At 42.5% G+C, this 53,827-nt stretch overlaps 2 protein-coding genes and 1 pseudogene across 2 annotated transcripts in view; all 3 read left to right on the top strand.

Moving 5' to 3' along the window:
• Positions 1 to 14,259: 14,259 nt before the first annotated feature.
• Positions 14,260 to 35,205, top strand: LOC119520956 (zinc finger protein 671-like). The gene is made up of 4 exons (XM_037818843.1): positions 14,260 to 14,516; positions 32,515 to 32,641; positions 33,112 to 33,234; positions 33,851 to 35,205. Exons 1-4 carry the CDS (start codon positions 14,502 to 14,504, stop codon positions 35,065 to 35,067), a joined length of 1,482 nt encoding a protein of 493 aa, XP_037674771.1. The 5' UTR covers positions 14,260 to 14,501; the 3' UTR covers positions 35,068 to 35,205.
• Positions 35,206 to 35,228: 23 nt separating this feature from the next.
• On the top strand, positions 35,229 to 43,092 carry LOC119520963 (annotated as a pseudogene).
• An 8,978-nt stretch (positions 43,093 to 52,070) lies between these two features.
• LOC119521015 (zinc finger protein 211-like) overlaps positions 52,071 to 53,827 on the top strand; it is an 8,654-nt gene continuing 6,897 nt past the window's right edge. The window contains exons 1-3 of the mRNA XM_037818970.1: positions 52,071 to 52,303; positions 52,935 to 52,973; positions 53,587 to 53,713. Coding sequence (XP_037674898.1) covers positions 52,271 to 52,303; positions 52,935 to 52,973; positions 53,587 to 53,713 — 199 coding nt within the window. The 5' untranslated portion in view covers positions 52,071 to 52,270. The remainder of the gene's footprint in view (positions 52,304 to 52,934; positions 52,974 to 53,586; positions 53,714 to 53,827) is intronic.

Here is a 53,827-nt window from a genome sequence, read left to right as displayed (position 1 = left end):
GGTAGTTTGTGTGTTTCTAGGAATTTGCCCATTTAGGTTACCTAACTTATTGGTGTACAGTTGTTCAAAGTCTCCTCTTTTAGTCCTTTTTATTTCAGCACAGTCAGTGATAATGTCCCACTTTTCACTTCTGCTTTTCATTATTTGTGTCTTCTTTTTTTCTTTGTGAGTCTAGCTCAAGTTGTGTCAATTTTATTGATCATTCCAAAGAACCAGCTTTTGGTTTTCTTGACTTTCTCTGTTATTTTTTTGTTCCCTAGCTCATTTATTTCAGCTCTAGTCTTTATTTCCTTCCTTGGGCTTAATTTGCTCTTCTTTTTCTAGCTCTTCCAGTTTAGAGGTTAGGTCTCTGATTTGAGGTCTTATTTTTTAATGTAAGCATTTAGAGCTATAAATTTGCCTCTTAGCACTGCCTTTGCTGCATTCCATAGGTTTTGGTATATTGTGTTTTCATTTTAATTTGCATCAATGTACTTCTTAATTTCCTTTGTGATTTCCTCTGTAACCCATTGGTTGTTTAAGAGTATGTGCTTAATTTCCACATATTTGTGAATTTCCCATGTCTCCCTCTGTTATTGATTTCTAGCTTCATTCTGTTCTGGTCGGAGAATAAAATTTTATGACTTCAATATTGTTTAATTTATTGAGACTTGTTTTGTGACCTAATATATGGTCTGCCCTAGAGAATGATCCATGTGTACTCAAGAAGAATGTTTATTCTGTTGTTGAGTGAAGTGTTCAATATATGTCTGTTAGATCTAGTCAGTTTACAGTGTCATTCAAGTCTTGTATTTCCTTACTGATCTTTGACTAGATGTTCCATCCATTGAACGTGGTATATTAAAATCTCCTACTATTAACAAAGAACTGTCAGTTTCTACCTTCAAATCTGTGAGAATTTCCTCCTTAAGTTTTAGGGCTCTGCTGTTAGGTACGTATTTATTGATAGGTGTTATATCTTCTTATTGAATTGACCCCTTTATCAGTATATAATGACCATCTTTGTCCCTCATAACTTTTTTTTTACTTATATTCCATTTTATCTGATATTTTTATTGCTACTCCAGCTCTCTTTTGATTTTTGCTTGCATGATATATTTTCTTCTATCCTTTCACTTTCCTTGTACTTGTATCTTTTGAATTTAGCATGAGTTTCTTGCAGACAGCATATAGTTGGGTCATGCTTCTTAATCCATTCTGCCAATCTCTGCCTTTTGACAGGAGAGTTTAATAACTTACATTTAAAGTCATTTCTGATAATACAGATCTTTCTTCTGCTGTTTTGCTATTTAGCCTTTGTGAATCTTATGTCTTTTTTGTCAGTCGTTTCTTCCATTAATGCCTACTTTAACATTTATTTGATTTTTTGTGTTGTAACATTTTGAATGCTTTCTCTTTTCTATCAATATATTTTTCATATATTTTCCTTGTGGTTACCATGGGGTTAAAATTTAACAACCTAAGTATATAACAGTCATTTTTGGTTTGATACCTACTTAACAGTAGGTATACACATAGATTTTTGCTAAACCTCTCCATCCCCACCTTTTTTGTGTGTTTCTGACCACTTATATCTTTGTACACGATATGTCCCAAACCATAGATTTATCGTTACTTTTCATGCATTTGCATTTTAGCACCTGTAAAGAAGTATTGAAGTGGGTTTGTATACCAAACAATATACTGCAATAGTACTGGCATTGTCAGTTACCCAAATGGTTATCTCTACTGGAGGCCTTTATTTCTTTATGCCACTTTGAATCAGTGCCTTGTGTCCTTTCCTTTCAGTCTGAAAAACTCCCTTTAGCTTTGCTGTTTATCTTGTTTATTTGAGAATGTCTTAATCTCTCCCTTGTTTCTGAAAGAAATTCTCACCAGATTTATAATTCTTGATTGGCAGTTGTTTTCTTTCAGCACTTTAAGTTTTTCAGCCCACTGCTTTCTTGCCTCCATGATTTCTGATGAGAAATTGGTATTCAGTCTAATTGGGACTCCCTTATACATAACTTGTTGTTTTTCTCTTGCAGTTTTCAGAACTCTCTCCTTGTCCTTTTCTTCAACAGTGTGATCAGTATATGATGAAGTATATTTTTCTTCATGTTTATCCTGTTTGGTGTTCTCTGGGCTTCTTGGATGTGCATGTTCAAGTCTCTTGCTAAGTTTGGGAAGTTCTCTGTCATTATTTCTTTGAATATTCCTTCTGCCCCTTCCTTCCTTCCTTCCTTCTTCTAGGACTCCTATAATGTGTATATTGGTATGCTTGATGGGGTCCCAGAGGCCTTAGCCTATTTTTGCTTTTTATAATTCTTTTTTTCTGTCTGCTCCTCAGCCTGACTCATTTCAATTTTGTTATCTTGTTTGCTGATTCTTTCTTCTGCTACCTCCAATCTGCTCTTGAAACCTTCCTGGGAATTTTTCATTTTAGTTATTAATGGTCTTCAACTCTAGTAGTTCTATTTGGTTCCTTTTTAAAATTTCTGCCTTTTTACCAAGATTCTCATATTCTTCATTCATTGTTTTCGTACTAGCCTTTTGTTCTTTGTATTTTCCTTCATCTCCTTGAGCATTTTAAGATCATTTTTTAAAAGTTATCCTTTGCATGGGCCGTCATTTCCTATTTCTTTTGTCTTGTGCTCTTTGTTTCACATTGCCTGTTTTAATATTTTAAAATGTGAGCTCTGGGGTTCAGTCCCAAGATGTCTGTTTCTTGATGCTGTAACCAGCTGGTGTAAGACAGGTTTTCTAGAGCTTCGGCCCTCCTGTCAGGAGCGTCTGCCCGAGAATGCGTGTGCAGGGCCTCCCTGTCTTTTCCGGGGCCATCTCTTGTCTGGGCTTGTGCTTGATTTAGTTGTTTTGGGGTTCCCCAGTTTACATGAGTTTGGTTGTCCCTCAGTTTCCCAGGAGACAGACTTCCTCTCCCGGGTGTTTGAAGCCAGCAGGCCTTTGCCCCAGACTGTCCACCTCTGTAGCTTTTTACACTCCTTTCATTTCTCAAGGTGCTTTTGCCTGGAGGGCAAATCTTGGGAGGGAAGTCACACTGGAGGGGAGTTTCCCAAGTCAGTCTTTCCCAGCCTAAACAGGGCCAGGGACCCACAAATGGGCACAGGCCAGTGCCATCGTGCCTTGCGGAGGGGATCAGGAAGGGGTGCCAGGGGCTTCTTCCATGGCCCCCCACGGCTGAGCTTTCTTGACCTGCTCGGCAGATAGAGCCCTGAGGAAACACAGTGTATCTCAGTCTCCTCGTCCACCACTCTTGTCGGGGCGGGTTGGAACAATGGCCACCCTTAGAGCTGGGCCCCCAGTTATCCAAAGTCGCTGATTAAAAGCCATGATCATCCATCAGCTGTGCCTGGCCCTGGTCTTGGGGAAGAGGATTTTTATGTCCCTTTCTGTCACCTGCCAGGAGCCAGACCTCAGGGCCGCTTGCTGCAAGAGTTGGGGATGGGTGCCATAACTGCCGCGTGGAGAGCAATTTACTGTTCCTTGCTGTAATTTACCAGCCTCTTCCTCCTGCTTTTCCCTGGGTGCTGCACAGTATTCTCCTGGCCCCCATAGTTTCAGGATTGCTTCAGACAGTTCCTGCCTATTTAGTAGTTGTTCTGGTGGAAGGACTGAATCCTAGAGCTCCCTACTCTGCCATCTTCCACCTTGAAAGAGTCTAACTTTTATAAGACAGCATTACACCTTTCTATTATTTGGAGAGGTTTGCCTCTTGAGGACTGAACTCTCCTCCATCCTCCCTCATGAGGACCATCTGGGCTGTTGCCATCCTCCCTGGGTCTGGGAGTTTCAGAGGCCCACATCTCCCAAACACAGAGGGATAGTCCTGCCACTCCTGAGAGCTTTTTAGAACAGTCCACACAGAGGCCTGGGAACCTGTTGTCCCAAAGCGGGAATGATGTGCAATTTGCCGGATCATTCATTCCCTGGAATTCTTGCCTCACTGCCCGATTCTCTTCATCCAGCCTTCACGTCTGTGTCCAGAGGGGCCTGCAATGGGCTTGCTGCTGTGATGGGTAAGACTCACACGAGAGCCCTTCCTTCACACACCCGGCCACGTGCTGGGCTCTGGGTGCACGTGGGTGGTGGAGACATGTGAGTGACCGAGACATGGGCCCTGTCTTTGAGTAGAGACAGAGCAATCCAGACTGGGAAACACATAAATACAAAATTACGGTAAAAGCAAATCTGCTGCTATGACAGTTACATGTCAGGGTCTCTGGAGGGTATAAAGAAGAGCAGACGGATGGATGGACAGGTTGGCAGGGGGAAGAGGGGCCACATAATTAGAGCTTGGACTAGAAAAGATTGGGATTTCAGCTCATTCAGCAGTGCCCGTCAACTACAGGTGAACTTAGTTATGTCACTTCTCTCTTGTTCTCATTGGCAAAACAATCAGGAAGACGGCCACTGACGTCTCAGGGAGATGCTGGGGCAGTGAGGTGGTGCAGACTGGAATGGAGAAGCCCCAGGTGGTTCAGAGGTGGGGAGGACCATTCCCAGCAAAGGGCCCAGCAGACACCAAGGCCACGTGGCTGCCGTGGAACCACTTGGCCTGTTGTAGAAACCAGGGGAGGACCAGTGTGGGGGAGGGAAAGAAGATGGAATGGGCCTGACAGGTGCATGGGACTCTCTCAGCCACGAAGGGAAATTTGGATTTTGTCGAGGTGATTTTTCCATGAAAATTCTCACTTTTGGCCTTAAATAGTCTTATTCTATACTCTTTCATGAAAGACAGTTTTATTTAGTATAAAAATACAGGTTGATGATGATTTCTTCACTGATACCATCCTTGTTGAGTTCACTGCTGTCATCCCGATAGCCACATGTCATTGTCAAAATTGCCCTTCAAGACAGAGTTCAGATAACAAAATTTATTGTACCTCAGTATATGGAATAAGAAATACTACTTAGAAAATCAGTGCTACTCACTGACCTGGTGATTCCAGGGGGAAGATCAGAAGTTGGAGTTTGGACGTGATGTTTCTGAGATGTCCCAGACAGGAAGTGTCACGTGGGCTGCTCAACACACAAGCCCAGAGGACAGGAGGGGGCTGGGCTGCAGAGGTCCAAGGGGTTGGGGGCTGGATGTCTGGACCAGGGCATGACCTGGGGCTCAGGTTTAAGAGGGAGAATTTTAAGATTGTTAGTACCTGTGGGATGCTGGGCAGGACAGGAGAACTGAGGGGGTTCCAGATGGAAAACTAGATGTGGGGTGGGGCCACACATCCAAGTGAGGTAGGGTAGGGGGCCATAGGTGTGAGCGTGACTCCGTGTGTGTGTGTAGTGGGGGATAGAGGATGGTCTTGCAGTGAGACATAGCAGAAATGGAAATAAGGTGGCACTTGCCACCTCTTTCTACACTCACTAGCCTTTTGCAGTTAACCTTGAGACGTGTGGGTAATTTTAGTGAGGCGGTCGGGTAAGCTCAGGGGACAGTGGGGTCAGCTGGAGGAGCCACTAAGCCTGGGCTGGGGGACAAGCTGGGCTGGGTCTTGAGTGTGGATTAAGTATAGAGAGGAAGGTCGTAACTGGAGAAAGAACATGTCAAATAAAAGACAAATTTTAAGAATTTAGAAAAGAAACTATCAAAAGGAGACAATTTGCAAATTGGGGAATGCTCTCTGCTGAGACAAAACGCTTACATTCGAGAGGCAGCTTATATAGTAAATACATGAGGTTACACAAAGAAAATACTATTGATGAAGCTAAAACAATAAGAAAGGCACACCTCATAAGGGGATGGAATGCTAACTAACAAAACTTATTTACCCCCAATAAAAGTCCTGGTATTGGGGAACTCAAGACCCAGGTTCAAAGAATGTCTGAGTATTGTAGCAGTTGTGCAAGCTCAGAGTCGCAGACGACTTGTCTCACAGATAACTTGTCTTGGGTACATGCGGGTGATGGCAACATGTTCAGATAAGTTGGCCTTGGTTTTAGACAGATACAGACAAGTGGTCTCCAGTCCCTTCCAATCCATTTAACAGACAGCATGTGTTACACAGAAGTGGGAGAGGGCCGAGGGTATCTGAAATCCATTTAAATTCTGGGCGTCTGTGGTTGCAGCAAGGAACACAGCCCATGGCGTGGCCTTCAGTGAGGGCTGGGGGTGTGCCCGGCCCTGGGGACCATCGGAGATCTGGGGCATCGAGGGATCCTGGTTGCATCTGCCAAGCACCCTGGACGCCATGTGCCGTGTGATGCGTAGGGTTCCATGGAGATGCCTGTGGTGTGGTCCGGGGGATTGGCCTCAGGGTCTGGAGATTTGAGGACGGTGTAGTGCAGTGAGCGATGTGTGTGTGAGGGAAGTCAGATCTGAAACCAGCGTAGTGGGACTTATGGAGGCCACATTTGGTTTTGCCTGGAAGGTGTGATCGGGAGGAGCCCTGGTGGAGTTGCCCAGCCTGCGAGGGTAGGAGGCTGAGCCCAGGGTTCAGATGGTGTCTCTCTGTCCACCAGCCCGTCCGTTAGATGTCGTATGATCTAGTGAAGTTATATTGAAACCTTCCCTTGGGTTGCAAAATCTGTAAATTTCAGGCTATTTTAAAGAATTCCCAGCCATAAATCTTGTTTGAATAATTACAGTTTGTGATAGGAAAGGGAAAAAACAATCTAAAATTTCTATTGGAGGAATTTGATTCAAAATAGAATTTTGGGAAATTAATATATGTTGGACTTGAAAATAATATGTCATTTTCAATTTTCTGATAATTTGTGGGCCATTTTTATCATTTATGATTTTTTTTGCCTATTTGTATACCTTGCTTACATATATATATATATCTTGTTACTGTTAATAGGCTCAATTTTCTGAACCATTGATCTAATTGTTGATTTCAGTATCAGCAGAAATATGTTAGTACACTTTATATTTATCTGGGCAAGTTCTCTTGATTGCCTGATTTAAATTTTATTCATTTTTATTAAAATTTTGATATTTTTTAATTAGTTGAGAACTTTTGGAAAGATTACCATTTGATTGATATCATTTTAAATAAGATACATAATTTTTTGGACCTAATTATTTCTAATATTAGAGTTTCTAATTTGGCCCACAAGGTATCTCTGTTCTGATATTAATATATCCAAAAGTTTTTAATTTTGCTTTAATATCCTTTAGCATTACTTAATTTTAGTGTTTTCCAAAATTGTAATTAAATTTACATAATATAATTGTCTTTGTGGTTTCAAAGAGAATGTTTCCCAAAGACAATGTTGATTTCTGATTATATCGCCACTGTGTGTACGTATCCTAAGATATTTTATTAATCCAACAATGTTTTATGTGATTGTACTGTTTCTCAAGTAAATGACCATTTCAAGTTTGAGTGTGAAAATTTAATCTCTTCATTGACAATAATTTCATCTCATAGTTATTATTCCTTCCCATTGCCATGACTGGAACTGGAAATTAATGTGCAGAATGATGGTGCCCAGCATGGTTGTGTTTGTCCAAACCAATCTGGGAATATCCCTATATTTCACCATATAATCCTGAACAATCAGTGCGTTCTGAAAGAAACAACATTTTTTATGGGAAAATCTACTCTAAACAATGCTGAATTTAAAACTTATTAGTTTCCTTTGGTTTTCTGCATGTTTATCCAGGACCACAACTGCTTTTATCTGCTGTAAATGACGTCTCATTCATAATAGAACAATTTTGTGGGCTTCACAGAGTTTCCTTAAAGTAAATTTTCCACATTTAAATATTGGGAGGTTTATTGTAATAATCTATTTTCTTTTGATATTTTTGAAAAATATGATTTTCTGACAATATGTTTGATCAACTGGCTGAGCTTAGAAGCCCCCAAAATTAGACAAATTTTACCTTCTCCAGTTTACAAAGTGCCCATTTATCAGGCCTTTCTGGATACAGAATTCATTTTAACTTTTGACTACTGATGAAAAGTGGGGAAAAAAATATTTTAAGAACAAAGGTCATTAACAGTCAAAGACAAAAAATAAAAAATATTGTTAGAATAAAACAAAATTATTATATCAATGAGAACAAACCCCAAATTTTAAATTGATGTAAAAGTTTATGAAGCCTGCTCTAACTGCTATATAAAGAAAAAATGTCCAATATATACACAAAAGAAAACATTGTAATAAAACCCAGGTTTTGTTCCTCTTAAATTAGGGCATGTGCCTGTGTCCCATGGAGTGTAGTCTACACTTAACAAAGAAATGTTTACAGACATATTCTTTTACGTGTTTCCTAAGGCTACGGAACCAAATGGACACACCAAACCAAATGTCACTCGGCGTCCACTCAGAGCTAGGAGATAATAACTATTTCCTTGTCATTTTTTAAATATGTGTACACTGAAGCTTTAAAGTCAGCTTTGTGAGAACTTCAAGGGAATACGGAGAGTTGTCTCCAGACAGAGCCAGGGCAGAAGACGGAGGCAGCTCGCTGGGGCGCCCTGAAGCAGGTGGGTGAGCTGGCACTCCGCCTCTGGTCTCCCCAGAAAAGTCTTCTCTTTTCTGTGATTGTGTCCCATACAATGATTGACACTCCTCTTTCTAGATAGTATGTCTTACTCCTTATACTGAGATACATACGATTCCTTTTTAGAATCTGAGACCTCTCTGAAATGGAGGGCAGCTATTCAAATGCGTTCCTGCCTGGACAGTGTATGACGTTGTCCCAGTCAGGGCACGTGTGCCAAGGGGGCATCTGAACCGGGAGATAAAGGTTTGGGATCCAATGAGGTCATCTGCTTACTGTGAAGTGATCATTTCACCAGTTATTGTAGGTAAGGGGTCTGCATGGAGAGTTGAGAATATCCCTGAAAGACTCTCGTGAAATGCAAATTCCTGTAAGTTATTGGTGAAATAATGTAGTTATCTGAGGTTAGTAGCAGAAATAGCTCTGGGGAAATGGATTTGTGACAGGAGTTAAACGTTCTCAGTGCTGTTTGAGCAGGAGATGCTGAAGTCTTAAGAAGGGAGAGAGTGAAGTGAGTACAAAGGTGGAAACTTGACCACACTCTTTTTATGCAAAATGTGATTCTTTTTGCCCTCTGGAAAACACTGACTGTATTAGTTAGGGTTCTCTAGGGAAACAGAACCAACAGGAGATATTGGTAAATATGAGATTTTATAAAAGTGTCTCATGCAACTGTGGGGATACACGAGACCAAATTCTGCAGGGCAGGATGCACAAATCAAAATTACATAAGGCAGGATGCACGAGTCCAAACTTTGTAGGGCAGGGTGCAATGGGTCCAAATTCGGTAGGGCAGGCAGTGAGCTGGCAACTCCAATGAAGGTCCTTAATGAACTCCCAGGAGAGGCTGGCTGAAGAGGAAATGAAAGTTCTCTCCTTTCTTAAGGCCTTCAACTGGTTGGATTAAATCCAGCTGATTGAATTCTCTCATTGGGGAAGACATGCCCTTTGTTGATGTAATCAGCCATAGATGCATTCAGTTGACTGATGATTTAACAAACCAGCCACAAATGTCCTTGTAGTAACAGACCAGTATTTGCTTGACCAGACACCTGGGCACCATCACCTGGCCAGGTTGACACATGAACCATCACATTGACCAATACCATCTTGGAGGAAGAGGTCAAAACGATGTTTAGAAAGACTTGTCAGAAAGGTGAAGATGAACAGAGGCGTAGGCTGTCACATTCATTCACTGCTGTCACAAGTGTCAGTGAGCACCTCCTGGGTTTCGGTCGTTATCTTACCTGTCTAGACACATAGGGGTTGTTTTGAAGGTGTGATGCATATAAAGGATATGTCCTGCTTCTAAATTCTGTGCCACCGAGCTAATATCACAGTGTTTCCTTACTATAATTTATAATAAGTCTTAATTATCTGAACATTATCTGAAGCTTATAACCAAATAAATCTGGACAAAATATAAATAAGGAGAAAAATATTATCAAGGGAAACATAAAACCCTCTATAATAGTCATAAAACCCTATCATCTATGAAATTTAAAAGAATAATGTTTACCACAGACATCCCAACATAAAAGCAGATGCAGGATTAAAACAATACATTCCCCATATTAAAAGATCTAGATTAAACAGAAACCTTGGCACGTTCCTTGTAAGTTTTTCCAAATATAGGTTGCCTGGAATAAGAACTTTGAGAAAATATTGGAATAAGAAAATAACTGAAGTCAGAAAAATAAAGGCAACAAAATCAGTTTGTTTTACTATTGAACAAATAATAATGAAAAACATTAATATATTGATAACAAAAATTCATCGTTGACAGAACCAATTATTAATTTGGTGTGATTGGTGGTGTTGCTAGAAAAAAAATCTAAGGAATAAAGCCAGTATACTTGTTTTTTAATAGGCATAGAGTAATAAGCATAAAATCCCACAGACACCGAGAGGCTCCGTCCTCCGGTCTACCCGTGGCCCTCATTGTCCTCAGGGTACGCGTGAGGGAGAAACGTGGCTCCTGGCAGCCCTTGTCCCGTGACGTCCCCATGGCCCCAGGGGCAGGGAGGGACACGGGCTGTGTTGAGTGGAGCCAGAAACACCCCAGCGCTGCGCCCAGCTGTGCCCTTCTCGGCTGTGACCTCGAGCAGGCCCCTCGCCGCACCTGCCTGCACCTTCTCGGGTCTGAAATGGGAATATTAGCAACTCCTCCATCGGGTTGAGGGCACCTGGAGAGGGCATGTGTGCTGTGACCCCCGTGCCCAGGTGGTCCCCTCGCTGCGTCTCCTGTGAGGTAAGGGGTGCCTCTGCCCAGGAAGCCGGCAGTACGTTCAGGGGTGGCTAAATGGGTTTAGCATTTAATTGAACATTCATGTCCTGGTGACTGGATTCGTGGTGGTAATGGAGGAGTGTGGAGGTTACCATCGATCCTGGGACAGAGGGATCTGGGTTCAAATCCTGCCCCTGCTCCTTAGAATGGGGACTCTGGGTGACACGAGTCTCCGTGGCTTACTGTGACATGGAGATGTTGATGGCATGTACCTCGTGGATTGTGTGAGGATCAATAAAATTTGCAAAGTACCCTGAGTGCTGACACACATCATGCACTCCAGTGTTCACTTTGGCACATTTTCTCTTTAATTCTTACAACCACCGGATGAATCTGGAACTATTACTGTATGGATATGGAAATCGAGGACCCTGTACTGGAAGAGATGCTGGAGACCTTCGGGCTCCTGGGCTGGATGGGTAGGACTGGCCTCACCTCACTCCCACACAGGGGCACCTGCAGCTCCTTCCTGATTCTGTGCACCCTGCACAGGCCCGGCAGGTCAAGGAGGCCCCTGGGGTCTGTCCTCCCTCCTCCCTACAGTTCCCACCATGGTCCGGTCCCATGTCCTCCTTCCTGGTGTCGCTGTGTCTACTTTAAGGAATGTTGGGCAAGAAACATATTCCTTCTAAAAGCTAACTCGTGCCCCACTGCCCAGCACAGTCTGGCCTCCATGTGAGGCCTGTTTTACAGACTCCGTGAGAGGGAAGCTGACTGACCAGCCTGGTTGGGTCAAGTGTCCCCATAGCCTAGTTAGAAGTGCTGAGACAGGAGGGTGAACGGGGCCACTGCACTGCCCACCCCCACCCCCAGGTGACCCAGGTATCTTCCTAAATGGCACCATCGAGGTAAAAAGGCCCCCAGTGCCTGCACAATATCCCTTCTTCCTAACGCGTGGGTGACAGGCCTCCCCTGGTTGGGAGGTGATTTTAGAGGGTGCACAGACTTGTCTTCAACTGGCATGGATGGCACACTGAGAAAGCTGATCCTTTTTCCTGTTTTCATTCCTGATTGTTGCCAAGAGAAAGTCTTGGTTTAGTGCTGAGTCTTTGCTAATTTCTCCTTTCAACAGTGGAAACAGCCCTTGGCTCCAATGCCTGAGCAGGCCACAGGGACTGCGGGGGTTAATGGCATTACTTTTTATTTCGTCACTGTATTTTCACGGTAACTTTCCATTTAGGGTCAGTGAAACTGCTTTCTCCATTTACCAGAGAGATGAAAAATTCATTTTTAGAATACAACCTGTTTAAAAAAATAAAATTGCAGGTTGGTTTAATGAGAAGCAATTAGTAAGAACGGGTACAACCAAGCCTGAGCTCTGACCACGTACCCGCCCTGAGCTCTGACCACGTACCCGCCCTGAGCTCTGACCACGTACCCGCCCTGTGCTCTGACCACGTACCAGCCCTGAGCTCTGACCACGTACCCGCCCTGAGCTCTGACCACGTACCAGCCCTGTGCTCTGGCCACGTACCCGCCCTGAGCTCTGGCCACGTACCCGCCCTGAGCTCTGGCCACGTACCAGCCCTGTGCTCTGACCACGTACCAGCCCTGAGCTCTGACCACGTACCCGCCCTGAGCTCTGGCCACGTACCCGCCCTGAGCTCTGACCACGTACCAGCCCTGTGCTCTGGCCACGTACCCGCCCTGAGCTCTGGCCACGTACCCGCCCTGAGCTCTGGCCACGTACCAGCCCTGTGCTCTGACCACGTACCCGCCCTGAGCTCTGACCACGTACCAGCCCTGAGCTCTGGCCACGTACCAGCCCTGAGCTCTGACCACGTACCTGCCCTGAGCTCTGACCACGTACCCGCCCTGAGCTCTGACTGGCTCCTGCTCTGCTCCTTGAGCTCCCACCGCCTCCTTGTCCTTGGCAAGATAAGGAAAACACGACAGGGCTGCGAGGCCACTTTTACCAGCCGAGGAGCCTCACCAGCGCTGCAAGGTGCTGTCCTCTGCCTTTTTTGACGGTGAAAGTCCTCTCGTTCGGGCCGTGTCAGTGAGAGTCATCAACACTTGATGTCTGTGGGCTATCCTCATTGCACCGAAATCACCAAGTGGGTGATCTAATGTTTAAACACTTTTTAGAGGTTCGTGAAAGGCGAAAACTTGGTTCTCACCAGGTCAGTCCACCCAGACACCCTTCATCCCTGAGGTTTAAATCCTCCCCCTCCCGACCCCCCTCACCTCCATGGCCTGCCTTCTCCAAGGCGGCTGCCCCCACACAGGGCTGTGAGCCGCCATGCTCAGGGGCCCGGGCTCTGGCCGGGTTGTCTGCTGCCAAATCCCAGCCCCGTGGCCTACGCTGTGTGGCCCGGGGCAAGGTTCTGAACCACTTTGTATCTCAGCTGCCTTCTGGGGAAAACAGGGTAATAATATGCACAATGTCTATGCCCCAGGGCTGTTGTAAGAGTAAGTGGGTCAACGGATAAGAAGGGCTCAGGGTCCCCGACTGCGTGCTGGCAGTTATGACTCTGTCGCCCTCACGGCTATGATTGGTGGAATCACCACCGTGGTCACCACCACCATCCCGCCTGCACTCGGCACCTCCGCGTGTGCATTGACTCCTGACCTGGTCATTAACTAGTACATTAACTAGTACATTACATTAACTAGTACATTAACCAGTACATTAACTAGTACAGATGCCAGGGACAGCCCACCCGAATCCCCGTCTGGGATCAGCCACTTCTCAGTTCATGCCCTTTAGTGATAAAGTTTATCCCCCTGAGCCCCAGCGTCGGGGAAGGCCCTAAGCACACCCAGAATAGAATGACTTGGGGCAGCGCCTGCGGGAAGAGCTGTGTGACACTCCACTGAGGGCCAATGAAGAAACAAGCCATGTTCTTAACCAGAGACTGACTACTTCTGCAAATTAAAAACGCATTTATAATGCTTCAGCAGTTCCTGGGGCACGGCGACGCGCTGAATACGCGATCTGGTCCTCGCGTAGAGGACCCACCTCCGGGGCCGCGTGGCGCCACCACTGAGTCCCGGCCCCGCCATCCCCAGCGGGGGCAGGGGCCCTAACTGAACCGCTCTGGGCGTCGGTTTTCTCATCGCTACACTAGAAATGACAACAGCACACACCACATGGTCCACGCGTACTGAAAAAGCATCAGGGAGATAGCTGTGAGTGGATGAGCGCGACACTGGTGTGGGGCGTCCGTGGGGTTTTGTAGGCTTGGGGAACATCTGAAGAATATGCCTCTAAACGTTCCTGGGACCGGCGCAGACCGCATTCCTGGGAATCCGGGTGCGGGCCCTTTCATTAGCGAAGCCTCGCCCCGTCCGCGGAGCCTGCGGACCCCGTCTCCCGGTGCCCCGGCAGCGCCACTCCTCCTCTGTCCAGGCAGGGGGCCTGCGCGCCTCCCCGAGGCCGATGGCTCAGTGGGAACTACATTACCCAGAAATCACTGCGGCGCCACGGGGTCAATAAAGACGCGAGCAGGACGTTTCCTCGCCTGCTAAAGGCCTTTGGGCGGGACTTCCGGCCTCTTCCTTGTGGCGGCCATTTTACCTGACGTAACGGGACCCACTGGAGCAGAGGGTCCCAGTCTCTGGGTAGGACCATAAGCGGAGGGGAGCACAAAGGCACGGGAGGAGGCGTTCTCCCCGGTGCGCAGAGGCGGGCCCGAGGCTCGGCGGCGGCGGCGCCCACGGTGACCCCGCCCCCGGGACCGGGCTGGGACGTGATTCCGGAGCCCCCGCCTGGCCGCTCGCCTTCCACAGGGTCCGCTGGCGGCGGCTGCGGGGATGGACTCCGCGCAGGTGGGTGCGGCGTCCCCCGGGCCCTCACCCGGCTCCACCCCACCTCCATATTAGGGGCCCCTGCTCAGGTCACTGCGGCGCGGGCGCCTCCGCCCGGGGACGACGGGCGCTGGTGGGTGGGTTCGGCGTTCTGGCAGCCGTGGTGACGAGGTGGGAGGTGTCGCAGACGCGGGGCCTTGGGGGTGCGGCTGAGCCGGCAGCACCTGGAGACCTGCAGTACTTTGGGGACTGTAAGGGGGAGTCGCGTCAGGAAAAGCTGTACCTTCACGGCGAGGTCGCGGGAGCCACGAGGGTTTTGAACAAAAAAGTATCCTGCTGTGAGCGGGGCTTTTAAAGGTGTTCCATAGCTTGCTCAGGGCAGAACAGAACAGAAAGGGGTGGGAATGAGGAGGATGAAGCCCTGGGGTACGGCGAGGAGGCTATGTCTGCAGATCCGGGAGGGGCTGGACCAGACAGTGGCAGGAGATGGGGGAGATCTCAGATCATCAGATCTTAGAACCAGCGGCGTTTCCTGCTGTATCAGATGTGGTTGTGAGTGAAAGGGAGTGAAGGATCATCCAAGTCTGTTTATTTCCCTGAATATCTTGAAGAATGGGATTGGAGAAGTCGAAGCATTGAGCCTATTTCAGGGGGATTCGAAGTTGCATTTTGGACATGGTGGTTCTGAGGTGTCACAGACTGGAGACGTCAGATGGGCAGTCGGGTGCGTTTGCCTGGAGTTGTGAGGATGGGGATGGGTTGGAGATGTCAGCGGAGCGCGATAGTGGTCTGGACCAGGTCCTGAGCCTGGAGATCCAGATATCGGGGAAGCAGCCTTAAGGATATTGTTTCAGATGGTCCCTGAGTTGAGAGAGGCGAGTGCCAAGGCCGGAGGGCAAGGAATAGGGGATCCTTTCCAGAAAGGCGGGTGGGGTGGGAGGCAGTGTGCTAACTAACAATCAGATTCTGGCCAGTGTGGGCACAAGGAGCCTGGGCTGGGATGAAGAATTAGGTGGGGGTGGCAGCCATAGATAATACCACCCGGTGATGGTCTCACCCTCATGCTTTTTTTTTTTTTTTAATGAATTGTTCTTTTTATTAATATATAGCACCCTTCCTTCTCTCTCTTTTTTATTTTAAATTCAGTTTTATTGAGATATAGTCACATGCCATACGGTCATCCATGATGTACAATCATCTGTTCACAGTACCATCATATAGTTGTGTATTCGTCACCCCAATCTATTTTGAACACTTTCCTTATACTAGAAAGAATCAGAGTAAGAATTAAAAATAAAAAAAGAACACCCAAATCATCCTCCTCATCCCACCCTATTTTTCATTTAGTTTTTGTTCCATTTATCTACTCATATGTCCATATCCTGGATAAAGGGAGTGTGATCCACAAGGTTTTCACAATCACGCTGTCACCCCTTGTAATCTACATTGTTATACAGTTGTCTTCAAGAGTCAAGGCTACTGGGTTGGAGTTTGGTAGTTTCAGGTATTTACTTCTAGCTATTCCAATACATTAAAACCTAAAAAGTGTTATCTATATAGTGTGTAAGAGTGGCCACCAAAGTGACCTCTTGACTCCATTTGAAATCTCTCAGCCACTGTAGCCTTATTTCGTTTCATTTCACATCCCCCTTTTGGTGAAGAAAATGTTCTCAATCCCACGATACCGGGTCCAGATTCATCCCCGGGAGTCACATCCTGCATTGCCAGGGAGATTTACACCCCTGGGAGTCGGGTTCCACGTAGGGGGAGGGCAGTGAGTTCACCTGCCACGGTGGCTTAGTTAGAGATGGAAAGGCCACATCTGAGCAACAAAGAGGCTCTCAGGGTCTCGGAGACTCTTAGGCACAGTTATAAGCAGGTTTAGCCTCGCCTTTGCAGTAACAAGCTTCGTAGGGGCAAGTCCCCAGACAGAGAGCACAGCATGTCAAGCCGTCAGTCCCCAATGTTTGTGAGAACATCAGCAACAGTCCACTCACCCTCACTTTTAACCACCTGTCCTAAGAAACACCAACTGGAAAGCTCCTCAAATGCCATGAGAAATTCCACTCACAGTCTTACCAATGTCAGAAAGTATAGCAAATGCCATGGAATCGATTTTCCTAGCCTCCTGTTTTTAACTAAATAAATGATCTGAGATGGGCAGGCTCAATAGGGCCTTACCGAAGGATTCTTCTAATATAAGTTATGTCCACATAGAAAGCATTTCTGCTCCCATTTCCATTATTTTATTTGTGTTTTTAGCATATACTCTTTTTGTTTTTGTTTTTGTTTTGTTTGTTTGTTTAATGAGCTATGAGGCAAGCAGCCTGGCAAGAAAGTTTACACGTTATCTGAGTTGTTGGGTGGTTCTCACTCTGTATCCTCTATCAAATTGATTCCATGAGGGAAGTAAGCACTAATGTCCTAAGGAATATATTTAGGCAATAAATTATCTTGTATGCATTTGGACTGGTACCAGTTATGTACCTTCCTTGGGATATTTAAGACAATATTCATGCGAATCAATTCCTGTGGGAACTAATTCTCTCATTGACCCCATTTGAGAAAGGCTGCTTCAGAAGATTAATATACATATGCTCATGGACGTTTTAGAAAAATTATTTTTATTGTGGTTTCTTCTTTTTTTTTTTTTTGCCTAGTGAATGTAATGCTCAACAGTGAAAGATCAAGATCAATGTATCTTTTGAATGTTATAGTAATATCATTGCTCTGTCTGCTTATTCTTTGCTTTATCCCTTTTTGAGGGGATAGGCAAGAGATCGTAATATATACATTTGTATCCAGAATTCTTTTTTTTTCTTTAAATATTTGTAAGGTATATTTTAATTGTAAGGAGATGATTGGCCGTCTGTATTAAAAGCGCAAACTCTATGCAGTCTATAATATATGATTCTTGCATACAAAAATAGAAATAAAAGGAAAAGTATGAAATAAAATATCCTGTGAATACTAATCGTAAGAGAGTTGGAGTGGTTATTTTAATATAAGAAAAAGTCAACTGCAAGAAAAGGAATATTGCCAGAGATACATAAGGACACTACATATCTCTCCAAATTGATCTATAAGCTTAATGCCATATTGATCTATAAGTTTAATACCAATTAAAATCCCACAGGCATTCTTTTTCTCTTTTTTACAAATTGACGAGCTAAATCTAAAGTATATATACAAATGTAAAGGCCCTGCAATAGGCAAAATAACTTTTAAAGAAAGAAGAAATAGTTGGAGGACACAATACTTACCATAAATCTGCAGTAATCAAAGGAGCGTGGTTTTGGCATAAAGATTGACATAGATCAATGGAATAAGCCGTTCGAAAATAGATCCACATGTCAGATTTATTTCACAACAAAGATGCCATGAATGATGCCGTAAGTCTTTTCAACAAATGGTGCTGGAAAAACTGGATAACTGTATTTTATAAATGTTTACAGTGAGTTACCAGTTCACACCCACTAGAATGTCTAAACTTATACTAACAGACAATATAAGGGTTGACAAGGATTTGGAGCAACTGTAAGTCACATTCCTTGTTATGGGAGTGTCAGATGGTGCCATTATTTTAAAGCATATTTAGCAGTTTTTTTAAATAATGTTAAACATGCATTTACCACATGTTTTATCAATTTTATACCTAGTTGTCTGTCTGTATTTAACTTGGACTCAAGTGTTTAGAGCAGCTTTATTCTTAATAGATGATCACTGAAAATAGCCCAAATGTCTGCTACCAGGTGATAAATTGTGGTAAGTGCCTTATTAGCAATAAAAAGGAACAAGCTACTGATACACAATGAAACGTATCTAAAAATTATTATTTGACTCAGTGAATCTAAACAAAAACATAAATATATAATTCTTTTTCTTTTCCATTTAATTTCTATTCATGGCAAAACTCCCTCAGGGAGTTAGACTTTCTCCATCCCTCCCTCAAGCTCTGCAAGCATCCTATGCCTGTGCCTGTCACAGCAAGCCCAAGTGTACCTGAATCTGGAAGATGCTCTAAAGAGCCAGCTCAACAGGGAGCTGCAGAAGAACCACATATTTGCTGAAGTGCTTAGATTACTTATCATTCCAGCATATAGAACTCCGGTTATTTGCAAAGAAGTAAAGCCTGGTGGCTTCCTCTGATCCCAAGGATTCTATGAGGACACACTGGGTAAATCGTACCCCACTCCAAGAGACAGGAATGTGCACATTCCGTAAACGTGCCACAGTCGGGTGGCGGGCTAGAAACTTAGAGTCCGCGAGGGGCCTTTGGGCAAGTTGGTTACTGCTTGTGGCTATGGTTAGTTTCCCATTGCTTTTTATTTTCCCTCTTAGCAAATGGAGAAGTTTTTGGATGACCTGTCACAACAGCATTTTAATTGCTGTTTTAAAATTATAATTGTGCCTATAAACATTTTGAACAAATCCATCTGTTTTTAAAGTTAATATGAATGTTCTCTGTTTAAATGCCCATGTAACTCTCTCCTACTTAATAACTCAGTTTGTGTGGGTCCTCCTAGAAACCTTGTATTCATTTATAAATTCTTAGTAAAATCTCCCGAAAGTGTTGTCTGCTTGACCTTACTGTGGTGCTTCGTCCCCTCTCCTCCCACGGTAAGGTGTGCACTGATTTTCCGAGGAAGGCTGATTATGCACCTGTTCAGTTCCAGCGGGTTAAGTTGTGTATTTGTGTGAATTCTACTGTTTTTTCATGAGAAATAAAATGCAGTGTTTACATTTTATTTAAATTATGTGGAACATTTAATATACCCTAAGCAACTGAAATATGCCTGCCAAAAAAAAGAGAGAATTGATTTTTCAAATCTAAATTTGAATGCCCTGGATTAAACTGGAACTTAAAATGGTTATAAAATGTTTTATGTTAAATAGAGGCAATAAATTATAAATTAAAAAAAATTCAATGTAGCCTTCAGGAGCTGAAGAAAGCTAGTGTGTTTGGGATGGAGAATGAAGGGGGCTTTGGCTGGCACTGGGAAAGGTGATAATTGTGTTGTATGGTTCTGTCAGGTACCATAAGACTGCCCCAAAATTCTGATCTTGGTCCTCCGAATGATGACAGGCCAGTTACGAGGTCCAATATGGTGGGCAAAACCATCACCCCAGCTTAATATAGATTATTTCATGAATAGTCAATTAAATAACAATACATTTAGTGAAAACATTTTCCAACTTTAATTTTAGTTTAAATTAAGAGTTTAATATTACTTGACCCTCTGTTATCAGTTAACTTCTAATTAACTTAAAAATGATTATTTTGAACACTTGCTTCTTAAAGGCAAAATTTTGAATAAACATAAATTTTATTTGCCTTTTATTCTCCACCATTTCTGAGTAAAAGTTCTCTCTTGCTAATGATCTATTGTCTGCTGGTCATTAAGGTTATTCAGACATTTATTATAGTTTTAAATATAATTTTCATGAAATATCAGTCATTACATTCAAGTATTTTTTAGTTTAGCAGCATCATTTCTGGAATTATATTTCATTTCCTGAGAAAATACAACTTTATATTACTACACCAAAATTATGACCTTTTCTTTTTTGAAGTCTAGAGACCTCACAGAGAATCTCCCAGAGTTTATCAAACTTCAGCATGTATCAGAATCCACTGGAGGACTTGCTTAGACACAGATCTCTTGGTTCCATCCCATTTACCGACTTAGCACGTTTGGAATGGAACCTGAAAATCTGCATTTCTCATATGTTTTCAAGTGCTCACAAATTTGCTGGTTCAGAGAACATAAATTGAAAACCACTGACCCATTCCAATATTATAAAAATACACACATTCTGGGGTTATTTCTGGAGTTCGAATTCTATTCTGGTGATCTATGTGTCCACTCTTGTGCCATTACCACACTGTCTTGACTACTGTTACTTTTTTAGTAATTCTGATACCAGGAAGTGTCAGTCCTCTTACTTTGTTGTTCTTTTTCAAGATTGTTTTGGCTATTTTGAGTCCTTTTTAATTCCTTGTGTATTTTAGTATCAGCTTGTCAGATTCTAAAAAGAAGTCAGCTGGTATTCTGATAGAAATTGCAGTCAATCTGTAGACCACTTTGGGGAGACCATTGCCATCTTAACAATGTTATATCTTCCTATCCATGAACATGGAATATTTTTCCAATTATTTAGATCTTCTTTAATATCCTTCAGCATTATTTTGTGGTTTTCAGAGTAGTTTTGTACTTAAAAAATTCCTAAATATGTGACTATTTTGTAATTGTTTTCTTAATTTCCTTTTTGGATTGTTCATTGCAAGGGTATAGAAATGCAGTTGATTTTTGTAGACTGATCTAGTATCCTGCAACCTTGCTGAACTCATCTATTAGCTCTAATAGTTTTTCAGTGGATTTCTTAGGTTTTTGTATATACAAGATCATGCCATCTGCAGATAGACACAGTTTGCTTCTTCCTTTCCAATGTGAATGCCATTTGTTTTTTTCTTGCATAATTTTCCTGGCTAGAACTTTCCATAAAATGTTGACTAGAAGTGGCTAAATTGGATATTCTCCACTTGTTTCTGATATTAGGGGAAAGCATCCATCTTTCACCATACAGTATGGTGTTAGCTATAGGTTTTTCTTAGATGCCTTTTACTGGTTTTAAGAATTTCCCTTCTATTCATAGTTTGTTGGGCATTTTTATCATGCAGGGGTGTTGGATTTTGTCAGATGCTTTTTCTACATCGTTTTAGATGATTATGTGGTTTTTGTTCTTTGTTCTGTTGTTGTGATGTATTACATTTAATGATTTTTGGATGTTGAACCAAACTTGCATCCCTGAGATAAATCCCACTTGGTCAAGGCATATAATTTTATGTATCTGTATATGTTGCTAGTTTCGGTTTGCTTTTATTTTGTTGAGGATTTTTGCATACATATTCATATGAGATGTGGGTTTTGTTTTGTTTTGTTTTGTTTTGTTTTCCCTTGTGATGTCTTTGGTTTTGGTATCAGGGTGATACTGGTCTCACAAAATCATTTGGGAAGTGTTCTTTCCTTTTCTGTTTTTTGGAAGAGTTTATGAAGAATTGGTATTTAAATGTTTGGTAGAATTCTGCTGTGAAGTCATTTGGACCTGGGGTTTTCTTTGTATTTCTTTTATTATTATTATTAGTTTCTATCTGTTCACTTATTATAGCTCTATTCAGATTGTCTATTTCTACTTGAGTCCCTTTTGGTAGTTTGTTTCTTTCTAGGAATTTGTCTAATTCCTCAAAGTTATCTAATTTGTTGCCATACAGTTGTTCATACTATTCCTTTATAATCCTTTTTATTTCTATAAGGTCAATATTAATATCCCTCTTTCACATCTGATTCTAATAACTTAAGTCCTCTCTCTCTTTTTTCTTGGTCAGTCTAGCTTAAATTTTGTCAGTTTTGTTGACCTTTCAAAGAACCAGCTTGTGGTTTCATTGATTTTCTATATTGTTTTTCTATTCTCTATTTCATTAATGTCTGCTCTAATCTTTATTTCCTTCATTCTACTCTCTGAAGGACAGTTCTTTGTTTATTCTTTTTCTGTTGTCTTATTATAGAAGGTTAGGCTCTTGAGTTCAAATCTTTCTTCTTTTTAAATATAGTTATTTAAAACTATAAATTTTCCTCTACTCACTGCCATAGTGGCATCCCGTAAATTTTTACGTGTTATGTTTTCATTTTCATAATCTCAGAGCATCTTCCAATTTTGCTTTTGTCTTCTCTGATCCATTTGTTTTGGAATGATGGAAATGTTCAAAAATTGATTGTGGTGCAAACTTGACTCCAATTTGTCTTTCAGCATATTTGGTTTTCTCTGGTTAGTCCTGAATTGAAAGCTGGGGCAAAAATTAGGGTAGCTGGAAGTTAGTGAACAGGTAATAACCATTTTGGCCCCATTGCTGCAGAGGTTGTTTTTGTTTTTTGTTTTTTGTTTTTTGTTTTTTTTTGCACAAATGATTTATTATTTCTGTGATTCTGAGGGTAAGAAATTAGGGCACAGTGGAGCTGAACTGTTCCGATCCGTTTGGTGTCACCTGGTGTTCCTCAGCTGACTTCAGCTGGTGTCTGGGCTGAAGGTCCGAGGAGGCTTCACTGACGGATCTGGCACCGCGGTGCTCCTCTGTACGGCCTGTCTCTCTTCACATCGTATCTCGGCATTTAATTGTGTAGCCCAAGTTTTTTTATACCATGGTGACGTGCTGTAAGTGAAGGTGTCAGCTATCTTAACGGCTAGACCCCAAAATGGGCACTTGATTACTTCCACTGTGGGTTAAGGCATGTCTCAGAGCCACCCCAGATTCAAGGGGAGGGGAAATGGACACCACCACTCAGCGAGAGGAGCAGCATGTGCCTAAAGGGCGGGAGCCATTGATGGTGGCCATCTACCCCTAGCAGTTACTCTAATTCACTCAGACTCTCGCATTTCCAGTTCATGGTGTTGATGCTCCACATTGCAGCTGATCTCACAAAGGTCAGTAATGACCCCCTGATTAGCAGTGGCATCATCCCAGTTGTCATTTAGTTAGATGCTTATTTCAGCATTTGTCTTTTTTCTATATACATTCACTTATACCCTCTCCAATTCCACATAATTAGGATATTACCCTTGATTTTCTACAACTCGCTCTGAATGAGAAGAATTACCTTTGATTCAATTACCTTTCAATCAAAGGTAATTCTCCTGTTTCTAATCCAAGGCTGAAACACCTTCATCACTATCATCCTCCTCCCCCAGTTTTTCTTCCTCTTTTCAATTCCATAAAAGTTCCCCAGCTCCTCCTCATGTATGATATGAAATACTTTATCCGTAATCCTGATACCCAGATATAGATAACCCCTTGGTATATATCCTTCCATAAATAGACATAATTTTTTTTAAAAAATGAGATTAAAGCATTAATCATTGTTTTGCAAAACTCCCCCAATGTCATTTACATATATTATTTATCTTCTCACACGTCATTTACATGTATTTTTAAGTGTCATTTACATCTTATATATATATTTTTAAAACTTTTTAATAAAGAAATTTTCAAAAATACAAAAGTAGACAATACTATAATGGACCCCCAGGTACCATCACCTGGCTTTGACAATTACCTACTGAGGGCCAATCTTGTTTCCTCTTTACCCTGACTACTTCTTCCCTCTTGTGTTATATAAAAGCAAATCCCATGTATCATATCATTTCATCCATTCATGTATATTTTTGTATGATATGATCTTTGTTTATTGCTAGCCTTTTTTATTTTTAAATTGTGAAGTATAAAATATATACATAAAAGTGATAACATTCCAAGTGCAATTTAACAAGTAGTTAAAGAGCAAATTTGAAAGAATGTTATGGGTTACAGTGCCATAGTTTCAGTTATTTCCTTATTGTGAAATATAACATGCAAAAAGTTAAGTAACATCTTTCAAAGTATGATTTAACAAGATATTATATAGGAAATTTCCAAAAATGTTATGAATTACAGTACCATAGTTTCAGTTATTTCCTTATTTGAAATATAAGATATATACAAAACAGTGATAACTTTCAAATTACAATTTAACAAGTAGCTATAGAACAAATTTCAAAGGATGCTGTGGATTACAGTTCCACCATTTGAGTTCTTTCCTTCTAGCTGTTCTAATACCCTAGCAAGAAGAAAATTATATGAAGATTCAGTATTCATAATCCTTTGTTAAATTCTGTCTTGTCTGTTGCTGCCCCTTCCTCTAGTTTAATCACATTCCTGATCTTCAGGGATGTCTAGGCAGTGACCACCCTCACTTGTTCATGTTGGAAAGGGGTGTCAACCTTACGGGAAAAGGGGACACATCTGGTTGATGTTCTTGAAGAAGCTGTTGCCTCTGGGTTTGGGGACTTAGCTGATATAGGAGTTCTCTGAAGGATTCAAATTTCTGAAGAATAAACTTAGTGAGTGAAACTTTTATAGTCTCAGAGAAGGATCTGGGTATTCTTTAGGGTTTTCGGGACTACTGTTGACTTGTGCTTATCTTACTGTGGCCATTTGGCATTTCTAGGTGAAGTTTGCATAGAAGTAACCTCCAGCACAGCCTCTTGACTCTGCATGAATTCTCTTAGCCATTGGAACCTTATTTTGTTGCCTTTCTTTTCCTCCTGTTAGTCAAAAAAGCATTCTCAACATGCTGATGCCAGGTCAGGCTCATTCCTGGAATCCATGTCCCATGTCACCAGGGAGACTTATGACACCTGAGGGGTCCTGTCCCATGGGGGAAGGGTGATGAATTTGCTTGCAGAGGTGGTCTTAGAGAGAGAAAGTCCACATTTGAGCAACAAAAGAGGTTCTCTGGAGGTGACTCCTAGGTATAATCATAGGTGGGCTTAGCCTCCCCTTCACAACCATAAGTTTCACAAGAGCAAGCCTCAAGATTGAGGGCTTGACTTATAAAGTAGGGGGTTCCTAAATTCACATAGCATATGTTATGTTCACAATAACCATCTGTATCTCACATATATCATCACATAGTTGTATAATCCTCATTACTCTCCATTTTAAACAATTCTCATGACTCAAAACGCCTCGTAGCTCTTTTCAACCCTTAATTGTTTGTCCCTAGTATTTGTGTTGTGCTAGTATGTTATTCCTATTAATTATAGTCCCTGGTATGCAATATGTAGATTTTTCCCATATACCATTCAGTTGTCAACTCTCTGTACTCGTGTCATACCTTAGAAGTATATCATGCAAGCACCTATCTGTATTTGTAGTGCTAATCTGTGGGATACATAACCATTAAACAACCCCTTTCAATTCCATTCGCCTTCAATACAGCTCTGATGCTTAAAGTCTCATTAACAAGCAGTCATCACCCCATCCATTCCCATACTATTGAACTCACCATCATTATCATATCTGAACGTAATACATTATCATTCCCCCTCCACTACCTTCTGTCTATCACTTGGTCCCCAATATTCCACATTATAAGACATTGATTTTACATTGTTCAGGGAGTTCATAAAAGTGGTAACATACAATATCTCTCCTTATTTCCCTCAGCATTGTATCTTCAGGGTTCATCCACGTTGCTAAGTTTCAGGACCTTGTTCCTTGTTGCTGCATAGTGTTCCATCATATGCATATGTACCACATTTTGTTTATCCATTCGTCTGTTGAAGAATACTTAGATTGTTTCCATCTCTTGGCGATAGTGAACAATACTGCTATGAACATGGGTGTGCAAATGTCTGTCATGTCACTGCTTTCAAGTCTTCTGGGTATATACCGAGAAGTGGAATTGCTGGATCATAGGGTAATTTGATATCTATTTTTCTGAGAAACCACCAAACTGTCTTCTACAGTGGCTGTGCCATTGTACATTCCTACCAGCAATGAATAAAAGTTCCAGTTTCTCCACATCCTCTCCAGCAGTTATGGTTTCCTGTTCGTTTAATGGCAGCCATTCTTATTGGTGCGAGATGGCAACTCATTGTGGTTTTGATTTGCTTTTCCCTAATTGCTAGAGAAGATGAACATTTTTTCATGTGTTTTTAAACATTTGTATTTCCTCTTCAGAAGAATACCTTTTCATGTCTTTTGCCTGTTTTATAATTGGGCTATTTGTGCTATTGTTGAGTTGTGGGATTTCTTTATGTATGCAGGATATCTGTCTCTTATCAGATATATGGTTTCCAAATATTTTCTCCCATTGTGTTGGCTGCCTCTTCACTTTTTTAACAAAGTTTTTTGAGGCACAGAAGCTTTTGAGTTTGAGTTCCTATTTATCTATTTTTTTTCCTTTGTTGCTTGTGCTTTGGGTGTAAGGTCTAAGAAGCTACTTCCTATAACCAGGTCCTGAAGATGTTTCTGTATATTATCTTCTAAGAGATTTGTTGTGCTGTCTCTTATAAATCTTTGATCAACTTTGAGTTAATTTTTGAAGATGGTATGAAGTAGGTGTCCTCTTTCATTCTTTTGGTTAAGGATATCCAGTTTGCTCAGCCCCATTTGTTGAAGAGATTGTTCTGTCCCAGTTTGGTGGATTTGGGAACCTTATCAACCACAGATCTAGGGGTCTATTTCCGAACTTTCAGTATGTCTATCTTTGATCAATATGTCTATCTTTGTGGCAATATCAGGCTGTATTTACCACTGTGACTTTGTAGTAGACTTCAAAGTCTGGAAGTCTAAGTCCTCCCACTTCGTTCTTCTTTTTCCGGATGTTTTTGGCAGTTAGAGGCCCCTTTCCCATCCAAATAAATTTGATAACTGGCTTTTCCAAGTCCGCAAATTAGGTTGTTGGAATTTTGATTGGAAATATGTTGAATCTGTAGATCGGTTTGGGTAGAATTGACATCTTAATGACATTTAGTCTTCCCGTCCATGAGCATGCAATAGTTTTCCACCTATTTAGGTCCTTTTTAAAATTTCTTTTAGTGAAGTTTTGTAATTTTCTGTGTAGAGATCTTTTACATCTTTGGTTAAGTGTATTCCTAGGTACTTGATTTTTTTAGTTGCTATTGTGAATGAAATTTTTTTTTTCATTGCCTATTCAGTTAGGTCATTACTAATGTATAGGAACATTACTGACTTATGTGCATTAATTTTATATCCTGCCACTGTGCTGAATTTGTTTATTAGCTCAAATAGCTTTGTGATCAAATTCTCAGAATTTTCCAAATATAAGATCATATCGTCTGCAAATAGTGACACTTTTACTTCTTCCTTTCCAATTTGGATCCCTTTTATTTCTTTATCTTGGCAAATTGCTCTGGCTAGAACTTTTAGCACAACATTGAATAGTAGAGGTGTCAGTGGGCATCCTTATCTCATTCCTGATCTTAGGGGGAAGGTTTTCAGCCTCTCACCATTTACTACTGTGCTGGCTGTGGGTTTTTCACATATGCCCTTTATCATATTGAGGAAGGTACCCTCAATTCCTATTTTTTGAAGTGTTTTTATCAAAAAGGGAGGTTGAATTCTGTCACATATTTTTTCAGCATCTATTGAGATGATCATTTGAGTTTTCCCTTTTGATTTGTTTACGTGTTGTATTACATTAATTGATTTTCTTATGTCCAACCACCCTTGCATGACAGGAATGAACCCCACTTGGTTGTGGTGTATAATTCTTTTAATGTGCCTTTGGATTTGATTTGCAAGTACTTTGTTTAGAATTTTTGCATCTATATTCATAGAGAGATTGGCCTATAGTTTTCCTTTTTTGTAGTATCTTTATTTGGTTTTGGTATCAGAGTGGTATTAGCTTCATAAAATGAGTTAGGTGGTGTTCATTTTTCTTCAATTTTTTGAAAGAATTTGAGCAGGAATGGTGTTGATTCTTTTTGGAAAGTTTGGTAAAATTCCCCTTTGAAGCCATCTGGTACTGGGCTTTTATTTGTAGGTGGATTTTTGATGAGTAATTGGATCTCTTTGCTTGTCATTGTTTTTTTGAGGTCTTCTTGGGTCAGTCTAGGTTGTTCATGTGTTTCCAGGAAATTGTTCATTTCCTCTCAATTGTCTAGCTTCTTGGCATACAGTTCTTCATAGTATCCTCTTAAGATTTTCTTTTTATTTCTTTGGGATCCATAGTAATTATCTCCTTCTCATTTCTGATTCCGTTTAATTGGGTCTTCTCTCTTTTTGACTTTGTCAGTCTAGCTAAGGATCTGTCAATCTTGATGATCTTCTCTAAGAACCAACTTTTGGTTTTATTTATTCTTTTTATTGTTTTGTTCTCCAGCTCATTTATTTCTGCTTTAATCTTTGTTATTTCTTTTCTTCTTGCTTTAGGGTTAGCTTGCTGCTAATTTTCTAGCCTCTTCAGTTGTTCAGTTAGGTCTTGGGTTTTAGCTCTTTCTTGGTTTTTTATATATGCATTTAGAGCTGTAAATTTCCCTCTCAGCACTGCCTTCACTGCATCCCATAGATTTTGATATGTTGTGTTCTCATTTTCATTCATCCCTAGAAATTTCCTATTTATCTTGCAATTTCTTCTTTGACCCTGGTTGTTTAGCAGTGTGTTGTTTAATCTCCATATATATATGAAAGGTCTGGTTCTTTGGTGCTTATAGATTTCTAGTTGCGTTCCATTATGGTCAGAGAATGTGCCTTGAATAATTAAGACTTGTTTTGTGCCCTAGCATATGATCTATCCTGGAAAATGTTTCACGGGCACTAGGAAAGAATGTGTATCCTGGTACTTTGGGATGTAACGATCTAAATATATCTGTTAAGTCTGATTTGTTTAGGTTCTCGGTTTCCTTATTGGTCCTCTCTAGTTCTATGTATAGAAGAGAGTGGTGTATTGAAGTCTCCCACCATTATTGTAGATGTGTCTGTTGCTCCCTTCAGGTTAGCCAAAGTTTGTCTCACACATTTTGGTGATCCTTGATTGGGTACATAAACATTTATGACTGTTATTTCTCTTGGTGAGTTGTCCCTTTTATTAATCTATAGTGTCCTTCTTTGTCTCTTATGATATCTTTGCATTTAAAGTCCATTTTCCAATATTAGTGTAGCTATGCCAGGTTTTTTTTGGTTGTGGCTTGCATAGAATATTTTTTCCATCCTTTCACTTTTAGTTTCTTTGTGTTGCAGGGTCTAAGATGAGTCTCTTGTAAACAGCATGTCGATGGGTCATACTTTTTAATCTATTCTACCAGTCTGTATCTTTTAATTGGAGAGTTTAATCTGTTCACATTCAAAGTTATTACTCTGAAGGGAGTTCTTGAACCAGCCATCTTATCCGTTGGTTTTTAGTTGTTATATCTAGTTTTTTCCTCTCTCTCTTTTTCCTTGAAGTTATCCTTACTAATACTCTTCATTTCTGTGCCCTTCTCCAGACCTCACAGTCCTTTCTTTTTGTTCTCAGCTAGTAGAATTCCCTTTAATGTTTCTTGCAGGTTAGGTCTCTTGTTAACAAATTCTCTCAGCATTTGTTTGGCTGTGAAAATTTTAAAGTCTCCTTCAATTTTGAAGGAGAGCTTTGCTGGCTAAAGAATTCTTGGCTGGCAGTTTTTCTCTTTCAGAATCTTGAATATGTCATACCATGCCTTCTTGCCTGCATAGTGCCCTCTGAGTAGTCAGGACTTAGTCTTATGTTGTTTCCCTTTATGTGGTGAATTGCTTTTCTCTTGCTGCTTTCAGAACTTTCTCCTTCTCTTCAGCACTTGACAGTCTAATCAGTATATGTCTTGGAGTGGATTTATTCTATGTGGAGTTCGTTGGGCATCTTTGATGTACATAGTTATGTCAGTCAGAAGGGTTGGGAAGTTTTCCCTAACTATGTCTCAACACACTCTTCCTAGCCCTTTACCCTTCTCTTCTCCTTCTGGAACACCAGTGATTCTTATATTTGTTCACTTCATGTTGTCCATCATTTCTCTGAGATCCATTTCAAATTTTTTTGTTTTTTCCTCCATTTGTTCTTTCGGTGTCCATTCTTTCTTCTACCTCTTCAGATCTGCTGTTGTGTGTCTCTGGTACATTTTTAATTTGATCCACAGTGCCTTTTATTTCCATAAGATCTGCTCTTTTTTAATTTACTCTTTCAAATTTTTTATGCTCTTCTAGAATCTTCTTATTTTCCTTTATGTCTTTAGCCATCTCATTGAATTTGTTTTAGAGATTTGTTTATACTTCTTTAATTAATTGCTCCAAATTTTGTGTCTCTTTTGGCTTTTTAATTTGTTTCTTTGGCTTGTCCATATCTTCTAGGTTCTTCAAGTGATTTGTGATTTTCTCTTGGCTTTGGGGCATTTTCTTTCCTTGATAAGGTTATTTTGGGAAATGAAGGATATTTGAGCATTTGCATATAATTTGGGAGAACTACAGGTTGCTGGATTTCAGTTTTCCTATCCTACCAGAAAGTGGTGCTCTCAAACTGGTCTTCCCCAAACTTCTCTTTTGTGCTGTGCACAGGTTGGGAACTAATCAGTGCACCAGTACTCCACGTGCACTGGAGACTGTCTGGCCTGGGGCTGCAATATGGGCCCTGAGGAGTTCGGCAGGGAATCCACTCAAGGGCACTCTCCAGGACAAACGTGCCAATCCCTGCCTGGCAGGCACCCATGAGCTTCTGGGGGGTGGGAGGGCCTCCTGATGCATCTGTATGGTACCCTCTCTTATCCTTGTTTCTTGCCGGTGCACCCCCCTCCCCCCCTAGACTTCCGTTGGGAAGATTAAATGCTGCCTCCTGGGTTCCCTCATGGGAGCTCCGAGCTGTCTGGCTGTGGAGGAACACCTCCCTAGCTAACTTCCAAGTTAGGTGCATAGGAGTTGAGAGCCAGCCTGGGAGATGGACTTTGCCAAACAAACTCACCCTGTCCCTCAAGGTACCATTTCTCTGCGTATTTGTCCCTGTCCCCTCCATGTACTGTGGGGGACCCCTCTGTCGCATGTCACACCCTGAAAATGCAGTCCCAGGCATCCTCAGGCCACTCTAGTTTCGTTCATGGAGGAGAAGCCTGTTCCACCTCACCTGCTCTGCCATCTTCATGGAAGTCTTGGTTGTCTGTTTTTATATGTGGTCTGGCCATTGTCCCTTTGTGTATTTAGTCCCATGGGGAAACCAGGGAGGAGGCTACTACAGTACTTCATGTGAGTGTTGGCAGGGGCATGTTCCAGAGAGATTGCTGTGGAGGTGAGAGAAGAGGTTGTCTCCTCTCCGCCTTAACTGTTACATTACTAGGGCTGACCATAGTGTCTGAATGGAGTGTGAGAGAGGGAAGAAGAGGAGTCAAATATGACTCAAGGTTTTGGGTTTGGCGTCTGGAAGGCTAGAAATGCCATCAGCAAAGATAAGGAAGTCAGTGGCAAGCGCAGGCTTCAGGAGGTGGGGTGGAGATACGGTTGCTGCTGGTGAGGGTTAGTGTGTGGGGGGGAGGCAGCAATGACCTTCCCAAGGTGTCCACATCTTCATACCTGGAAACTTTTAATGTGATACCTTACATGGCAGAGGGACTTTACATATTTATTTAGGGTAAGGATTTTAAGATGGAGAGATTATTCTGGATGATCTGGGTGGGATCAGTGTAACTGTAACGGAACTTTTGAAGAGTGGCAGGAGGGTCAGAGGCAGCAAGATTTGGTGAAGGAAGCAGAGGTCGAGCAATGTGATTGCTGGCTTTGATAATGGAAGAAGGGGCCACGAGCCTAGGAATGCAGAAGCCTCTAGAAGCTGGGAAAAGCAGGGAAATGGATTCTCCTCTGGAGCCTGCAGATGGTGTACAGTCCTGCAAACACCTTGATTTTAGCCCAATGAAACCCATTTTATACTTATGACCTCCGGAATTATAAGATAATAAATTTGTGCTGTTTTAAGTCACAAGGTTGGTAGTCATTTGCTACAGCAGGAAAAGGAAACTAATATAATGCCAAATAGAGAAACGGAAGAGGACTGAGGGAATTAGAGACTGGCCTGTGGTTCTGGGTGCCTGTGGCTGAAGCAGGGAACAGGGTCGGGTGGGAGGCCCTCAGAGCAGGAATGGAGACTCTGGCAATGGGGGCTTTTAGGAGTCTGAGGCAGGATGAGATCCTGATCGCTTTGCCAAGCACTCTCTTGATGCCAAGTGCAGAGTGACATGAGGAGTCCAGGGAGATGCTGAAGATATGGACCAGAAGGGTATGAATGGGGAGCCAGAGATATGAGGGAGGTGTGATCCACAGAGTGATGTGCATGTGGGAGGGGAGTGTGAACTGATGGTCCGAGTGCCCTGTTCCTAGAGGCTTAACTGAGAAGAGCCCAGGTTTGTACTGGGGACACCAGAGGAGAGTTGACTGGCAGGGGAAGGGGGTGGGGCTCCACATGGCAGGCTCAGAACTTGATGGCACCTGTCTCCTCTCCTGCCTGTGGTTGCAGCTGAGCTGACACAGGGATCTCTGGGGTGAGAGTGGGGGTCCATGGCACCAGTACCTAGGGTCTCCTCTGACTTGGGGACTTAGAGGAGTGGGTGGGCAGGGGGTTGTGATGGGTGGAGACACCAGGAGTCCTCTGGTGAGAGGCTTCTCATGGACCTTGCTGTCCCATGGTTGCAGGGCCATGTGACCTTTGAGGACGTGTTTGTGTACTTCTCACGGGATGAGTGGGGGCTCCTGGATGATGCTCAGAAACTCCTGTACCGCGATGTGATGCTGGAGAACTTTGCACTTGTAGCCTCGCTGGGTAATGTCACACACTGACCCCATCGTCCTTTCCCCGTTCCCTCCCTCTCTGTCTTCCACACCTGGATTCTGGGTGTTGCTTCCCTCCCTGGTTTCCTGAGGAAAGGGCTGTGTGTGCCAGGACTGAGCTGGGTGGGGTATCCCCATCTTTTGCTGAGCAGCCCGGAGCCCTTGCAGCCAAAGGGTTGGGGTCCTGTTTGGCTTGGCCACCTCCTGGGCTGGTGAATCTGTTCAGAATCATGGCACCTCTGTGCCTAAAGTTCTGTCCTCCTTCCTCTAGATGACACTTTCTGGGGTTTGATGGTGCCAGGAATTGCAGACACTGACACAGTACTACTTCCCGAGACCAATTGGGCTGTTCCTGAAAACCTTTCGAAGTTCTTTTTGTAATAGTTTTCTTATTTGTGGTCTGTCAAAGGGTGGTTGTCCTGGGCCAGTGCTGGTCACTCATCTGTCCTGTCTTTCCCTTAGGAATGGCATCTTCTGGGTCACCCGTCCTCACCCAACTGGAGCAAGGGGAAGAGTCCTGGGTGCCTGACCAGGTAGATACAACTCTATGCACAGCAAGCGAGTCCCAGAGAGGACCTGGACTTGGTGAGTGGACACTGGGGAAGGGCACAGTGGCAAGGCTGGGTTCTAATGGTACCTGCAACGTTTACTTTTCACTCCACTGTTTGACTCCAAGGCCACCTTTCTACCTACCTTACCCGTTCTTGACACTCTGCAGCTTTATCATTTCTAGTCCAACTTCTGACATTTACTGTCCCCCACCTCTTTGGCTTCTGCCTCTCACCCATTTCTCTCCACTGCTCAATCTGCAGTGCTTGGCCTACACTTAATGTGTCATGAGATGTACACATATCCTTAAATAGTCCTTGAAACTAGCTACTGTTTATTGGATTTTCTAGGCCTGGACACACCATTCTGCACAGCACTCACCTGACACCAATAGCCAAAGCCCTACTGAAAGTCATTTGCTGAGGAATGAGTTGGAAAACTTGCCTCTCTTCCTGCAGTGCACTGTGTCCTCACAGCCTCACCCTTCAGTAGGTCTCCTCCATTTTGTGACCTTCAGGGTCCCATGCTGCCCAGCATCTGCCTTTTCAACCTGACCCTGGCTCTCTCCTCCTGAAAACAATCCCATTTGTGTTGGGGCTGCCCCCTCCCACCAAAGTCAATGTGCATTTCATCAGCATTTCTTTGCTTTCAGATTGTTGGCATGGAACGGAGGATGAGGAGGCATCTTCTGAGCAGAGTGTTTCTTTAGGAGTCTCTCAGACCCAGATTCGCAGTGCAGGTCCTTGCACCTCAAACACCCACCCCTATGACGTGTGTAGCCCAACATGGAGAAGCATTTTGCACCTGGCTCAGTATGAGGGAATAAAGGCCTGGCAGAAACCATACACTTGTGGGCTATGTGGGAAACAGTTCTGGTTCACTGCAAACTTTCACCAGCACCAGAAGCAGCACAGCAGAGAGAAAACCTTCAGAAGGTACGAGGGCAGAAACTCTGTAAAGAACTGCCGAGGCTACATGCCAGAGAAGACCTACACGTATGGGGAGAATGGGATGGACTTCCCAACAACCACTGGCTTTCTTTACCAGGTCCCTCCCAGTGGGGTGAAGCCCCATAAAAGCACTGAATGCGTGGGGTTTCGCAGTAGACAGAGGCATCACAGGTGCACCAAATGTGGGGAATCCTTCAGCCGCAAAGACACACTTGTTCGGCACCAGAGAATCCATACTGGAGAAAGGCCTTACGAGTGCGTTGAATGTGGGAAATCTTTTAGCCAAAGCTCTGACCTTTTTAAACACCGGACAGTTCACACTGGTGAAAGGCCTTACGAGTGCACCGAATGTGGGAAATTCTTTAGACAAATCTCTGGCCTTATTGAACACAGGCGAGTTCACACAGGTGAAAGGCTTTATCAGTGCAGTGAATGTGGAAAATTCTTTAGCAGCAAATCTAACCTCATCCGACACCAAGAAGTTCATACAGGAGCAAGGCCTTATGTATGCAGCAAATGTGGGAAAGAATTCAACCGCAAACACACACTTGTTCTGCACCAGAGAATTCACACTGGAGAAAAGCCTTATGAGTGTAGTGAATGTGGGAAATCCTTCAGCCAAAGCTCCCACCTTATTGTACACTGGAGGATTCATAACAGTGACTATGAGTGCAGCAGATGTGGGAAAGCCTTTAACTGCATCTCTAAACTCACTCAACACCAGAAAGTTCATTCTGGAGAAAAACCTTATGAGTGCAGCAAATGTGGAAAAGCCTTTACCCAAAGACCAAACCTTATCCGGCACTGGAAAATTCACACTGGAGAAAGACCTTACGTATGCAGCATATGTGGGAAAGAGTTCAACCGCAAACACTCACTTGTTTTGCACCAGAGAATTCACACTGATGAAAAGCCTTGAAATTGCAGTGATTGTGGGAATTCCTTTAGATGAAAGTTCCCACTTTATTGTACACTGGAGAATTCCCAGCAGTGATTATGAATGTAGATTTAGGAAAGCCTTTAGCTGCATCTCTAAACTCATTCAGCACCAGAAAGCTCACACTGGAGAGAGGCCTTAGCAGTGCAGGGAGTGTGTTATCTCCTTGTCAACCAAACAGCTCACCCCAGAGTGAAGCTCTGAAAGTAATCGTTGTGAGGGAGCCATCGGTCATGAGTGGAACTTCATATATATGAACATCCTCACTGGGGAGGTTCCCCAAGAGTGCCAACTAGGTGAGATACTTTCAGGAGCTGTGTTACACTTTCTAAACTGCCAGGGTCCTTTGCCAGGGCTATGTGACTGCCAGTAGTTGTGGCAGAAGTCATCTCTCCTCTACCATCTGACAGAGTCCCACAGTGTGTGCCAGTCCCCACAGCATGTTTAGCTTAGCAGGCCTCTGTGCTTTCTTCCCAACCCCTGGAAGGAATCATGAGTGGTCTCCTGGCCTGCGTGGGGCCTCATTTCCTCCCATCTGACTTGCTAGACATAGAAGTAATCAACTTTGTCCTGGAGGACATGAGGTGCATTATGCAGGTGGCTTGCAGAAATTTACCTTCATGGACATTTTAGGTCTCGTGTGATGGTTATTATGGATGTATCCAGCCTCCAAGTCACCCAACCCTGCAACTGCTTGCCACATTGCTCTTGTTTGTATGATTAAAAATACCTAATTGTTTAAGCTTCCTTTAATTATGGAGGTTCTGTACATAATATGGTGTTTTGAAAACAGCATTGTAGTCCACCAGCCTGAAGGGTTAAATAGCTTTTGTAGAAGTCCCCAGCTCTGTCTGAGAGGGGACAGTATCATGGCAGAGAGTAATCTCCATATCCTTAATTAAAGCCAAAATGTATTCCCTCCAGGTGTCTGTGTTGTGTTAAATTAACCACTTGAGACTCCTTGGAGGCCTCAGAAGGCCATTCTAATATTCCATCAAGCCCATTTTTTTCTGTACAGTACACATGTAGTGAGTCCAGGGAATTCCATGGATGTGATCCTACTGTTGTTTATCCTTGCCAGAAGATGTACCCTACACATCCCATGTTTATAGGTGATGTTGTATGGGATACATGGTGATGAATAGGCAGTCCATATTTTCATAAATAGTCATCCTAACAGATGTTCTGTGGTACAAGAAGGAATACGTACCAAAATATGTCTTTCCCTGTGATGAAGAAAAACCAAACAGTATTCCTTTCATAATGAGAGAGATCCTATATAATCAACTTGCCACTAGGCAATGGTACAGTATTGTGGACTGGACTCAACTTTGGCCTCTGTTGGCAGCTTGGGCATTCAGCAGTTATGTAAACCAGGTGAGTTTGTTGAGGGGAAGGCCATGATGCTGTTCTCACATACGGCTTTATCCTTACTCCCGTGGCAATAAAGGACATAGGTCCATGTGTCATCTTAAAAACTTAATTGTTGAGAGCTTTGTCCAGAGTGGATACACAATGGTGAGCACTTGTATTGGGCGAAGCGGGGGGGGGAGGTCCTTTTCCTAAAAGTGTCCTTTTCCTTTTAGGAAAGTCCATCCATATAACTCTCTCACAGACATTTCCTATATCATTGAGTCTGCTGGTTCATATGGCCCAAGAACCATAGAAGCTTGTTTTATAGCCTGGACCTGCTTCTGAAGTCTTTCTTTTTCTAGGCCTCACAGGCTGTCCAGTAAATATGTCAGAAAAGCAGGACTAAATGTTGTATATGTCACCTCCAAAATCCAAAAAATCCCCCATACCATGTGTTTTATCTCTCTTTGCATTTATGTAACATGCAGAAACTTATCTCTTCTTTTAGAAAAGTTATCTCTACATGCTCCAGACCAGTGGACTCTTAAGACCTTCTCTGCTATGGCAGGATCTCTTCCTTTTATGCGGTTTGTTTCCCACCATCCAGCACTTACGCTTCACGTTGAGGTATCTAGGGTACTTGCTACCTCACCAGGTTCTGTGAACATACAATAGCACGGTAAGAGACCAAAAAGATGGTCTGTGGAATACCAAGATGATCATGTTCCCTCCAGACTGTATTTAGAAAGTAACAATAGTTGGAATAGCTGTGGAGCAAAGCAGTAGATGGATACTGTTGTGCCTGTCACATTAAGGGAAAGTGCGTCTGATCATCTTTCCCTCAAATTGATGCCCACAGTTACCATGTCAACTTATACTGGCAGTTGCAGCCTATGCACTAAGGCATGAAAGTGAAAGTAATGGCTTAAGGAATAAAAAGGAAGTGAAACTTTATATTTTCAAATAATATAATTGTTTATATAGGAAAAAATTAATATGGTTCCAGGATACAAGGTCATGATTCCTTTATTTAATTTACTTGTTTGACCTGTATAAAAGATTTCCTGGAATTAAATTAGGCTTACTCATTAATTCAATTTAATATTGGCCTTAATGTTAATTACAGAAATTACAATTTATGTGATTCATTTCTTCATTATGATTTTTATCTTTAAAGTATCACTTCTAAAAGACTGTACTTGTTAAAGTTTAATTTCATGGAACATTTGTTTTTATAACAGGTTGATGTTAGTAAGTTAAACAAGTAGAACAATGCAGAAAAATAAAATGAATTAGGTTTCATGTTACAGCCTCTATGAGGGCTGGGACTACTGGACCTGTATAATATAATACTCCACCAAATTACCTAATACTGCCTGGCTCATCATGGGAGCTTAGCCCTACCTAATGAATGAATGAACAGATTAATATTTTGTAGAGAAAAAACTCCACCAGACCAGGTGACAAATTTAGAGAAAATTAGTTAATCCTAGCAGGGGAAAATAGAGCCTGGAGGCAGAGTTATATTACTAATGAGCACAAAGGGGCTAAATATGTGGAAACGTGTTTCCGCAAGTACAGTGGTATTTATCAGGTGTGGTCTCGGATTATCGGAGTACTATATGAAGTACTGAGATGGAAGAGTGTGAGGAGAAGGTGACAAAGGTTCATATCGGGAACAGGATGATATGGGTGGCTCTGGTCTCGGCACAGTTTGGGAGAGAGCTGGGATGCTGTGAATGTATTGGACTTGCCCCTTGTGCCTGTAAATGATGCTAACCATGGAGCCGCCAGCCAAGTCATAAGGCCCAATACAGAAATCAATGAAACAGAGCATGAACAGACACAGTAGAACTGCGATCGCGCCGGAAACAAATCTTGAGCAGTACCCAAAATACATTTTCTCAGTGATATTTCTGCAGTTACGAGGACCAGTCAGAATTGTGGGAATCATGTTTACCAGAAGATGGACAAGCTCAGCTGAGTAGATAAGAGGGATCAATGTATTTTGTGGTTTCCTGTTTAAGCTCCATCATCTGTTACTTCTGGGGCTGGAAGTAACTCAGAAGGCAGGTGATATATGGGAAATTCCCCCAGGCTACTCAATATTAATTTACATCCAATGGCATTTAGTAAATGTTTCAGCCCAAACTGCTGTTATCTGAGAAATTCCTCTCAAGATAATAGCCAAGAAGTTGGCTAAGTCCAGGTGCTTTAAAATCAGGTCGTCAGGCCTCATATTCCGTCCCATGAATACAGAGAAGATTTGATGAAAGAGAAATGTGGAATTACCTAGGATGCACATTCCAGTTTGGGAAAAGAAGATTGTTTGACCCACGGTGGCTGGTCTGGCAGGGAGGCAAAAGGAAACACCAGGAATGAAGTGAGACAGATTTTATTATGGGAACTAACGGGTGTGAAGTGAGGAGTCAGTCAAGCTGCTCTGACAGCGGCTGGTTCAGAGCTCACTGTGAAAGCAATCTGCCTTTAGGCAGCAATCAGCAAAGCCAGTTATAGAGGCCAGAAACAAAAACATTCCCATGGGTATGAGATAAAGGGGTTTGTGACACTTAGATTAGCTACATGCTAGGAAGGGAATAACAATCTTGGTTCTGGGAACTGGTGGACCTTGGAAAGGTGATTAAAGCAGGAGGGAGAAGTGACCATCTGTGCGCTCCCTCCCGTTGAGGGGAGCCAGTTATATTTTGATAATTGCTCTGGGTCACGCAGACTGCTGTGTGCTTGAGTTTCACAGAATTCGAGGGAAAAGTCCAGGCTCTGGGTTCCCAAGAAGATAGTCCCCATTTCTAAATCCTTGGGAATCATTCTGTCCCAGTCTAAAGGAACATGAATTTATTAGGGTTCTACTAAAAGACACTGAAGAGAAAATTGCAAGTATGTGTTACTTTTTTAAGGCACATTAAATCAAATGTTCATCTCTTCATCATGTTTATGAATCTTTCTCACTGATAAATGTCTTCTAAAGTATGTTCTTTATATTGATAGGTATATTTTTTCTTTGATCTATTTTTTGGTATATTTATATGTTCATCTATGTGGAACTTATATAAAAAATAAAGCTTAATGTGTGGAGCATTTAAATGTCAGTTTTTTAAAATTCTGCCCATTTATCCAAATATTTATGTTAAATGTTCAAAACACCGTTCATTGTTGTGGTTATTTCATAGTCTCCCTTTTTTTGAAAGAATTATTCCTATAGCCTAATTTCGCTTTCAAGTTGCAGATGTCTCAAATGTGTGTAACTGATAACATTTTTTAAAATGACCCCTCTATAAAAAATGTATTTATATGATGCAAGAATTGTTCCATATCAACATGGTGACACAGGAACTGTCAGAAACAAGAACCTTGTCAGAAACAAGGTTACAGTGGTTATCGGAACTGCAGTTGTACAAAACTTTTATCGTGTAGTCAGTTGTGGTAGTTTGAAGCTATATGTACCCCAGAAAAAACATGTTCTTAAACTTAATCCATTCCTGTGGGAGTGAACCCATTGTAAGTAAGCCCTTTTGATGAGGCTACTTCAGGTAAGGTCTGACCCACCTCAGTCAGGATGGGTCTGAATCCTGTTACTGGAGTCCTCTATAAAAGAATGAAATTCAGACATGGAGAGAGAAGGCCATGAAAGCAAGAATCTATAATCAGTGAAACCTGAAAGAGCAGGGAGAGGCCAGCAGACAGCTGCCGTGTGGCAGAGGGGCCAAGGATGGCCGGCAGCCAGGCCTCAGGAAGAAAGCATCGCCTCGATGAGGCCTTGATTTGGACATTTTCCCAGCCTCAGAAACCGTGAGTGAATAAATTCCCGTTGTTTAACCTGACCCATTTCGTGGTATTTGCTTTGAGCAGCATAGGAAACTACTAGTAACACAGTTGATAATAGAGTATTAAAATGTTTGTAAATAATGAATTTTTTCAAAACCAGTTATTCAATTCGCCTGTTAAAACCAGTGAACTGGGGCTGCCTGCCTGGGTGGTGGAAGTGGTAGCGGGTAACGAAGCCTGCTGCCTTCTTGCCACTGCTTTGACTTCCGGGTTCCCTGCTCGCCGAACGGAGAGGACAGCGTGGTTGTGGATGGTCAGATAGCCCCATCGCCCGCTGCCAATGCCCGGCCTTCGCCAGCATGGAGCAGAGGCCGGCAGTGGCAGCAGCAGGCAAGGAGGAAGACGGTGGGACAGCTGCCTGCCTGTGTGATGGGCTGTGCACCCAGCACACAAAACGAGGACATGCTGGAAATACAGACTCACAGTTTATCATCCCTTGCTGTGCTGCTACTAAGGAGTCAGCAAAAGTGGGTGATCAAGCTCAGAGGAGGGTGATGAGAGGTGTTGATGGCCTAGACTTCTTCACTGGGGATGAAGCAATAGGAAAGCCTACATATGCAACATACTGGCCAGTCTGCCATGGAATAATTGAAGATTGGGACTTGATGGAAAGGTTTATGGAGTAAGTGATCTTTAAATACTTAAGGGCAGAACCTGAAGACCATTATTTTCTTTTCACTGAACCTCCACTGAATACTCCAGAAAACAGAGAATATACTCCTGAAATAAAGTTTGAGTCTTTCCATGTTCCAGGCTTGTGCATTGCTGTGCAGGCTGTTCTTGCCTTGGCTGCATCCTGGACCTCCAGACAAGGAGAACGGACGTTGACTGGTACGGTAATAGACAGTGGAGACGGTGTCACTCGTGTCATTCCTGTGGCTGAAGGGTATGGGGTTGGCAGCTGTATTAAGCACATTATAATCACAGGCTGAGATATAACATTTTATTCAGCAACTGCTGAGAGACTGAGAAGGAGGAATCTCCCTAGAGCAATCCTTGGAAACACCTAAGGCAGTAAAGGAGTGCTATAGTTATGTCTGCCCAGATTTAGTAAAAGAAACAAGTATGACATGGGTCAAAGTGGATTAAGCAGTGTACCAGACTCAGTGCTATTTCAAAGAAGGAATTTTCCACTGATGTTGGTTATGAGAGATTCTTGGGACCTGCAATCTTTTTTCATCCAGAGTTTGCTAATCCAAACTTAACACAACCTATCTCAGAAGTTGTAGATAAGGTAATTCAGAATTGTCCTATTGATGTCACGCATCCTCTCTACAAGAACATTGTCCCCTCTGGAGGTTGAACCATGTTCAGGAACTTGGAACGTTGCTTGCAAAGAGATTTGAAAAGGACCATAGATGCCAGGCTGAAATTAAGTGAGGAATTGAGTGGCAGTGGATTGAAGCCAAAGCCTGTTAATGTACCAGTAATCACACACCACATGCAGCAATACACAGGCTGGTTTGGGGGTTGATGCTGGCCTCCACACCTGGGTTCTACCACGTATGCCAACCCCAAAAGGATTATGAAGAAATTGGATCTAGCATTTTTCGTCACAACCTAGTGTTTGGAGTCATGTTGTAAAATTGACTTCTAGTTATTGGGGCTACAGAGGTAGAGAAGAGATAAACCTTCTGATTACCTGTTTTGTCTGGATGGCTGGATTTGACAATAATCAGACCAAATAAAATTATACAGGAATATTAATAAGAGTAGCAACATGTAAATGTAGAGGGAAGCTAAAATGAATAAGTGTTTTTCTTTACATTGAATATTTGAATCTTATGTGTAACGAAAAGAAGTGGTTTTTAGTTCTTTCTGTGCCCTGATATTTTGTATGTTATTGAATTATCCAAGATTGGATGGGATTTATTGGTATGTGGATAGCACTATAATGCTTGAATTGTATGCCTCTAAGTGTGCAGTGCAAGAGCTTGTTTGTATTTCATACTTTTTATATTTTGAGGAAAAAGTCAAAGAAAAACTGTAGCATTTGAGGGAAAAAAGTGACCAAGTAACGGATAAATCCTAAAAATAGCCCTGAGACTTTACATACACACTTGGGATTCCAGTTATTAAGAATTGCTTCCATCCCCTTCCACTCTCTCAGTGGTTTTCTTTGTGAGCGCTTTGGGAACTAAAAAGCTAGTATTTTGGATTACTGATGTCTGCTAGTGCTTTCTGATTATTCGCACATTTCTTCTTGCTTTAAAAGTAAAGACAAGGCTGTTGGACCAGTTAAAAAAAATTAACTGATTACAATTAGAATTAGTATAAGAATTAATATTTTACCAGACACAAGCTCTGGGTATAAAAAATGTGCTGTAATTTCAGCAATCAAATTTAAATTTAATTTTTTAAATTTCAAGGAGTATAAATAAAACAAAGGGGAAACCTGGAAAAATATAATAATCTTAGAACAGAAAAGTAAAAAATTAAATAAATGAAAGAAACATACCATATTAGTGGATGTGAAATCCTATTAATGCAAGGAAGTCAATGTTTGCCACATTATTCTGTAAATTAAATGTACTTCAAATGAACTAAAGTAACAACTGCAATTACAAGTCAAACTGCTGTAGTCAGTGGTTACAACACAAATAGTGAATCCTATTGTAAATGATGGACTGTGTAGTCAATAGTACAATTATAAAAATGTGCCTTCATGAATTGTAAAAAATGCATCACATAATGCAAGGTGCTAATAAGGCAGTATATGGGAACTCTATTTTATGCATGATTTTTCTGTAAATGGACAAGTTCTCTAATAAAATTTTTGTAATAAAAAAAAGATCTTTGGCAAAGGTAACAACATGGGTAAATATAAACATCACTACTATTGTGTGTTCAGTTTGTAGCTCCACTTATTACTTCCTACAAGATAAATGATAAATCACTGGATTTGGACTCAAACAAATATGTAAGTTGTAATAAGAGCTACATAAATGTGGGGGGATGGGAGAGTATAAGACCATAGTTTATGCTACTGAAGTTAAGTGTTACCAAAGCAAATGAGTTTGTTACAGATTTAGGATGTTAAATTTAAGCCCCACGGTAACCACAAAGAAAGTATTAGACAATATGCAAACTCATGGAGACAGAAAGTAGTGTACAGGTTACCAGGTGTGGGTTGGAGGGGGAATGGGGAGTGAAGACATAATGGGTACAGGACTCCTGTTTGTTTGGGGTGATGGAAAAAATTTAGAAATGGGTGGTGATAATGATTTCCACAATCTTGAGAATGTGATTAATCCCACTGAATGGTATTCTTGGGGGCTGTTGAGATAGGAAAGTTTATGTTGTAATATATTTCCACAATTTAAAAAAGAAAGACAAACTAAAGAGATAATGACAATTAAAGACATATATTATCCTGCAAGGGATCTAATAATGCAGGAGAGAGGCCTCAAAGGGAGATATTGGGACAAGTGAAAAATTGTAATATAGACTGTAAGCTTTATGTCAATGAAAAATTTCTTGAGCTTCATAACTGCACTTAAGATGGTTACATAAGTGAATATCCTTGTTCTTAGGAAGCGAACATGGCAGTATTAAGTGTTCAAGGACCATGATTATACAATCTACATTCAAGCATTCAAGTGTCCGGCAGAGGGGGAGGGGGAGGGGAGGAAGAAGGAGAGAGGGAGGGAGGAAGGAAAGAAAGAGAAAGAAAGAAGGGAGGAAGGAAAGAGGCAAATTGATAAAATGTTAATATTGGTCAATCTGGGTATCTGGGTATCAGAGTTTAGTATTATCCTAGCTCTCAAGTGATAGCAGAGCTCAAATGTTGGAGCGCTCTGTAGGGAGTTTGTCTTATTTTTGCAATTGTCCTATAAGTTTGAAAGCATCTCAAAATTAAAAATCTTTAAAATTGGAATATAGACTTTAGGTTTTATATCAATGTTAAAGTTCTCAAACTTGTTAACTAACAAGTTGGTTTTATATCAATGTTAAAGTTCTCAAACTTGTTAACTAACAAGTTGGTAAGAAAAGTTACCACCTTCTTAGGTAATGTACATGTAAGTGTTAGTGTTCAAGAATCATGATGTATACAATCTACTTTCCTATGTTCAGAAAATAGATAGATAGATAGATAGATAGATAGATAGATAGATAGATAGAATGATCAGACAAATGGCAAAATTTTGAAATTCATGGACCTGAGTATCTACAGGGAGTATTGTGGGAATTCTCTATATTGGTTTTGTATTATTTTTGTAACTGTCGTGTAGGTTTGAAATTATTTCAAAATAATGTGTTTAAAGAAAAAAATCACACTATAGCCATACTTTGTAAATACAGTATATGTGGGAAAACAGGGTTATCCCTGCTTCGACATCATAGAAATCATGCCGGAGAGAGACCTGAGGAATGTAATTGAGTGTGGGAGGAGTACTTGCATTTCCAATCTTGCTGCATATCAGAGACTTCATACTGGAGATAAAAGTAATGTAATGAATGTGGGAAAGTTTTAGCAAAGACTCAAATCTTACTGACCAGATAATCTTTAAAAGAAACCCCTTATAAGTGCAAAAACTGTGAAAGACCTTTAGGCAATGTAAATCACTTTACACATAAGAAATCATACAAGATAGAAACCATATGGCTATCTCTGTCATGATCACTTCACCTATACATTTTGCCCAATTCAATATCAGAGAATTTATATTGGATCGAAGTGCTACGAATGTAGTGAATATGAGAAGGTGTTTAGCTATAGTGCAAACCTTATTCTCCATCAAGGAATTTGTACAAGAGAGAAACCATGGAAATGCGGTAAATGGGGGAAATCCTTTAGTATGAATCACCTAGTCAACTATAAATCCACTTTGGAGAAAAATCCTATACATGTAACAAATGTGAGACAACTTTTAGGCAATGTGAATCCTTTATTCATCACTTATAAACTCATACAAGATAGGAGACCTCTAATGTAATAATTGTGGGAAGTCTTGTTCAAGTGCATCCCACATTCTGTGTCAAATAACTCACAATGAAATCTTACATTTGTAAGAAACGTAGCAAAGCATTCACTAGGAGTTGTTAGACGTCAGAAGATTCATGCTAGAACAATTAAACCATTCTTTGTCTTGAAGCTGATAGTTAACAATTCTACATATGGAGAGCAAACTACCATATAAATGAATATACATTTAATATAGCAGTAGCTTGCACTTTTACTCAACATAAGAGTGCTACTTCATAGAAATATTTTGTAGTTAATGGATATGTGAAGGTGTTCAGTCACCCAATAGATGCAGTATATATATGAAAGTGAAAAGTACAGCTGTAAAACAAGTACAAAATGGTATGAATAAAAGTCTTGGTATCTAATTAATTACAAATAGAATCATCTTATTTAACTGGAACTGATATTTCTTGCAAATTTTTTCATAATTCTCATCTTGAAGAATTAAGATCAGCTTTCCTATAGCCTTTAGTGGGAGACTAACAAAACTAGAGAAAACTGGTCCAATTTCTGTGTTAAAGGACTTTTGGTGGGAATAGTTCATAATCCATATCCAATGGGCTCAATTCACATATTTCAAGAAAACTTTTGGAGCATCACATTTAAACAAAGCTAGATGATTGGATTTAACAATCCAATAGTTCTAAAATCATGAGGAAGGCATGTTAAAACACACATGCTGGGCTTTAATCCCAGGGTTTCTGTCTTAATAGGTCTGAGGTGAATCCCAAGAATCTGCATTTCTCTCAAGTTTCAACTGACCCTGATGCTGCAGGGCCAGGAAGCAGACTTTGAGAATCACATTAATAATACTTGACAAAACTAGTGCTGTCCTTTTCTCCTAAAGATTCTATTAAGGGAGAGAGGTGTAAATAAGTGTAAATTATTTTTAGAAATGCTCAAAGAATAAATATGGATTGGCATGAGGTCATGACTAGGAAATGTAATATGGAAGATCAGATCAGAGGTGTTGACATTCTTTTTAATATGAATACTAAATAGTAATTACATAGGTGTGTATGTGTGTTTGTGTGTGTGAGCATTGGGGATCACTCTAGGCAAAGCAGACAAGTTCTGTCATGTTTGCTCCAGCTAGACTGAATGCCCCTGACCCCCTGGGACACCCACTGTCCTCACAGCAAATGCCGGTTATGTAAGTATCTCTTCTTTAAACATAACTCAGATTCTTTAAAGGATTTTATCTCAGGAAATCCAGAGATAACTATTTTCCTTTTAAAACTGGCTTTCTGAGGTTACAACACACAAAAAAAGTTTCAATAGATGTTAGATAGATACAGGTGAGAAGAAAGGTTGTTTCTGAGGGAACCAGAAGCATATCACCAGCCTTGTCCCTTGCTTCCAGGATGCTCATCATCTTCCTTTCCCCCTCCTGACTTGAGCCTCCCGGAATCTTCTCTTACTTGCTCATCACTCAGCACACTGAACTTCAGAGTTGTGATGGTCAATAAGATAATGATGTGCCCCCAGCCAGGAGGGGATACCTGGTGACCAAGTGACAGTGGCTGGTATGAGCAGTTCTTTATGTGTTTTTTTTTTTTTTTTTTTTTAAAGGGAAATTTATGATAGGTCAGTCATAATATATCTTTAAATTTTCTGTCACCAGTGGAAGAGTGTTATCATTTACTTCTAATTTAGAAAATAAAAGACTCACTGTATCTCCAATGTAAAGAAAGTAAAGTTTATTACAAGAAACATTTTACTAAAGGATATATATTTTTTGCAATTATGAATAAAACTGCTATAAATATTCATGTGCAGGTTTTTGTGTGGACATCAGTTTTCACCTCATCTGGGTAAATACCCAGGAGCACAATCACTGGATCATATGGAAAGCCTATGTTTAACTTTGAAAGCAACTACCAGAGTGTCTTTCAAAGTGGCTTTACCATTTTGCACCCCCACCAATGATGAAGAAGAAAGAGTTCCTTCTGCCCCACGTCCTCCTGGGCAGTTGGTGTTATCAGCTGTTGGATTTTAGCCATTCTAATAGGTGTGTAGTGGTATTGTATTGTTTTAATTTTCAGTTCCCTAATGATATGTTAAGCATCTTCCCATATACTTATTTTTCATCTGTTTATCTGTTTTTGTGTGTGTGAGATGTCTATTCAGATCATTCTCCTATTTTGTAACTGGGTTTTTTGTTTGCTTATTGTTAAGAGTTATTTGTATATTTTGCATACAAGTCCTTTATCGGGTATGTCTTTTGCAAATATTTCCTCCTGGGTTGTGGCTTGTCTTTTTGTTCCATGAACAGTATCATTCTCAGAACAGAAGTTTTTAATTTTAATGAAAAAGCCAATTATCAGGCCATGTTCTCATTCCCTGTCTTACAGCTGACTTCCCATATGCTTTCCCTTTTGAAAAGGTCTGTCCCAGCATTGAGATCTTTACAATTGGGATTTTGAGTCACATTCCAACAAACTGTCACAAGGATTTCTCAGGGCTACTTTGTCATGTTGCTAAACTTTACTGCATTTCCACACATCCTCTATCCCTTCCTTAACAACTACAGACGCTAATACAAGCCATTAAAGAGAAATCTCCCTTCCTCCAGTGCAATTCTCTAGGAATTTCTTCTAGTTAAAGGGAGAGAAATTGGTTCATGTGAGTTAAGTAACCTGAACTTATTTAGGGCCTATGTCTGAACTGGCTGTGAGCATGGAAACACCCATTAGTGCTAACCTATGAATAACAAATGCTTATCGAGATGGGCAGAGAAAAGGAAAAATGCTGAGTTTAGTCTTAGCCTAGCTCTCAAGTGATAGCAGGAGACCTGGACTTCAGACTAAATAATAAATTGTCTACAATGTGATTAAACTGGGAGTTAGCCTTGAGGGTTCTGCCTGCATGGAGACTCCACTGAAATCACTGATGGTGACTTCCATTCGACACAACGTCCCGGTCCACATTAACCATCCCAGACAGCTTTGCTGCAGCCTCCAGACTCCAAATTCTCAGCAAGTCTCTTAACAAGAACTACAATTCAATGGACCCAGATTGGTTGGTTGGTTTCCTTTTTCAGTAGAATATTTTCAAAACCAAACCACTTCACCAATTATCTGTAAATGATCCAGTCTACTTTCAGAAGAAATCCTAAGTAGTTAAAATCTACCACAAGTGCTCTAACCCCAGTCACTGGTGTCCCCTGAAGTTCCCATGCCCATATGCTGTCCCCTGTTGCAGAAATCCCTTCCCAGCTCCTGTCCCTTCTGCCGCCTCTGGTTTCTCCCTCTTGAGCAATGTCTCTTCCGGGCAATGTCCAATGAATCCCACGGGCACTTCATACGGCTCCGGAGGACCACTTCCCCCCGTTGCTGGATGAAGGCAGGTCATTAGATGGACTTGGCCCAGGGTAGAAACGTCGTGGCACCCTTATCCAGGCCTCCTTGCTGCTCCCACACTGTGGAGCAGGCCGGGCTCCAGTCACTTCCCTCACAGGCGCCTCCAGACCTCCCCATCCCCACCTCTGCTCCCGGCCAGTCTCCCTCCAGCTCTGCCTCCACAGCGGCCGGAACCCCGGGAGCACCGTGGGCAGCGCCTGCGGGCCCCTGAGCCCAAACCAATCCCCGCAACTGGGAGGGGGCCTGGGAAGCCAATCCGGGACCCAGACGTCGGGTTGGGCCAGGGCAAGGCGACCCCTGCCTTCGCCTCCGACAGTTCACGGCGGCCCCGAGGCTCCACCTGGACGCACCAGGCTCCCGGGCAGCGAGGGCACCCGGTGCCCCCGGGACCTCCACCAGGTTTCCCGCAGCCTCCGAGGAGACCCGTCCCCAGCCGGGCCCCCACTGGAGACGTCAGCCACGCAAGGCCAGGAGGCAGCTGTGCCCAAGGTGTGGAGATAAGGAGGTTTCAGGGGTGAAACGAGGCAGCCGTGGGTTGTCTGAGATAGATTCTGAAGTGAGGAGAGCAAACTTCAGATGAGCATGACTGTATTCAGTTACCAGGAGGAAGTGTCATCCTTGGATTAGCACTTATAAAAATTTCCACCCAGCCTTTGTCCGAGCTATGCTTGCCTCACTCCTGTTTTTTCCTGTCTAGTGCTTCCTTTAGTATTTCCTGTAGCACAGATATCTTGTTCACAAACTCTTTCATTGTCTGTTTGTCAGAGAATATTTTGAGCTCTCTCTCCTACTTGAAGGACAGATTTGCCAAATATAGGATTCTTGGTTGGTGGTTTTTTTCCTTCAGAATCTTAAATACATCACACCACTTCCTTCTTGCCTCCATGGTTTCTGCTGAGAGAGTCTTATCAAGCTTCCTTTGTATGTGATGGATCGCTTTTCTATTGCCACTTTCAGGATTCTCTCTTTGTCTCTGACATTTGATAATCTGATTATTAAGTGTCTTGGCATGGGTCTATTCAGATCTATTCTCTTTGGGGTACAGTGTACTTCTTGGATCTGTAATTTTATGTCTTTCATAAGAGATGGGAAATTTTCATTGATTATTTCCTTTATTATTGCTTCTGCACCTTTTCCCTTCTCTTCTCATTCTGGAACCCCATGACACGTACATTTATGTACTTCATGTTGTCATTCAATTCCCTGAGACATTGCTCATATTTTTCCATTCTTTTCCCTATCTGTTCTTTTGTGTATGTGATTTCAGGTGTCTTGTTCTCCAGTTCCTGTTGTCTTCTGCCTCTTCAGATCTGCTGTTATATGTCTCCATTGTGTTTTTATCTCTTGTGTTGTGCCTTTCATTTCCATAGATTCTGCCAGTAATTTTTTCAAACTTTTGATTTCTACCTTATGTTTGCCCAGTATTTTCTTTATATCCTTCATCTCTTTTGCCATATCTTCCCTGAACTCATTCGTGTTTTTTTTTTTTGATTTAGCATATTTCTTTGAAAATCTTTAATTGTTTCATTAAAGTGAAACAATATCTCAACCATATCTTGATTGAGGTGTAAGTTTGTTCCTTTGACTGGGCCATATCGCCATCCTTCCCAGTGTAGTTTGTAATCCTCTGTTGTCTAGGCATTTGGCTTCCCTGGTTACCCAAATCAGATTTTCCCAGACCAGAACAGGTTCAGATCTCAGAATGGGGTTACATTCAGTTTCAAGTCTCCCTGAGGGTGTGTCTCAGAGTTTGACAGACTTTCCTGTGAGGTCTCTAGCCACTGTGCTTTTCCGAACTGCCCAGCATGTGGCGCCTGTCAGCCTGTCGCTTCCAAATGGTGTAGAGAGGTGTGTCCCCTTTACTTCTTAACTTAGGTTGTTTCTATTTTGACTGCTTTCCCCTAGGCCCCAGAGTCTGAGTTCTGAGGGGAGGGCAGGCCCTTGAACTGGGCCCCACCTCCTTCCTCTTATGGAAGATACACCCCCTAGGGAGTTACTTTTGCATTTGAATTGTTCTTTATCTCTCTGACTCTGTCAATTCCACCCCTGTCTTGAGCACTGAGAACTGAAAATGGCTGAGGCTCCACTGAGCCACTCAGTTTGAGAGAGAGAAAAAGGGAAAGAAAGACCCCCTTCAGAGCCAGTCAGTGGCCCCCCAGTTTTGCCCATCAGTCAGATAGAGCACCAGGTCTTCTGGGCTTCCCATCCCAGGGCACGGGTGTTTTCTGACTCTCTAAGCTCAGTCTCTAAAAGACTCTGTATTTTTTTTTTAATTAATTTTTTTTCCTCTCTGTCAGCCCCACCTCCTCTCCACTGGGAGCAACCTCAGGGTATTTTGCTGTTTGTCTATGTTTGTAGCTTGTATTCAGCAGTCCACATTTATTAATTAAAACCCCAATTGGAGCTAAACTGAGCTATATTTGCTTGCCCAAGAATGCTGCTTTCTCCTACAGCAAGGTCCTGTGATTAGCCTGCCATGGGGAGAGGGAGCTCCCAGCATGGTTCCACAGTTTTTACTTACAGATTTTATGCTGCAATCTCAGCCTTCCCACCCAATCCAGATTGTTGTACAATCCGCGAACAGTCACTGTTGTCCCCCAGCAGTTGTTCCAGATTATTTATTAGTTGTTCCTGGTTGTTTATTAGTTGTTCCAATCGACTAACTAAAATCCACACCTCTCTACGCCACCATCTTAGCTCCTTCCTGGATAGAAAAGTTTTGCTTTATGGATAAAATAATATTTCTCACTGGATTGGACACAATCACAGACTATACAAGCAGGAGACCTGTTTTCAGTGGGAACTAGTGCAGAGACTTTCCCTTGACAACCCGCTTCAAGGCCACCCCACATCCTCTTCTGTCTTCCAGGCCACTCCCCTGTCTGAAGTGTTTTTGTCCTTGTCCCTGACTGAACATTCTGAGACTCGCGGAACTGACTCTAATGCTTCCGGCTTCAAAGCATATGAAGAGCTAAAAGATAATAATAGCTTGCAGCTACCAGAGGAAGCACTTTGTGTCTGTGTGACTGTAAGGAATATTATCTCCATTTGGAGCTGTAGCCTTGGGGGCATCTCAAAAAATATTTGTAAACTTTGGGAGCTTCGTGGAGACTGAAATAATGTCTCAACACTGACGTGATCACTTGAAGACAACACTCCTCAGAAATCTGCTTGTGGACCCTTTAAGGAGAAAAACAATCACCCCGTCCCCACCCCCTGCCCTTGGGGCTGGAGCGGCCAACGCCCTACGCCCCTCGGGGTGCCGCTTGGACTCTGTTCCGAGAGGTGTGGGTCGGCGCAGCCCACTCGGTGGCCTGCAGAGTGCGGAAACACACTACCCAGAATGCTCGGCGCCGAACAGTGGCGGCGCTGAGCCAATGAAGGCCCCGGAGAGCGGCATTTCCGTGCGGGCGCGTCACGTAAGGGCGGGACTTCCGGCGTCTTTCTCGTGGCGGTCATTTTGGCTGCTCTCGGGTCTGTTCTGTGGGTCTTAGACCCCGGAACAGATTTGGCAAGACCAGAGTGACAGAACCGAGAAGGCAGGAAAAAGGGTGTTGTCCCCGCTGTGCAGAGGCGGGTCTCAGGGCCGGCGGCGCCGCGGCCCGGCTCCCCGCCCTCATCGCCCCGCGCTCCCGGCGTGCTCCGCCCACTGGCCCTGATGGCGGCGGCCGCGCGGGTGGCCCCGGCTCAGGTAAATGCTGCTCCTCCAGGCCCTCACCACCACCGCCGCCACCTCTTTCCCCACGGCTTCCGAATCCTGGCGTCCCGACTGCGGATCGCCTAGCCCCGCCACTGCAGCCCAGGCCCCAGCATCCGGCCAGTGAGGCGCGCGTGGGTGGAGGTGTGGGAGAAGGTTGCCCGCAGAAGGCCCGGCGTGTGTAAAGGCTTGGAGATGTGACCGAGCCGGGAGCATTAGGGGAACCTGGGTCTGTCTTGTTTCTGCAAGGGACAGAGCTTTTGAAGCGGAGTCGCATGTCGAATGGCAGGCTGAGGAGTTGTATCCTAATTCTTAGGGCCTTGGAAGCCATGGAGAGTTTTGGACAAAGAAGCGACACCACCAGACTTAGGTTTTAAAAAGTTCACAAAGGCCATTCAGAGGAAGCAGAGACTGCACAGGATGATGAGGACATTGAGGCAGAAGGAAGTTGAGTGTTTTCCCAAGGCCGCATAGTGGGTAAGAGGCAGCTGAGGGATGAAGCACAGGACTTAGATGGTCAGCCGGAGGTCACCCGGCTCTGGGACCATTCAGGTATTCAGAGTAGGCCTGAGCCCGTGGAGTGTTACCGTGGTCGCTTTTCTCCATGGCCTGCCTCTTTACACAGGTTTTTGTGGCTGCAGAAGTCCTTTTGGAACCTACACAGGTAAGTGGCAGGTGTCCTAGTTCCCTCCCACCGACATGTTCTCGGCTTTTATGGTGTTTTGGTGCCCTTCACATGCATTCTCCCAGTTCTTGTGAAAACCATGGAAAAACACCATTCCCAGAGTTCTGAGTCCAGGCGGGTTGAAATGGAGGGCAAGGGGGTTTCCATTTCAAGACATCAAGGGAAAGTGTATGAAAGGTTATCCCAGTAGTAAGTACCACCATGTGGAACAGCGTGGCGCTAAGGCTGAGCTGGGAGTGTTCACAGAACTGCAGGTCTCTTTTCTTTTGGGTAGTAACAAAGTCCCAGAAGGGCAGGAGCCAGGGCTGAAATGCCTGGAGAGTTGGGTGTCTGGAGGTGATGGGAGGTTTGGATCAGAGGAGGAAGGAAATTTTAGCCAGATCTCATCAGGCTCCATCTGGCTGCAGAGGGGAATACAGACTCAACACAGGGATGAATGGGACCGTGAACAGAGTAGCACTAATGGCACCAGGGCCTGGTATCTCCTCTGAGTTGGGGATTTGGGAGGAGGATGGGCATGGGGTAGGTTGTGCAAGTGGATTCTGGGTCCTTGGGAGAGAGTCTGTGATTTCATCACTTCCCATTATGGCAGGGCAGTGTGACCTTTGCGGACGTGGCTGTGTACTTCTCCTGGGAGGAATGGGGTCTTCTTGATGAGGCTCAGAAACACTTGTACCATGATGTGATGCTGGAGAACTTTGCACTTGTGACCTCCCTAGGTAAGGCCCTCACATCTACCCCAGTACCCTTCGCTAGGCTTTGCCTTTTCCCTTTTCTCCAGGCACAGCTCAGTTCTTCTTGCATTGGAACCGTGGGCACTGCTTCTTTCCCCA

The sequence above is a fragment of the Choloepus didactylus genome, chromosome 27 (genome assembly GCF_015220235.1).
Source record: "Choloepus didactylus isolate mChoDid1 chromosome 27, mChoDid1.pri, whole genome shotgun sequence".
NCBI lineage: Eukaryota > Metazoa > Chordata > Mammalia > Pilosa > Megalonychidae > Choloepus > Choloepus didactylus.
Note: the sequence above shows the minus strand (reverse complement) of the source record. Positions and strands in the feature narration are given on the sequence as shown.

Excerpts from the sequence above, each read along its gene's own strand:
- LOC119520956 (XM_037818843.1), top strand. Across the intron at positions 32,642-33,111 it reads TGCACTTGTAGCCTCGCTGG|GAATGGCATCTTCTGGGTCA; the intron begins GTAATGTCACAC and ends TCTTTCCCTTAG. Across the intron at positions 33,235-33,850 it reads CCAGAGAGGACCTGGACTTG|ATTGTTGGCATGGAACGGAG; the intron begins GTGAGTGGACAC and ends CTTTGCTTTCAG.